The sequence below is a fragment of the Gossypium arboreum genome, chromosome 5 (genome assembly GCF_025698485.1).
Source record: "Gossypium arboreum isolate Shixiya-1 chromosome 5, ASM2569848v2, whole genome shotgun sequence".
NCBI lineage: Eukaryota > Viridiplantae > Streptophyta > Magnoliopsida > Malvales > Malvaceae > Gossypium > Gossypium arboreum.
In genome coordinates, this window is record NC_069074.1 from 34,869,291 (window position 1) to 34,941,379 (window position 72,089).

Genomic DNA, 72,089 nt, shown 5'->3' on the forward strand with positions numbered 1-72,089 from the left:
AGCAAGAAGCTAACTTTTAAAAATACGAAAAATATAAAAATTTAGAATATATTCTAACTAGTATAATAATAAATAATAATATACAATAATAATTAATGTATTGTATATCACTCTATTATTATTATTATTATTATTATTATTATTATTATTATTATTATTATTGCAACAATTGTGGCATTTTTTGAGAATGACTGGGAAAAACAGACAAACGAAGCTGAGAATGGGTGGGTAGGAGGAACCCAGCGGCAAGCGACGAGTAGTGATGGCATTGACCGTCGACGGCGAGTGGCTAGGGATTGTAAATTTTTTTGATTTGGTGTTTTGGGCAAAGAAGAAAAGAAGGTCGGGTAAAAAGTAGGGAACAATCGCAACGTTTGGTTCAGAAATCAGAATACCGTTGTATGACACGATATCGCGAAACGCCGTTAGAATGCTCTTAATTTGCAGCGCTAAAGTCAGAACTCCGCAGTATGTTACCTGCTTTTAATAAATAAAAAATCAATTAGAAAACTTTTATCTTCAAGATTATTTCACGGCGTCATTTAATTACCACCGCGAATATGCTACTAAGCGATTAGACAAAACGCCACAATATGTTCTTTTAATAAATAAAAAAATTAAACTAATATATAATTTTAATAAATAAAATTTAAAAAATATTTATTTTAAAGATTCGCGATGTTTCCATGCTATCGCCACTAATTTCTAAAGAAATTGTGGTGCTTCCAAGCTATCACCACTCATTTCTGATACGTATAGCGGCGTCCGCTTAAATTCGCCACTATTTGTGGAGCTACAGAGGCATTCCGGAGTTCAACCGCCGCAAAACCTATGGCGCTAATATTTTCCCACGGTGTGAGAAAAGACAGTGGCGTTTCTTACAATGTACGTCTTGAATGGTCAAGCGGGGCGACGTTTTCTCCTGCAAACTCCGCTAGCCTTTGCCGCCATTTGCACATTCTGTTATAGTGTATATTATAGATTATAATAAAAGATATAGTATCAATAATTATGTGTAATTTAGTATATTAATGTACATATTTATAATTATAATTAGTTATACATAAAATATTATTAAAAATAATATCTTAATAAAATATTATTTTATTAAATTAGATTTTAAATTGGGCTTTAACTTTTACAAATTGTATTTGAGTCTCTGATTTAATTTTTTTTAATTTTAGACTTGAAATTTGGACTAAAATTTATTTATTTTGAGTTTAGATAATAATGAGTATATTATTTGGGTTTGGGTTTAGTATTATATATTTGAGTTTTGGAATAAATATTTTAGAATATGAGTATTAGGTTTGTAAATTTAATAAAAAGATAAATAGTAATTTAATTGTCAATATAATATAATAATGAGCAATAAAATATATTTTCGTTAATTTATATAATATCATAGAATTATAAATTTTACATACAATAAGCACTTTAATTATTTTATATAAAAGAACTTTATTAAATATATATAATTTATATTTTTATAAGACAAATTTAAATTGTATTGTCATCACATAAAAATAAAATGAATTATTACATTAAAATTAAAATATTTATAACTTATATAATTTAAAATTATTTGAAGCAATTAGTGTAACGCCCTAATTTTCGGGAATTCTGTGACTGTTGGCATAGGTTTAATTATGTTAGTGGGCCTCTAGAAAGCCCAAGCTTAAGATAGAACCCGGCAATTTTAGTTAATTTTTGTTCCATAAGAAAAAAGGGGGTGAAATGATGAAATAGGACCTATGTGAAAATGTTTGAAAATGCTATAGGCTAAATTGAAGTGGCCAAATAAATAGGAGTGCAAAATAGGAGGATTTGCATGACAAACCTCCCATTTTACATGAAGTGGCCAGCCATCATGTTGTTGTAGACAAAATGTACACTTGATATCCATAATTTATGGTACAAATTGATACAAATTGATAATAGGTTAGGTAAATGTTCCATGGTAATGGGTTAGGTAAATGTTTCATGATAATAGGTTAGGTAAATGTTCCATGATAATGGGTTAGGTAAATGTTTCATGATAATGGGTTAGGTAAATGTTTCATGATAAGAATATCATGTCTTTTGTATTAAAGAATTAAATGGATGAAATATGGAGTTTTATTAAAAGAAAAAGGGGTGAAAAGAACAAAGTTTTGTCCATCTTTGTTCATCATAGCTGAAAGTTAGAGAAGAGAAAGGAGAGGAGAAAGCTCTTGAGTATTCGGTCATTAGGAGGAGGAAAATTGAAGGTAAGTTCTTGGTACCTTGCTTCTATTTTGAGGTTCATGAGTTCTTCTTGATTCTACCTTAACTCTTGAAGTATATTTTGATTTTAGTTGTGTTGTGAGCATTTAGTCATGAATTAAAATGAAGGAAATGGTTGTTGTTTCATGTTCTTTTGATGAAAAATGGAAGATAGGTGAAGTTGAGCCAAACAAATGAACATGCATGTGCCTTAGATGCTAAAGGAAAAATCGGCTAACATGTTGTACTTTAAAATGATGAAATGGAGATTATACTTAAGTAAAATCATAGATATGTGATGATTGATTGGTGATATACATGTTTAAATAACAAGCATGCAAGTTATGTGTGAAAGAGTGATTTGGTAATAAATCTGCTTGGGACAGCAGCAGTAATGTAACTTTGGAAAATCACCATAAATTGTGGGAGATGAGTTAGAAGCTGCATAAATTATGTAATTAAAGCTTAATGAGTCTAGTTTCAAATGGAATAAACTAGAACATATTTTGAATTCTGTAGAATGAGAAATTTGATTCGTAATGAAGAGTGGTCAGATTAGTCAAACAGTGAAACATGCGAAACTTTGAGAAAAATCTGGTATTGATTGGCCAAACCAAAAATTCTGAAAATTTTATGTATAGAAGATATATGAGTCTATTTTCAAGGAAAATTAACGGAACTTGATTTGGAGTTTCGTAGCTCCAGTTATAAATAATTTAGTGACTATTGCTCAGGAAGACAGCTTGCAGTGAAATTATGATTATGTGGTAAACATTGACAAAAATTTGTTAATGAGTTGCTTATTGATTTCTTATAAGCTTACTATGATCTGTAGGTGTGGTTGGCCGAATATTGTAAGGGGTTAATACGTAGTTTGTATTTGAATAGTTAGATTAACGTGTTAGTAATCCAATTGTAGGCGGTTCGTGTGTGGATCTCGTCAGCATATCGTCGCAAAATGTGTGTAACTAACACCCTCTTTCTTAGTCTAGATCAAAAGTCGAAAAGCGAAATGCCGAAAATCGGTATTTTGTAGATTTGAGAGTGTGCGAATGCTCGTGAAGTAAATCGATTAATGTTTTTGGTAAGCTGTAATGTTTGGACTGCAAAGTGCATGATTTCTGTGCCCTCGATATTTTTGGGCTTAATGGGCCAAAATTGGAATGATGGGCCAACGGGCCCAATTCGGTAAGAACCCTTGGTACGTGATTCTGTTAGTACGTGAAAAGTATGAAAATGCATGAAAAACCCTAAAATAGATAAATTACTGAAATACCTTTAAAAGTGGAAAATTTACAGTTTTACCCCTAGGAGATTAATTACCGAAATACCCCTAGGGTTAAATTGACTTAAATGCATGTTTGACTGTTGTTATTTACTGCATGCCATGTTGTTATTATCTGATGCATGGGATTGGGATATTGACGGAGGAAGTACTGAAAGTGGCTTGTCCACGTACTGGAGGCTTTGCCTCAATTTTATCGTTAATCGAGAAGAATGTCGCAGAATGTGGAGTGTTAAATTTGGGTGGGTTGAGCTATCCCCACATGGAGTGTATGGCTGGTACGGGTGGAGTGTAGTGGTTGGTGGGTTGAGTAGTCTCCCCAAATGGGCTTGCATATGTTTACTGATGTTGCATGTATTTTGAAATGGGCCTATGGGCCATACTATTATCTGAATAAGGGGCTAAGGCCCAGTTTATTGTAATCTGAAAAGGGCTCTTGCCCAGTACCACTGTTACCCAAATGGGCTTGCATATGTTTACTGATGTTGCATGTATTTTGAAATGGGCCTATGGGCCATACTATTATCTGAATAAGGGGCTAAGGCCCAGTTTATTGTAATCTGAAAAGGGCTCGCCCAAGACCACTCATACTGAATGGGCTTAGGCCCAATGGGCTTGAGTGACTTGGGCTTTGAATGGGTTTTCCTTACACATCGAGTTTCCCAAACTCACCCCTTTTATTTTCATCCACGCAGGAAATCCCCAACCATAGTGGGCTTGGAGCTGTGAGGGAATTCGGAGTGGCCACCCGTTCTGAAAGTTTGATTTTCTTCTGGTGAACTGGACATCCTTTTAATTACGTTTGAGGTTTTGGGCTTTTAAATGTAATAATGCCGCTTATTTATTTTTGATGGTTTTTAATATGTATTACTAAGATAGGTAATACTTATTTTAACTGTTGAAATTGGATAGCTTTAGGGCGCGTTTTCAAAAACAACAGTTGATTTCAAAATAACACGACAACAAGCAAAGCTTCCGCAATGAAAGTATTTTTCAAAATTAATCACTTTTCTTAAAAATGACTTAATCAAATCGGTTTCCTAGAAATATCCATGACGTTAAGGTGTGGCAATGGCGTATGCATGTCTAGGATTGGATCCAAGGAGCTTGGTACTTAGCATCCGATGGACTCACCACCTCTTTTCCGATTTCCTACCGGTGCATGACTTCCATTCACTTTAACCCTTAATGAATTAATCTTTTGAACATCAAGTACGATTTTACGGACTTAGAATGGAAATTTTTTTACGTTTTGATGTGGCATGCCGGATCCGGCCATAACTTCTGGGCCGGGTTTGGGGTGCTACATTTAGAGCCTGTTGGCTTGGTCCGAGCTCAAATCTGAAAAAAAATCTAAATTTGAAAGGGCCTAAGCCCGTAATAGATTTGAGCCTGAGAAAATTCGATCTCAAATCCAAAAAAATGCAGTCCAAAAGGGCCCATTCCAAGCCCACCCAAACCTGTCCATTTGCTAGCTCGACGAGTGAGCAAAACTACCACTCCATTAAAATTTGGTCTTTATTTATAATGTATAATAATAAATTTAGTCCTCAACTTTTACATATTTATTCAATTTGACCCCTATTTTCTTATTGGAAGTAAATTAGAAAATTTTGAAACTAATAATGTTAAAGGGCCAAAAAGGCTTAAGTGACAAATTAAAAAACAACAACAATTAAACCTTTTAAAATGGAAATTTATTAAAAATCATAAAATTACAAACAAAAGTTAATATTAAAAAAACAATACCAACCCATTAAATTTAATGGTTATAAGATTTTTAAAAATTGATCCCTACTTTATTAAGTTAATATTACTTACCTTTTAACCCTAAACCCTAATTATGTTATATTTCCTAAAAGAATCCATTCAATTAAAAGATAGTTGAATTCTATAAATTTGATATGTTTATATATTTTAACATGTTATAAATTATAATATATATTTTAAGTATCTTATAATTTATCATCATATAAAATTTCTTTGTAAATAATTGGTATTAAATAAAATTTCAACACATTAACGTAACTTTGATTTAATTTTTCCAACCTTTGATGCATAAGAGAAAAGAAGCTTTAACTATGGTAAGTGGATGATTAAATATCTGGGCTCCAATACCATCATAGCATCTGAAATGGCTGCGCCTCTGAGCTTCTGAGCCTTGCTTTTGACAATTTTTCCTATGATAAAAACTATATAATTATTAGGAAACAAGATATTTAATTATTAATAAATTTATATTTTGTTAATTCTATATTAAAAATTATAAATTAATTATTAAATTATTTGAAAACTTTCATTTAAAATCACTAGATTATTAAATTATAACATTTGAATTTTAAAAAAAAAAGTTTAAAATATCTTACCCAGAACTTGATTTGGCCCAGCATAAGTTGTCGTAGGATTTATGAAAATCCAGATACAAAACGTGATCGCAGACAGTATAGCTTAGTTAGGCATATGCGAATTTGTTTGTGCATAGGATATACTCAACATATGAAGTGACAAAAAAAAAAAGTTAATTAGGGGACATATTCTTTCATTTTTATCATAACCCAATGTGTTCCTTTTAACTAATGAGTAAATGATGGAATTAATGATAAATTTTAACACAGGATTTAGTGAAAAGAATATAAATATTTAAAAACTAAGTTGAGCTTTTTTAAAAAAAAAAATCGAAATCAGAACTAAATTAGTAAAATACTTGGTAGATTTATTAGAGGATTGTATTGAAAAAGAATCTGGATACTTAATTTAATAGGCTTAACTATTACTAGTTTTATGGCACAACTGGTTGTGTCTTGTGTGTGAACAAAAAAAAATTTGGTAAAAAATATTTTTTAGATAATACAAAGTAAGGTTTTGGTTGAAATAATTAATGCTAGGAAAAAAAAGATGTTATTAAAAATTGGTGTCTGAGTTGGTAGACATTTTTTCAAGTAGTTAATGAGAAAATAGAAAAAAAAATACAAAACACAAGAAGATGATTACGCAGTTGGATTTTCTTATGTTCGCAGAGCCTAGCTCAGTGAGGTGTATACACTCTCTTCAATAATTACAAGGTAAATCTACTCAATCACACATACAGTGATTGTTTCTTTCACCATTACACTTGAAAGATACATTACTCTCACCACTATTAATACCCCTTGTAATCACAACAACATATTTTACTTTAAAAATAACACTCTTATAAAAGTATTCTCTCAAGAACACATTAAGTGTCAAACATTCGGTATATTTACTTAGGCAAGTCTCTCAAATATATAGACATTGATTTCGAGATTTGCTTATTGTCAAAACCATTTTTTTTGAAAAAACGGGGATCGACTTCATATTTTGTAAAGAAAACGAAAATTGGGAGTCGCCACCAATCTTTTTTTATTTAGGTGTGATCGGATCACCAAGAAGTTTGGTCATTTTAATAAAACATTTTAGTTTACTAAAACAACGATTTTGGCCTACAAAAATTGAGAAAACGAGTTCCGGGGTCGGTTACGTACGAGGAAGGGTTAGCACCCTCGTCACGCCCAAAATTGGTACCTAATCGATTAATTAAAGTCCTAATGTCGAAAGTTAAAAAATAATAATTTTAAAACAAATTTTTAAATACGATCCATTTTTTATGCATGTTTAGATAACTTGAAGTGAATATTGAGATTCTCTTATTTCGAAGAAATAAAACATCACATCCAGCACGTAGGACACAACATTTCAAACCTTTGATATCAAAATCATCTCATAATTCCCAGAATTTATGCATTCAAAAGTTAAAAAGGATATTCGGTCGTTCGGTCAAAAGATAAATCGAAACCCAGCATGTAGGGCACAATTTCTCGAAATTTCTAAACACGAAATATTGCCTTGTTTAAAAAAATCTTGAATAAAAATGTAATAGTATGAAACGATTAAGATTCTCTTGTTTCGAAGAAATAAAATATCACATCCAACATGTAGGACACGGTATTTCAAACATTCGATACCAAAATCATCTCATAATTTCCGAAACTCATGTTTTGAAATTTTAAAAAGGATATTTGGTTGTTTGGTCAAACGATAAATCGAAACCCAACACGTAAGGCACAATATATCTCTCGAAATTTCCAAACACGAAATATTACCTTGTTTTGAACAAAACAAATGTACCATTTATATGGTCTTTGAAATGACTTTAATGAAATGAAAATAAATGACAATATCGAGCATGGCATAATAATTTATGAATGAATGTCATAATAATGAATCACAAATACATGAAAATATGAATAAAGAACTTCGATACATAATGGCAATAATCATACAACACAAGTAATTTGGACACCCACATTAATAATCGAAAAGAAATAAAATGAACGATAAGACAATTTAAATAAACAATGGGACAATTCTAAATAGGTACTAGGTATGGAAAACAAGTTTAGAATAGATACTATAAAAACGATTTAAAGTAAATGGTATAAAACCATTAGAAACCAATGATATTCAAGATAACAAAATAATATATAGGACAATCTAAAATAAACAATTTATAAAATATTTGAAGATGGCATGAAGGAGTTTAACAAAAATAATATATGAAAAGTAGGTTTAAAGTGAATAATATAAATAAAAGATGCATATATATATATATATATATATATATATATAAAATTTAATATAGGTAATATATGAATTCTTAGAACAAATAATGACAAATAAATTTATAATATCTAATAAAATAATTTAAAATAATTAGCATGTAAAAAATGTAATTAAATGACATATAGGAAACTTAAACGTAAAATACATGTATAATCTTCAAATAAAAATATGTATGATAGTTTAAAATAAATAAATATACATATATATAATAATAATAATAATAATAATAATAATAATAATAATAATAAAAGAATGTGAAAAATTGATTTCAATATATATAATAATGAAGTGATTTAAAATAAAATAACTTAAAATAAATGAAACTAAAACAGTTCCAAAAACTGAATAAATAAACAAGTAGATAAATTAATAGGTTAGGACTAGGCTGAGATCAAGTTAAAATTCAAGGGAAAAATTATAAATAATGAAAATAGACCATCGGGGACCTAGGTGAAACACGCTGAAACACATGAAGGGTCGATTAGGAAATTATCCCTAACCCCTAGGCGCTACGTTTCAAAATGGACTAAACTGAAATAGACACAAAATGTGCGGCGAAATTTTAAAGAAATAGAAAAACCAATGAAGACTAGATTATAGCGCCCTGAAAATGGAAGGACCAAGCGCGCAATAAACCCAAATGAGTGAAACACGCGGATCCCCCTGGAGCGGGTCGGGTCGCGCATGGGTCACCTTAAACGACGTTGTTCTGGCGTTGGTGACCTAGGTGCAAAACGACACCGTGTCATTCTCCTATAAAAATAAATTTTTTTAAAACTTCATTTTTGCACTTAATTTTTAAAAAAAACAACAGAGAGCCCTTTTGCTCTCTCCCTATCCCTTTCTCTTTTTTCTGCTAGGGTTTGAACCCTAGCTTTGCACCGCCGTCGTGAAGCCATCGTAGGTGGTGATCGGGGCAGTAAGAAAAGGGGCTTTTTTGACCCCAGTTTTGGAGCACCTTTGAAGGCCATCTCTTTAACCCCAAAAAATCAAGAGAAGAAGGTACTTCCTCCCTTTTGAGTCTGACTTCGAAGACGGAGATAGACTCTGACGACGTAACCCCGGGGTTCGGGTAAATTTCCTCTTCTCCTCTTTTTTATATTTTTATCAAAAAGGAAATTAAAAAAAATAGAAAAATAAATAAAAAAGGGGAAAACTGAAAGAAAAAAAAGCACAAGTAAATGAGATTTAAAATCAACCTTTTTTGTTTTTTGCTTTTTGATTGCTTAATCGTCTGTGTCCGTTACAATATTTCGTGTTTGTGGCTATATAGCCGAATACAAAAAAATCTATTGTTTGTTACTGTTTGGCTCTGCTTTTGTTGTTTTCCTTTCTTTGCCATGTTTGCAGGTCCATGGAAGGTCAATGGATGAGGGAGTTTCCACTTCTGTGCAAGGGGGTCGATCTTCGGGCGGAGTGCGCGCTGAGGCACGTGGGTGGTGTCTGCGGCACGAGGGAGGCTCAGAAACCCTAGGGTTTCTGAGTTGGCTTAATGTTTTGGGCTTATTGGGCCAATAGAGGTTGCGTTGGGGATTTTGGGTTGTGTTTGGGCCATGGTTGGGTAATTTAGGCTTGCTAATTGTTTGCAATTTGGACATTAGACTTATTAATTTTTGGGTTTTGTTATTATTATAGGGTTTTCTAAAGGGCCGGGCAAATTTGGGCCCGTACAGCTGCCCCTCTTTGCTCATTGTCGTGTAATGAGAATAGAGCAAAGACCATAAAAAGGCCCATTTTGCCTGGACCTGCTGAGTCTCGACTTCTTTTGGCGCTTCTTTTCTTCAAGTAGCTTCAATATGCTTCACCGCAACTCCAAGAGTACAAGATTGGTGACTTGTATCTTTAATCTATTCCACTGCAACTTCAGGGAAATAAGATCCGATGTCTTCAGTCTGCTCCATTGCATCTTCAGGGAGATAAGACTTGTAACTTTAACCTGCTCCACTGTAACTTCGAGGAAATAAGATTAGTGACTTTGATCTGCTCCACTGCAACTTCAGGGAGATAAGATTTGCTATCTTCAGTCTGCTCTACTGTAACTTCATAGAGATAAGATCTGTAATTTATAGCTCCAACCTATTCCACTGTAACTTCAGGGAAATAAGATTTGCTATCTTCAATCTGCTGCACTGCAACTTCAGGGAGATAAGACTTGTAACTTTAACCTGCTCTACCGTAACTTCAGGGAGATAAGGTTAGTGGCTTTGATTTGCTCCACTGCAACTTCAGGGAGATAAGATTTACTATCTTCAGTCTACTCCGCTGCAACTTCAGGGAGATAAGACTTGTAACTTCAACCTACTCCACTGCATCTTTAGGGAGATAAGGTTAGTGGCTTCAATCAGCTTCACTGCAACTTTAGGAATATAAGATTCGCCATCTTCAGTCTGCTCCACTGCAACTTTAGGGAGATAAGACTTGTAACTTCAACCTACTCCACTGCATCTTCAGAGGGATAGGGTTAATGGCTTCGATATGCTCCACTGCAACTTTAGGGAGATAAGATTTGCCCTCTTCAGTCTGCCCCACTGCAACTTCAGGGAGATAAGACTTATAACTTCAAACTACTCCACTGCATCTTCAGGGAGATAAGATTAATGGCTTTAATCTGTTTCACTACAACTTTAGGAAGATAAAATTTGCCATAATTCGTAGCTACAATTGATCTTGCTACACCGTTCTTTGAGGGACATGACCTGTAGAATCGATTTCTTGAGCCTATGCATATGCCAAATGATCGGAATGAATCAGATGCTCCTGACTAGATGTGTATGAATGATGTTTGTATGAATGCAAAATGTAATTCTTAATGCTTAATTTGATATTACTAGTTGTTCATCGAGGTTTTATCATTGACGTATTATTCAGTCTTTCTCTTCGGTTGGTATCTCTTAAAGAATAATCATAATTTGGGCTATTTTTTTCCAATGTTTCTTTAAATTTGGGTGATTTCAAACTAATTAGTCCCGTTTCAGGTCCTTGTATCATTTAACATTATTTCAAAGTAATATGCAAAACTCTTTTTGAATGTCATTAGTCCATTAATCGTTTTTTCAATGAAAAGTGCTTGAAAAAAATTATCGTAATGGACAAGACGAAATTTATTGAGAAAAAGCTCGAAATGAATAAGGTAATCAAGATAGAAAATTTTTCTAAGATATAAAATGAATAATAAAAAAATAAAAATAGGTCCGCCAGATATCGTAGCATGAGCTTCTCTGCCCCAAACTTCTTGAGGACCATTTGAACTTGATATGTGTTGAGAAGACTAAGAGTACTTTGTTGATGCCCTAAGATGTATCATCCCTCCTTCTTGTTAATTCAGAGAAGACAAAATGACTGTATGCCCCATTTTTGATCAAAATTTGAATTGCCCATTCTTGGGTTTTCAACTCAAAACCTCTTTGGTCTCAAAGCGCCCTTTTGTGGGTTTTAAACTTAGCCCCTCCCTTTTTTTTTTTTTAGGCAAAGTACATCTTGAGTGAATCTGAATTCACAGGGTTAGGCAAGCTTTTGCCATCCATCTCAGTCAAGATCAGAGCTCCTTCAGAGAAAGCTTTCTTCACCATATAAGGTCCCTCCCAATTTGGTATCCATTTTCCTCTAAAGTCCTTTTTGTATGGGGAGAATCTTTTTCAAAACAAGGTCTCATTCACAAAATTATCTAGGGTGAACCTTTTTGTTATAAGCTCGCATCATTCGCTTTTGGTACATTTGACCATGGCGAATAGCTTTCAGCCTCTTTTCTTTAATTAAGTTCAACTGGTCGTACCGTGACTGGATCCATTCTGCTTCATCTAACTTTAGTTCTGACAACACTCGTAGAGAAGGGATTTCAATCTCGATAGGTTGGACCGCCTCCATTCCATAAACCAAAGAGAAATGTGTTACTCGATAGAGGTTCTAACTGATGTCCGGTAGGCGTAAAGGGCGAATGGTAACTTCTCATGCCAATCTTTATAAGTCTCAGTAATTTTTCCCACGATTTTCTTGATGTTCTTATTGGCCGCTTCTACCGCGCCATTCATTTTTGGGCGATATGGTGACGAGTTATGGTGTTTGATCTTGAATTGGCTACAGACCTCTGCTATCGTGTTGTTGTTCAAGTTCAGTGTATTGTCTGATATGATCCTCTCAGACATCCCATATCGACATATAATCTCTTTCCTTAAGAACTTGATGACTGCTGATTTTGTGACGTTGGCATAAAAAGTGGCCTCTACCCACTTGGTGAAGTAATCGATGATCACAAAGATGAACCGATGCTCATTAGACGCCTTCGGCGAGATCGGCCCGATGACGTCCATGCCCCACATAGAGAAAGGCCGTGAAGAAGTGATGACATGAAGAGGTGAAGGAGATACATGAATCTTATCTCCATAGATTTGGCATTTATGGCACTTTTTTTCATAGTTGATGCAATCCCCTTCCATAGTGGACTAATAATATCCGAATCTCATGATTTGTCTGGCCATTGTGAAACCATTAGCGTGTGTTCTACAGACACCTTCATGGACCTTTTCCAAGATTTGCTTAGCCTCGACAGCGTCCACACATCTTAGGAGCATCTGATCCTTTCTTCTTTTATATAGGATCTCTCCATCTAAGACATAGTCACTAGCCAATCTTCTCAACGTCTTTTTATCATTCTCAGTCATCTGGTCTGGGTATTTACGATTCCTCACATATCGTAATATATCTTGATACCAAGGGTGATCGTCATTTTCTTCTTCTTCTTCAATGTTGTAACAATAAGCCGAAGTTTCATAGATACTCATCTGGATAGGCTTAACATTCTCTTGCTTGTTTAATTTGATCATGGAAGCCAAAGTTGCCAAGGCATCAGCCATCTGGTTTTCATCTCGTGGGAGATAGCAAAAAGTGATATCGTCAAACTCCTTAATTAACTCCAGAACCAACTTTCGGTACTCGATCAATTTAAGGTCTCTCATCTCCCATTCACCTTTGAGCTGATAGATCACTAATACAGAACCTCCATATACTTCTAGTACCTTGATTTTGCATTCACTAGCCGCACGGATACCCATGATGCATGCTTCATACTCCGCCATGTTATTTGTGCAATCAAAATCTAATTTACTAGTAAAGGGATAATGATCTCCATTTGAGGATACTAGAACTGTCCCAATTCCATTACCCACAGTATTTAAGGCTCCGTCAAAATTTAGTCTCCAAGGATGATCTTTTTGAGAGTCTTCTTTCGTGGTCGCAATATACATTAAGTCTTCATTTTGGAAATCAAAGCTCAAAGGAATCTTCTAGATCCTTGGTAAAAAAAATTTGCTATCGCACTCCCTTTTATAGCCTTCTGGTTCACGTAGACTATGTCAAATTCAGAAAGTGAAATTTGCCAACGAGCCATTCTTCCGTTCAAAGCATTTGACTTCATGATGTACTTCAGAGGGTTTAGTTTCGAGATGAGCCAAGTTGTGTGGTACAGCATATACTGTCTTAGTCTTCGGGTTGTCCAAATCAAAGTACAACACAATTTCTCGATCGGTGAATATCTTGTCTCACATTCAGTGAATTTCTTACTAAGATAATATATCGCTTTCTCTTTTCTTCCCGAGTAATAATGTTGGCCTAACACGCATCCCATGGAGTTTTCAAACACTGCCAAATACAATATCAGTGGCTTATCAGGGCAAGGTGGCATTAGCACTGGGGCATTAGACAGGTAATGCTTGACCCTATCGAAAGTTCTCTGGCACTCCTTATCCTATATACCTGGGTTGTGTTTCCTAAGGAGGCAGAATATCGAGTCACATTTCTCCGTTAGTTGTGAAATGAACTGGGCGATGTAATTTAGCCTTCCTAGGAAACTTCGAACTTCTTTTTTAGTGCGTGACGGAGGTAATTCTTGTATGGCCTTGACTTTATCTGGGTCAATCTCAATCCCCTTTTCACTGACTACGAATCCTAAAAGCTTTCCTGACCTGGCCTCGAAGGTACATTTTGCGGGATTGAGCTTTAGTTAAAATTTTCTTAACCTTAGGAATAGTTTCTTTAAGACTTGTATGTGCTCTTTTTCTGTCCTAGACTTCTCAATCATATCGTCGACGTAAACTTCGATCTCCTTGTGCATCATATCATGGAAAATAGTTACCATGGCTCTCTGATATGTCGCTCCTGTGTTCTTCAGTTTGAATGGCATTACCTTATAACAAAACGTTCCCCACATGATCACGAATGTGGTTTTTTCATGTCTCAGGGATGCATCTTTATCTGGTTGTATCCCGAGAAACTATCCATGAAGGAGAAAAGTGAGTAACCTGCCGTGTTATCCACTAATGTCTCAATATAAGGTAACGGGAAATTGTCTTTTGGGCTGGCTTTGTTCAGATCTCGATAGTCCACGCACATCCATACTTTTCTATCTTTCTTAGGAACTAGGGCTATATTGGCTATCCATTCTGAGTATTTAACGACTTGTAAGAAACCAGCGTCGAATTGTTTCTTAACCTCCTCCTTTATCTTCAACAAAACATCAGGTCTCATTCTTCGGAGTTTCTGTTGAATTGGCTTGCACTTTTTCTTTATTGGGAGTCGGTGTACCACGATATCGGTATTCAACCAGGACATGTCTTGATATGACCATACGAAGACATCTTTGAATTCTTGTAGTAACTCAATAAGGTCTCGCATTGTTTTCGCGGCGATACAAACTCCAATCTTCACCTTTTTTCCCTCTCCTAAGCTCACGATTTCTACTGACTCCTTGTGAGGTAGGATTTGTTTCTCATCTTGTTTTACCATTCTTAACAAATCTGGAGATAAGTTACAGTTTTGGTCATCTTCAAAATCCTGAGAATCTTTCGTACACATATCTTGCTCAAAAGGAGACTCTGAGTCAGTAACAGCGTTACTCATATCATTGATATCTAGAGACCTGTTATAGAGATGAAGAAAATTCCAAAGAATAAAAGAATCTAAGAATAATTATTGGTGGTATGATTATGAATGAAATGAAAAGAATAAAAGAATATTTGCTCAAGATGATATGCAAAGATGCATTTTTATTGAAATAACAATATTGGATAAGAGCCTATTTCACAAAAGGATTATTATTGCCCCTAGGCTTAGAGTAATAAGCTTGTTTAGGATATTACTCTGAATTAATTTTAAAAGTTATGGGGATCTCCTCCACGGTCTAATTGTTTAAAACGCTCCCAGGCACGTATGGGCAAATGCCTAATTGATCCTCTTCTCTTATTTCTTCTTCAGATATGGTGTTAGTGCTCAAAGCAGACCTTTTTCTTGTTGATTTTCCTTCAGAGTAAATGGTCCCTCCCGATACGAATGTTCTGGATATATGAGGAAAGGTCATTGGCTCCTATTTGACCTCTTCCCCACTTAAACGTGTTCTTCTCCTCTTTTGTTTCTTCTCTATCTCCTTCTTCTTCTGCCTTGCATCTGGCTTGTACCCTAAGCCAAAATGGTGTCATTTTTCCGTAAGCATAGGTGCCTCGATCCTTCATTGTAGGTTTTTTTCAAGCCCTTTTCTGGGTAAAGCTCCTTTCCTAACTGTCAGTTGTAAGCCCATCCTTGTAGTTTTGGAGATTTTGGGCACCGGGACCTTGTTCCCTTCAACGATGAAGGTCGCGTTCACAAATTCTAATGATCGGAAAGAACATTCTATTGCTTCATCATCTGTCCCTACATAAGGTGCGTCGCTGGTAACGGATGCAATAATATCTTCTTCTGCGTTTATGGTCACCAATCGACCTTCTGTTACCAATTTGAGCTTTTGATGGAGCAATAACGGTACTGCCCCTGCTGAGTGAATTCAGGGCCTTCCCAATAAGCAATTTTAAGAGGACTTAATGTCTATTACCAAGAAATATACCTCGTACGTGCTTAGACCGACCAAAAGGGGTATTTCAATCCTTCCCATTACTTTTCTCTCGGTGCCGTCAAATGTCCTTACTATATTTTGGCACATCTTCATATGAGAACTATCCACTGGCAACCTATTCAGTGTGGATAGGGGTAGGACATTTAGTGTAGACCCATTGTCAATCAATACTCCCGGTAGTGTATTCCTTTACAGCGGGTGTTGATGTGTAGCGCCTTTGTTGACCCCATTCCCCCCGGCGGTATTTCATCGTCATTGAAAAATATGAAATTATCGGCACTTATATTATTGACGAGACGATCCAATTGCTGACTGAGATATCATTCTCGACGTAGGTTTTGTTTAGTACCTTCATTAATGCGCTCCGATGTGTCTCCGAGCTCAAAAGTAAGGCTAGCACTGAGATACGAGCCGGCTGCTTATGTAGCTATTCTACAATACTATATTCGTTATGCTTTAAGAACTTTAAAAATTCTTTAGCCTTCTTTTCAGTCACTGACTCATTGACTGGTGATTCAGGTCTGGTTGTCCTTTCCTTCTTTCGTTCGTCTATTGGGGTCTTTCTTTTAACAGTTTCAGTTCCTGTACCCGTAGGATCATAACGTCTCCCGCTGCGTGTATAGAAACCTACATCTTGGTTCTCCCTTGAAGCGCTAACCGGGTTCTCCCCACCCAGGATCGTCACGTTGCAGTCGTAATTCCAGGGAACCCTTTTACTATCCTTGTAAGGGAAGGATACCGGCTTCTGAATTATGACTCTCGGTGCCATTTATACTCCTGCTTCATTATTTTTTGGTCACGAAATTATCATCACAGGATGATTAACTCTTTTGAATCCTTCTGTTGTTCCTTCCTCTGAGGTGTAAACCTCTCCTTCTTCTGATCCTTTGATTTCTTCGTAAAATTCCATCTACTTATTGTCCATCAGATTTTGCACTATGGACATGAACTTATTGCACTCTTGGATGTCATGGCCTTCATCGGCATGAAACTCGCAGTATCTTCTCACTTCTCTGGGCCTTTCCCTTGAATCTTGTGTGACTAAACCTCCTTCCACCATCCTCTGCCAAACCCATTTCAACGGGGGTTTTTACCTCTGATACATCCATCTTGGTTCTCCTCCTTCCATTTTTAATTATCGCATTTACCCCTTTGTCTGAATGACTAGGAAGTGGATTCCCCGCCACATTAGGTCCTGTGGGCTCATCGAACTTCACAACGCCTATGTCTATGAACCTTTCGACTACCTTTTTGAAGGCAGTGCAGTTCTCAATCGTATGTCCCGAGATTCCTGCATGGTATTCGCATTGAGCGTTTGCGTCATACCACTTAGGGAAAGAAGGTTGCAGGGGTTTCAAGTAGTAAGGTGACACCACATGGGCATCGAATAAACTCTGATACAACTCCCTGTATGACATTGGAATAGGCATAAACTGGACTCTTTCTGTGTTAAGCCTCGGGTTTGAATCTTGTCTTGCAGAGCCTTGATGGCTGGTAGTCACTATCTTCGGTTGGCTCACAGTGACCGGCTTAGAATAACTCTTATTGTATATGCTCCCGTTGTTCACCTCATTTTCTTTCCTTCTCGAAGCTGATTTCTTAGCATTTTCCCCTATTTCAATCTTCTCGCATCTTATCGCGTTCTCTATCATCTCTCTTGACATTACTATGTCTGAGAAGCTCTTAGTAGCGCTTCTCAGCATGTGGTTGATAAATGGAGCTTTCAGAGTGTTGATAAAGAGCATAGTCGTTTCTTTCTCCAGAAGAGGTGGTTGAACTTGCGTCGCCACCTCTCTCCATCTTTGGGCGTACTGCCTGAAGCTCTCATTTTGTTTCTTCTCCATGTTTTGTAACGTGATTCGATCGGGTGCTATATCTGTCACGTGGCTGTATTGCTTCATGAAAGCTTGTGCCAAGTCTTTCCATGATAGATTTGAGCGCGACTTAATTGGTTGTACCATTTGGCCGCAGACTCGACCAAACTGTCTTGGAAGCAGTGGATCAATAGTTGATCATTATGAACGTACCCTGCTATTCTTCGACAAAACATGGTGATGTGAGCCTCTGGAAAGCTAGTTCCATTGTATTTTTCAAATTCTGGCATTTTGAACTTAGGGGGAAGGACTAGGTCTGGAACCAAGCTCAAATCTTTAGCGTCGATCTCACAATAATAGTCTGCACTTTCCATCACTCTGAATTTTTCCTCTAACCACTTGCATCGGTCTTCCAATTCTTTCGAGAGTCGCGTTCTCACTTTCTCTTCTTCTGTCATGTTATCCAGATCAGGGATTATAGGATTAATAGGGTTATCCCCGGGATTAGAGCCTGAGCCCATTTGATAGTTGATTGGTATCGAGGTATCAGCCTAAAATTGCTGAGGCCTGATTGTAATGGACGGCTTTTGTGTGTGCAGCTCGGGTTGCGTTTGAGCATTTGTCGGGGTGAAACCAAGGGGGTAGAGGGGATCTTCAGTAATGAATGGCCTCTGCGTGTGTGTCTCATGTTGCGTTTGAGCATTTGCCGGGGTAAAACCAAGGGGGTAAAGGGAATCTCCGTTGTTGTTTCCCATATCGGCCATAGGGCGCTTTCTTTTGTCCGGCCTACTAGTCAGTAGTCGAGTTAGCTCTTCCATCATATTTCTTTGTGATTCTAGCATTTGGTCCCTCATTTCCTGCTAGATTTTAGCTAACTATTCTTGCACTTATGCTTGTATCTGCTCCTGCATCTCTTTCTACATTTGCTCCAGTCTTTCTAGTTTTTTATCCATTGCTTTAGTTTTTCTTCTTGTACCGTAGGGATGCGTATTTGGGAGATTTTCATCGATTTCCAGATTACTAAAACATTTTTAATTAATTAGAATATTTTTATGGCCTTTAATGCATATGATGTAATATAATGCAAATGCATGAATGCAAAGGAATGGATGAATGCAAAAAGAGGCGTTGATTCTGATTCAATTTCATTAGAACAACTTTGCTAGAAGCAAAATTTCTTTACATAGAACGAATAATTATATATACGACTTTGCCTTAATACCCAAAGTCTTAACTTTCCTAAGAAGCCAAGGTAAGTTTCAGCCTCGTTCTGATTCTGATTCGTACTTTAAGCTCAATACATCAGCCTGAACTGCCAAGGTTTGCAAATGATCGGCTACCTCTCGAACTTGAGCCACAGCTTCGCCCATGACATAATTTCTATTTCTGATTTGATCTTGAGAGTGGTGAAGTAGTTCTTTGCAATGTTCATTGTTTGCCTCAAGGAATTCCACTCGACTTTTGCTATCTTGTAGTGCCGTCTCGAGTTCCTTTATTTTTCCTTTCAACTCTTCGATTTTGCTTAGGCTGGTCTTCAACTCAATTACGGAGTTACGGCTACGATGCAAATGTAGTGATTTTTCCAATTCGGCTATTCGAGCTTTTAACCTCTCTTTTTCGCTTTGGTTTTCCGACAAACTCTTTTTCAAAACATCATTCTGCACTCGAACATCTTGAAACTTCTTCTCCCAGTGATCGGCTCTAGCCTTTTCTTTTTCAATTTCTTGACGCCAATGATCCGATGTTTTACCCAAACCGGCAGTTCTTATTGATATACGCAGCTTCTTATAATCAGTCTTCAGACTATCTAAGTCTTCTTTGGCTTTATTCTTCCCTTTCCTTAGCTTCTCAGCCTGTAGCTTGTGGATGTCGACATCTAATCCTAGCCGCATCTTTTCCTCCTCTAATTGCTCTATCTTCTTTCCCAATTCTGAGCTCATTTTCTCAAAGTCTTGCTTGATGATTTCTAACTCGGATGGGACTACTTGTAAATGCTCTTTTATCGGTCAGGCATTTTCCTGACTTGGCATTGGGATGTTGTCGTTGATTCTTTTACCACACCACCGGTCATACTCGGGGGTCATCATTGGACCCGCCACGAATCCTTTCATTCTTCAGGTTTGTTTCTAAGCATTTGACATCTCACGAACCTTTTTCCTATAATTTTCGTCTTTATAAGAGAACTCACATTGAGCTAACCCCTGTGTCGCTGGTATGAACTGCCTCGATCGATACTGTCTTAATACAAGTAGTGGAGCATACCCAATGGCTACCCATATCCCAAGTAAGGGGACCTAGTCAAAGTCCCCACATCGATATAAGATCTCACTAGGGATCATCTATGGGGCCTTCCACTCAATATCTTCAGCTTGTAGATTTTGGAGAATCGCCATCCACTTCTCTTCAGAAAGGTCATCCCGCCTTGGCGTGCCCACTAATTCTTCAGTGGGGGGTAGTTCTCAGAGAAAACTCGATAAAAGACCTTTTCTACTCTCCAAAAGTGGTAATGAAACCAAGCCAACAATAACTGAGCACACCCTATGAATCTTCCTTCACCCGCCCTCCGACATGTGTTCAAGGATCTGAAAGTTTCTACTAGAATTGCTGGGACGGGTGTAACCCGTTTATCAAGTCGATCGAAAAGGTCTGAGACCGCTTCATCTACATATCCTAAAGCCTTGGGAAAGAAAACCAAATCGTAGATACTCAGAGCGAAAATGTCAACCCTCTTTTTCATATCAGGATGTGCTAGAATTAGATCCCTCAAGTTCTTCCAAGGAATACATTTACTGTCTCCTTTATGCTTAATTCGACTTGCAACCCACTATTCGCTCATCCTCGTGATACTCACTAAATTTTTTACAAAAGCTGTGACATTAGTAGCTCTTAAGTAGGCTTTGTCGACCTGAATCTTCGGGCAACAAAGTAAAGCCATGTACTCCTCTACAGTAGGTACCAAATCTACTCTTCCGAAGGTGAAGCAACTGTAGGCGGGATTCCAAAACTGCACGAGGGCTCGAAACAGATGTTTGTCCACCTTTGCATCGAGCAAATAGGGTAGGTCACCGTAATTACAATAAAAGAGTTGCTTGACCTCGTCATTCCATTGAACCCATATATCTTTTAATTCTTCTAGGTCATTTTGAGTCACACTGATAGAGTGAAATCCCACAATTCTGATTCATGTCTTTCGGTCAAACTATCACATTTCTCTTGTTGTGTCATCTCAGACCATACTCGGACTGCCGCATTATCGTCCACTCTATCAAGAAGCCCCTTTTCCATGCTAAGCTCTTCTACTTAGTAACCGAACGGGAATCAATACCTTTTTATGATGAAATGCCATGCAGTAACAGCAAAACATAGCAAGTCAGTATAATAGAACTCAAAACAAACAAGAAATATCAAGCACCTATTCGGGTAATCGCTAGGGTCTAGTGCGGTTTTACCTAGGGTAGGCTCTTAGGGCTCATTATATGTGGTTTGGCTCTAGAGTAAGGGTGCCCGAACCAGCAGATTCCTCGATCCTTACCCATTATAGGCTCATATAAACCGAGTTCGGTTCAGGGGAATACATTTCCCTATGGCTGCACGGAGATGAAAATCTCACGAAGACATAGGTATGGATGTATCCCGAAAGTGATCCACTATCCTACACGGAGGTGAAAACCTCATGAAGGAATAGTTTCTCACTCCCACTTAAGAGGTGTGACCACAACGGTCATGCAATGCAATGTGCGAGGATATATGAATAATAAGCAATATAGAAAATAAGAATAAAATAATGAAAATCGTAGGAAAACGGATGAAATGCAATGAAGGGATCACAAGTTTAAAACGAATTTCCAATTTTTGACAAAGGACAAAAATCAATCAATTTATGGCTCGACTCTCGTGATCCCCAGTGGAGTCGCCAAGCTATCGAAACCATTTTTTTTGAAAAAATGGGGATCGACTTTATATTTTGTAAAGAAAACAAAAATTGAGAGTCGCCACCAATCTTTTCTTATTTAGGTGTGATCGGATCACCAAGAAGTTTGGTCATTTTAATAAAACATTTTGGTTTACTAAAACAACGATTTTGGTCTACGAAAGTTGAAAAAACGAGTTCGGGGGTTGGTTACGTGCAAGGAAGGGTTAGCACCCTCGTCACGCCCAAAATTGGTACCTAATCGATTCATTAAAGTCCTAATGTTGAAAGTTGAAAAACAAATAATTTTAAAATGAATTTTTAAACACGATCCCCTTTTTATGCATGTTTAGATAACTTGAAGTGAATATTGAGATTCTCTTATTTTGAAGAAATAAAACATCACATCCAGCACGTAGGACACAACATTTCAAACCTTTGATATCAAAATCATCTCATAATTCCCAGAATTTATGCATTCAAAAGTTAAAAAGGATATTCGGTTGTTCGGTCAAACGATAAATCGAAACCCAGCACGTTGGGCATAATTTCTCTAAATTTCCGAACACGAAATATTGCCTTGTTTAAAAAAATCTTGAATAAAAATGTAATAGTATGAAACGATTAAGATTCTCTTGTTTCGAAGAAATAAAATATCACATCCAATACGTAGGACACGATATTTCAAACCTTCGATACCAAAACCATCTCATAATTTCCGAAACTCATGTTTTGAAATTTTAAAAAGGATATTTGGTTGTTCAGTCAAATGACAAATCGAAACCCAACATGTAGGGCACAATCTCTCGAAATTTGCAAACACGAAATATTTCCTTGTTTTGAATAAAACGAATGTACCATTTATATGGTCTTTGAAATGACTTTAATGAAATGGAAATAAATGACAATATCGAGCATGGCATAATAATTTATGAATGAATGTCATAATAATGAATCACGAATACATGAAAATATGAATAAAGAACTTCGATACATATTGGCAATAATCATACAACACAAGTAATTTGGGCACCCACATTAATACTCGAAAAGAAATAAAATGAACGATAAGACAATTTAAATAAACAATGGGACAATTCTAAATAGATAATAGGTATGGAAAACAAGTTTAGAATAGATACTATAAAAACGATTTAAAGTAAATGGTATAAAACAATTAGAAACCATTAATATTCAAGATAACAAAATAATATATAGGGCAATCTAAAATAAACAATTTATAAAATATTTGAAGATGGCATGAAGGAGTTTATCAAAAATAATATATGAAAAGTAGATTTAAAGTGAATAATATATATAAAAGATGCATATATATATATATATATAAACAATTTAGTATAGATAATATATGAATTCTTAGAACAAATAAATTTATAATATCTAATAAAAGAATTTAAAATAATTAACATGTAAAAAAATGTAATTAAATGACATATAGGAAACTTAAACGTAAAATACATGTATAATCTCCAAATAAAAATATGCATGATAGTTTAAAATAAATAAATATACATATATAAATAATAATAATAATAATAATAATAATAATAATAATAATAATAATAATAATAATAATAATAATAATAAAAGAATGTGCAAAATTGATTTCAATATACATAATAATGAAGTGATTTAAAATAAAATAACTTAAAATAAATGAAACTAAAACAGTTCCAAAAACTGAATAAGTAAACAAGTAGATAAATTAATAGGTTAGGACTAGGCTGAGATCAAGTTAAAATTCAAGGGAAAAATTATAAATAACGAAAATAGGCCATCGGGGACCTAGGTGAAACACTCCGAAACACAAGAAGGGTCGATTAGGAAATTATCCCTAACCCCTAGGCGCTGCGTTTCAAAATGGACTAAACTAAAACAAACACAAAATATGCGGCGAAATTTAAAAGAAATAGAAAAACCAATGAATACCAGATTATAGCGCCCTGAAAATGGAAGGACCAAGCGCACAAGAAACACAAATGAGCGAAACACGTGGATCCCCCTAGAGCGGGTTGGGTAGCGCATGGATCACCTTAAACGACGCCGTTTTGGCGTTGGTGACCTAGGTGCAAAACGACACCGTTTCATTCTCCTATAAAAACAATTTTTTTTAAAACTTCATTTCTGCACTTATTTTTAAAAAAAAAAAACAAAGAGCCCTTTTGCTCTCTCCTATCTCTTTCTATTTTTTCTGTTAGGGTTTGAACCCTAGTTTTGCACCGTCGTCGTGAAGCCATCGTAGGTGGTGATCGGGGCCATAAGAAAAGGGGTTTTTTTGACCCCGGTTTTGGAGCACCTTTGAAGGCCATCTGTTTAACCCCAAAAAAATCAAGAGAAGAAGGTCCCTCTTCCCCTTTGAGTCCGACTTCGAAGATGGAGATGGACTCCGACGATGCGACCCTGGGGTTCGGGTAAATTTCCTCTTCTCCTCTTCTTTATATTTTTATAAAAAAAAATTAAAAAAACAGAAAAATAAATAAAAAAGGGGAAAACCGAAAGAAAAAAAGCACAAGTAAATGAGATTTAAAATCATCCTTTTTTGTTTTTTGCTTTTTGATTGCTTAATCGTCTGTGTCCGTTACAATATTTCGTGTTTGTGGCTATATAGCCGAATACAAAAAAATTTATTGTTTGTTACTATTTGGCTCTGCTTTTTCTGTTTTCCTTTCTTTTCTATGTTTGCAGGTCCATGGAGGGTCAACAGATGAGGGAGTTTACACTTCCGTGCAAAGGCGTCGATCCTCGGGCGGAGTGTGCGCTGAGGCACGTGGGTGGTGTTTGCGGCGCGAGGGAGGCTCAAAAACCCTAGGGTTTCTGAGTAGGCTTAATGTTTTGGGCTTATTGGGCCAATAGAGGCTGGGTTAGGGATTTTGGGTTGTGTTTGGGCCATGGTTTGGTAATTTAGGCCTGCTAATTGTTTGCAATTTGGACATTAGACTTATTAATTTTTGGGTTTTGTTATTAGTATTGGGTTTTCTAAAGGGCATGGCAAATTTGGGCCCGTACATTTACAAGAGAAGATCTAATACAATTCAAATAAAACAATAATACCATAAGAGTAATGCAATATAATAATAACATATGAAGTAAAGATGAACTCTATGGCACCTCATCAAAAGAACCTCGATCCAATTCAAAGTCTATAATCCAAGGGATTGTTTTGAGGAATTTCAATCGAAATTTATTACCAATATATGAATTCTCAAGCAGTATGATATTTCATAATAGGCTAGATATTCACCATATAATCAGCAAAGCCCAAATATATGGTTCAATAAATTGCTAACACCTAAATATGAAAATTATCTCCACACAAATTTGATAGGCACGAAAATAGGCACTCTCTCTAGTACTAAATTGATAGTTTCATATTTGTCAATAATTACGTTAAAATTTTAAAATTTGTGTGTCCCAAATTCAAATCATATTATGATATTTAAGGATGTGTCGATATATATAAAGTTATATGAACATATAATGCATTAAACATAATTAAACATGTAATTATTGGTTCACGAAGTCATCTGACAACTAGATTTCTTATAAAATTTTAAAATTTACATTTATTTGAATTAGCTCATATATTTCAAGAGTTCTGTTGATATGTTATTTCTAAAAATAAAACACAACTCACTTTTTTTTTTCACAAAATACCTTTTTTCTTTGTAGTATCACCAGTTTGAAATTATCCCACAAGTGTTATGGCCTTCTAACCCTTTTTGTTTCTCTCACCTCCAAGCTTCATTGTAACACCTCAAAAATGTGAGTTTTTCTATTAGGTTGTGTCAATGAAAATGTGAGTGTTTCTATGGTAATGTGCTTTGGTTGCTCATTGAAGGTCAGAGGTTCAAGTCGCATTTCTAAAGTTTTGCATATTCTTTAATTGAACTTTTGACTTGAATGGGTAATGTAAGTTAAATTCTGTGCGTTTGACGTTTTAAGAATGAGCCTGTTAGTTCGACGATTAAGAATATGTATACCTTTTGGTTTGATGTTCAAGTCTCTGTGCCTACGTTTAGGAATATTATTATTTTTGCACTTCTCCGTTAATACCAATCTCAGAGTTTTAAACGAATTCCTCATATGTTTAACTTCTTTTTATTTTCTTCGCTCATTGTTCTTTTTATTTTTCTTCTTCTTCTTTTTGGCATCGTTCTGGAATTTTCCTTCGTATAATGCTTTGTTAGGTTAATTGTTGAATCTTATCGTACCGCTGGTTGTTTCGGTACTTAAAGGTAAGATTAAACCATAGTAATTCTAGTTGTTATGTATGAATTACGAATTTCTTTGAAATCTTGAGGTGAGGGTGTTGATCGATTTTGTCTTGCTTTGTTTGCTCGTAGTTACGGAAGGTTAGGGAAAGGTCAAGAGACGCCTAATGCTTTTCTCGTTGTCTAGAACTCGAGTGTGCACTATTGAACTTTCGGTAAGCAAGTTTTGTTCATTTTGGGTTTGTGCGTTGAAGGTTGTTACATTGGTTGTTGTTGTGATTTAGCGTATTCCTTTGAATCTCTATTAATTGAGTAATTGGTTTTGGTTTCTAGGTTTTAGGAGTCTCTAGATTTCTTCTAGGTTGTTATTGTTTCAGGTAGGGTATCGAAACCCTTCTTCTTCTATTTTTTTTTTTATCGTTGGGTATGGGATAGTTGACGACACACCGGTTGCCACACGAGCGTGTGTGTAGGTCGTGTGGAAAATCGTGTGCTGGACTGTGTAACTGACTGACTTCAGATTTCAGACATATGGACGAGCTACACAGGCGTATGGTAGGCTGTGTGTGAGATATTATGGTCAGTAGTCACACGGACTAGCACATGGGTGTGTGTCCAGATCGTGTGACTCAATATTATGTATTAGAGACAAACAGGCAGGGGACACGGACTTGTGTTGGACATGTAAGGCATACGGGCAGCACACAGGCGTGTGCCCAGATCGTGTAACTCACTGACTTGTGAATAGAGGCACACGACCGTGTGTCAGGCCGCGTGGAGTCACACGTGCACCCACATGAGTATGTGAGCTGGAATCGCCAAAGTTTTGTTATCGCTATAATTGTCATACGAGGCAGGTGTAAGTCGTCTGTAGGATGTGTATGGAATAAATTAGACTGTATGATCTATTTTATTATGATTATAAATTGGTTTTATATACCCGTACGAGGCTCGTAGACGCGAGTTTATGAATCTGGTTCAGGGGGAGAGGTCCATAGCGAGTACAAGGCTGAGTTTCTAAGATTGAGCAGGTATGCTCGAGCACTAGTTGTGACTGAGTATGATAAATGCGTGTGGTTTGAGGACGGATTGTGATATGATCTACGTGTTCTGATGGCTCTTCAGATGGAGTGAGTGTTTGCGGTTTTAGTTGATAATGCCAAAATAATGAAGAAGTCAAGCGCATTGAGCGTGAAAGGAAAGATTGTGAGAGAGCTCAAAGTAAGGGGAGGAAAGATTGAGAGAGAGCTTAAAGTAAGGGGAGGAAAGATTCAGGTCCTTTTGGTTCTATTCAGTGCCCCAAGAAATGGGCTAGATCCGATGGACCTCCCAAGAACGAGGCATCATTTGCTTCCAATATGATAGAGCGTTGTGCTAATTGCGGGAGACGCCAGTCGGGCGAGTGTTGGAGGAAATTTGAGGTTTGTCTCCGTTGTAGATTAATGGATCACTCAGTTCAAAACTGCCCTCACCGACCTGATTAGGTCCCAGCTCCGGCACTAGTTGCGATTGCGAGTACTATTTAGCCTCCGAGGGTGACTCCACAACCACCTAGAGGTTGGGGTACCGGTAGGGGTGGTAGTAGTTTTAGTAAGGGTCAGTCAGCACCGAACAGAGGTGTGACATTGTAGTCTTGGTCTTTTCGTCTAGGTCGGGTTTAGGGTGTTACATTTATCAATGGCAGACAACACCTTCAACCCAACCATAGTTAATCCAATAATACCTTTTAATTTATTAATCCTACATCTCAACTAGGGGAATAAATGAGACTTTAGTACTCGCAAGTTACGCGAGTTCGATTAAAAAAACTTCTAATTCGATTCGAGCAACTCGAGCTATCGATCGAGCCAAATTCGAGCTTAATAATACTTGACTTGAAGACCTCGTGAGCTTTATCGAGCTTTCCATATTTTTATATTATAAATTACTTATTTCCCTTAATATATATTATTAACCCTAAGGTTAATTATTAAGTCAAAAACTTGAGCTTGAATACAAAAATTGGTAAACGAACTTAATCGAGCTCAATTGTATCTTGAGCAGAGCTTGAACTTAAAAATAAATATTCAATCAAACTCGAACCGAATATCAAACTCAAATTTAAACTTGATATTATTTGAACTCGACTTAACTTGATTACACCTTAATCTCAAGCAAAAAATTTACAAGACCAATAAACTTCTCCAATTCAACTGCTCAAGTCCAAAAGTCTAATTTATAGTGATGATCTCATGTAATTTCTCAATGAGCCACCACCACAAACTATTATTGTTTATTTGTTTATTATTGTTTCATATTCAATTGGGAAATTTAAAAATCTTACATATTAATTTTATACGCGAGGAATTCATTTATATCGATGTAAAATTGAAGTGGTTTTACATCTTTCCATAATTTTTCATATAAATAATATTTTAACGATTCAATCATTGAATTTATTAATATATTTGCACTCGTTATACATGTAAATTTTTGAATCGATCCAATATCTATATTATATTGATCTAAAATATTATCTAATTAATATATATTTAATGGTTGGATTTTTTGTGTGCATAAAGCGAATAATTAGAAAATTTAAATTTATATCAAACTTGACGACGTGATTTATATGAATGGTGCATGAAAAATGACAATTGAATTGTTAAAATTTAATCATATAAAAGTTACATAATGATATAAAATTACTTAAGTTTTACAATAATATAAATAAATTCCATTCTTTTTATACATATCGTTTAAAACTGTCTATAAAATGGATTAATTTGATACTAAAGAAAACAAATATTGATATGTAATTGCTTACATTTGATAGGTTCTAATTAATTTTCCACTAACTTTATGAATATCTCAATTTATTTTATATAAAAGAAATTTTAAATTTTCATTTCTTTTTTTCTTCCTAATTAGTACGTTGATACTAAAATTATAAAGTTTATAATAATTTGCAACTGAAAAAAAATGCAAATTTAATTAATATACATCGTATTTGTTTATAAGTTTATATCTAGTACATTAGTAATGTATTATTTTATTTTACAAATCTCTTCAAAAATTGTTATATATATATTTATTTATTTAATATTTTATTATATTCGTATAAGACACTTATCAACCCTCAATTTACTTGTAGAATTTAAAACTCCATTAATAATATACTAAATATTATTCTTTTGTTTATTTATTTTCATACATTGATATATCCAAAATTAAATAAAATGAATATTCATATATGAATGAATGGCTGTGATATCAAATAAGTAGTTTCCAAAATTGCCAAACCTCGATTGTTCTTATTCAAAACCATGTAAAATTTATAATAAAACTCCTTTTTGGGTTTGCATACCTAGCAAAAACTATATGTATAAAGAAAATCTATATATATGAAAAACACAAAGAAAACCTATCATACTTGTTAGAGGTTTTAAATAGTAACACAACCCTACCCTGCCTTGGTCTCCTCCGGTCCAAGGCTGTTTCCAGCCCCTTTTCCCTCCACATGATTGATGCCATTTTCGGCTGCTTTTACCTCTGGTAATCCATCTCTATTTATGGTGGACGACATTTCCGTCTTGACCATTTTTCCATCTTCGTTAAATTTTTTGTAAATGTCACCCTTATAAAATTTCCTTGTCCTGTAAGCCAAAAGAAATGAAATAAAAGTGCCAAACACTGTGACTGCTGTAATGATAATGAATGACAATCTGAAACACTCAACCCCATGGCAATCAAGATCTTCACCGTCATTCCTTGAAATCCCCAAAGCTTTCATTTGCTTCCTAGCTTCATTATCGTACAAATTCCCAGTCAATTTCACACTAAGCAAATATGACCCAACTGGGCTTGCCACTGACCCAAAATTGTACAAAGTTGAATAGTATTTGAGGCCGAAAATTTCAGAAATGATAGCAAAAAGTAATGGCCATTGAGCCCCAAAGCAAAATCCAATGATGACCGATGCAACATAAAGGCCTCCAGGGACATCGAAAACTATCAGAAGGTGACCAACACAAGAGACCAGCATGATTAAGGTGAGCATTAGGGGCCTAGGAAACTTGTACTTCATCAAGAAAAATTCTGAGACAAAACCTGCTACAACCCTGCCCAAATAATTCCATATGCTCACAAGGGATACAAATGTGCTTATGCTTCTTGTTGGGTACCCTAGGGAGGTCCCAATTTGCCCCAAATTGTCAATTGCTGTTAAGGTACCCCCTACGCCACAAGTTGTTGCTAAGAAAAGAATGATCATGTCAAGGCTGAAAAGTGCCTGCAAAATTGTGTAGTCATCCCCTCTATTGGGCGCATTGAATGCGGTTTTCCAGCAGGAGACATCGGCTTGATCATTGCTCGACTCGGATAAAACCGTTGCCGCGGTCGATGACGAAGGTTTTTCGGCCTCGGAACTTGGCTTCTGAGTGACAATTTTCAATGGCGAAGGGTCATTTAAGGCCTTGTTTTTGGCCTCCCAAAGCTTGTATTCTTCCATGATCACAACACCAAGTGGCAAAAACAGCAAGAAAGTTACCATGGCGGCACTGCCGCCATATTCAGGCCTTGTGAAGTCGTTTGTCTTCTCGAAAATGATGATGATCATCAAGAAAGAAGCAAGGCCAAGAGAAATGTAAAGGAATTTATAGAAAACTTTGACCTCGTTACCCTGGTGAGCCACCTTCATGACCCGAATTGTACCGACGAAACAAATCGAAATGACTGCCGGTAGCCAACCAATAAGCAATATCAAGGCCTTGGAGTCGTCGCCATAAAAGGCATGGTACAACTGAGTGAGGATGGCACCACTGAGTCCAACGTAACCTTTAAGTATCCCCAACACGACGCCCCGGCTTTTCGGGAAATTCTTGACGCAGGTGACAAGAGACCCCGTGTTAGCAAACGCTTGAGAGTTGGCACCGATGCAAATGTACAAACACATCTGCCAGACTTGAGGCCTAGCTATCCGCTTGGTGACGGCCAACCACATCATGAAGTAGCCGAAGAAGTTGAGGACCGCCCCGACCGATAGTACGAACCATGGCGGCGTCACCTCGGCCATCAGGCCGGCGAGGACACCGACGTTGGAGCCTAGGTCCTTGAAGAAACTAAGCAGATTGAGGGTCGTTTGATCATATCCTAATGATTTTTTAATCTCATTGGAGTAGAGGCTGAATATGTAGGTGGCACCAGCAGCGGACATGATCAACACTGACCCGAAAAAGATTAGCCATGGCCCTGTAAGGACCTGAACGGCGAAGCTTTTCATGCTTAACTTGCCACCACCACTGAAACCTGGCCCTGCAACAACCATCTTTGGCAAGCTTGCTTATAATGCTGGCTTGCTTCAAATTACTGTAAATTTAACAAGATTGATGTTTTAAAGAGTATGGGAACTTATTGCTCAATTTATAGAGAAGGAAAAGTGAGAAATTGCATGGGAAGGATCAAAAGAAAGGATCGAGGAATCGTTTATGGAGAGACTCAGTTGTTGACTCTCTCAATTACTCTTGGAAAACATTGGATAAGTTATTACTTACTAGAATTTTGGAGTTAAAATGAAAAAAAACAAAGACTATTGTCTACCATCTATAGAAAGAAAATAAACTTTAATGTATTATTTGCTAAATTCAATTAAAATATTTTAAAACAGTAATTAATTAATATTTAATAAAAGTAAGGGTGTGAACTAAAATAGAATGAACATCTTTCTTTTATATTCTTTTACAAAAAGGGTGGAATTTGAAGATATACGAAAATGTTATGTTGATTTAGATTCTAATCCAAAATTTATTTAAGTATAATTTAAGGTTGAATCGTTTCTTTGTTTGAAATCTTATCCAAATTTAATTTCATTTTGCATTCGTGTGGAATATTATCAGCCGCCAATTTGGACAAATATTTTTCTTTGCTTCCTTCTCTTTTTGTTTTTTTTTTCTTTCATTTTTTATGTTTCACTGATTGCTATCACCCTTTCTTCTTGTATAATATAGCAACCTGCAGATCTTTTGTATCGAATTTATCGTGGTTAATATTGAGAATTTTATTATTATTTAAGGATTCATAATTGTTAAATTGTAAATTTAATTAAAATTTAATATGATTATCAAATAAAATGTCCAATAAAACAAATAATCCAAGGTGGCAATGAAAATAAAAATGCAGTGACAATAAAATTAATTACTATAATAATAAAATTAATGTATTTATATTCAATCGCAATTAAGTGTGAGGTTAGAAATTATTAAATTAAATTATATATATAATAAGTAATTGTATTTCATATTAAATCAATTATATATGGAATTTTATATTTATCTTAAATAATATTTTTAAATAAATAGTTGAATTTTGATTAATTTTATTTTTATTATTCAGGTATTTATGATTAATTCATATAAATTTTATACTAATCAAATTTATATATTTACTGAATTATTATAAAACTCAAAGTTATATATTGTAATAAGTTATATAAAATAATAAATTAGTATAAAATTTGGTTATATATTTATTTTAGAATGTGTTTATATTAAATATTAAAGTATAATAATTTTTATATCAAATAATAATTTAAAAAGTTTACATATATTTATTAGATCATTATATAAGAAATAAAATTTATGTCATTTTTATAATAATAAAATTTTCATAATTATTAAATTTATAATAATTATATAATATATATGTGTAAATTGTGTATTGAAAAGTAATACTTTATTAATAATACAAAAACACCGACGTTCACACCCTCAACCTCTGCGAATATATATAATTCTAGAAAACCCATAAATAGGTTAAAAATGGAAACAATGATCTCATTGTAGATACGTTTTTCTTTATTGGTGCTTAGAATTACTTAGGGTTAGATATGCTCGTAAACATTACAGTTTAGTCTTAATTTGATCTCAGGATAGTATTAGAGTTTTTGTAAGCTCGTATAAGATCCAAAAATAAATATGAATCGTTTATATATTTGTTTTATTTGTATTAGAATGTTTAATGCTGTAAATCGTATTGTATTCTGATCGTAGTTGCTCCGACAACAAATGTGGCGCCTTATAACTCGAACCTAACGATTGTGTTGGGTATATGGTGTTACAAGTACAGAAAATCCCCATTTATATCCTCCAGCAACAAATAAGTTTTGTAGTAAAATTAGGTAAATGAAAAGGACCCGATTGCCAAATTTATCTATCATCAATATTGTAACGCCCCAAAATTTATATTTCTGATTCTGTTAAGTAATGACACAATTGTGTATCTACTTCAATGGTTAAATGTTCTAGGCGTGTATGAGAGGTCCTAAGTTCAAGCCTTAGCTTGGAAAATATTTTGGTTTTTATTTGAATTAAGTCTTACCTTTGGTGAGTAGACTTATAAGTATTTGTTTATTAAAATACACAAGAATGGGCATGCTGGTCTAATGGATAAGTAGAGTGTTAGTATGAGGGAAGTCTTGGGTTCGAGTCTGAGCGGAGGCATTAATTTTGCTGCTAATGCCATGGAAGTGTTTGAGTGGGTTTGGGACATTGAGTAGTTGCAACAGTTGTGGTTTAGTGGGAGCGAAATAAGGGATTTGAGAGTTACCCAAACATTCTGCTCTCCCTCTCTGCCGAAAAACCCTGCAGATTTCCCTTTCTCCATATTCTTTTTTCTTTTTTTCTTCTAGCCAAAATTCCCCTTCTTGCTGCTGTTTTCTTTCTTTTTATATTGATTTTTTCCCTTTTACATCATCGTTGCTAATCTCTGCATTTGGCGCGAAAGTGTAAGGGTGTGTTTTGTCTCGTTTTTATAAATGTTGAATTGTTAAGGGATTATTTTCTGTTTAGGAGACAGTCAAGGTGCTGTGGACTGCTAAAATGGTGCTCTAAGTCAGCAAGGAACTGCCGTTCGTTAACTTTCGGGATTTGACTATTCTTAATAACTTGGTTTAAGTGTCTAACTGAGCGACGTACTGTTTAATAATAAGTTCTGGAATGCTCCTGGTTGCATTAGCTTCGAAACGATACCAGGTGTGTACTCTGATTGCACAGAAAATGAGATTCAGTAAAAGCCAAAAAGGAAACTGTTGATGTCACATGGGCGTGTGGGTTGCCCGTGTGGAGGTTGTGGGCGATACACGGTCGTGTGATAGACGAATCAGGCTGTGCGCGCACGACACTGGTGTGACGGACACAACAGTGTAAAAACCGGTGAGGTCGTGTGCGAGACAAGGGTTCGGCCAATTGGGCCGTGTGGGCTACACGGGTGAACCACATAGGTGAACCACATGGGCGTGTGGCCCATACGGGCAGGCCACATAGGTGTGTGAGCCCATTTTTCTAAAATGTTCTGTAAGGTTGCACAGGTCGCCCAAGTCGATTGTGACCTGTAGTAGGGTCGGTAAGCCTTACTTAGACCCTTGATTCTGTGATCTGATATTGCGATGTATGTACTACCATGTTACACTTAGCATGTATATTTGTCTGTTTTAATTATGGAAATATATCTGTTAATCTGAGTTATAGCATGTCATTCTTGTATGATGCATTGTATTGAGGTGGTTTGATGAAGTGAAGAAAGTATCTGAAAGGCCTCATAAGCCTGTTATCTGGCAGCTAAGCTGCATATTTTTGACATGTACTGTATTGCGGCACTCTATGGTGTGTAGGGTTGGATGGGTCGATTTTATCCCCATATTTGGTGTGCAGGGATGGGTAGGTCGATTTTATCCCTACATGGTGTGTTGGGTTAGACGGAGTTGGTGTGCAGGGTTGGTGGGCATGTTCTGTTATTCTGATCTGTTATGCATGATATATATGAGATGGGCTAAGGCCCTAAGTTTGTATTTGATTCTGTTTTTGAATGGGCTAAGGGCCCCACCGATTCTGTAAAGGGTTCAGGCCCGAATGATGATTGAATTCTATTATTTGATTGTATGCATGCTGAACTGTGGTGATGTACACACTGAGTTACGAAAGTTACCCTTTATTTGTTTATCTGTTCAGGTAATCTCCAGCAGTAGCCGGATCGATGCAGCGAAGGACTTGACGGTGACCACTGTTTTTGCTTCTTGATAAGTTTACAGTTTTATGACTTATCACTGTTTAATTTTTATTTGGAAGGTTTTGATGTATTAAAGCCATTATAGATTCTGACTTTTAATTTGGGATTTTGAACTGTTTTAATGGATTCATAAACTACAACGCAACAAAATACAATTTTCTAAAATAACTAATATTTTCTGTAAATGAAAACGTTTTTGAAAATAATATGGTTTAAAAATCTTTCGCGAATAAGATATGGGATTAAGTAAAATGGTCAGTACCTGTTTCTCAAACTGAAGGATAGATTATAATTGGAATAGTTTTTAAAGTATCAACATGTTATCAAAAGTACTATAATGTGACTTCACTAGATTCGATCGTAATATCTATGCTAGGTTTGGGGTGTTACATTTAGTGGTATCAGAGTCAGGTTACAAAACTCGGTTGTGGATTTGGGTTGTAAAAAGAATGATTTTTGTAAAATGATTTGAAATATTTTTTATAGATAAGTGGTACACCGAGTCTTTGGGAATTGTCTGAAAGCATGTTTAGAATATTTATTGAAATTTTGTTTGGATCTATTTGGAAATACCGTTGTATGCTATAAAACTATTGTAACTAGTATACTCTACTGAAACACTCTAGGTAGAGCAAACCGAGAAATGTAGTGAGGCTATACTCGTGATAATGAACACTGAACTTTCGATACTGTTCTGCATAAAATATCTATTAATAAATATTGAAACTGTAAATTAATTTGCATAAAATTGTTAATACATATTAATTCGAAATTACAATGAGCTCACGCGGTACTCGTGGACGGGGTACTAGAGGCCGAGGTAGAGGCTGTAAAGGGGCTCGAGCTGATTCCTTAGCATCTGATACGATTCTGAATTTAGATACTAGCGAGACACCGGTATCACTTGCGATAGAGATTGGGTCTAAGTCTTATGATCGTGCGACTGGGGACGACACACTGTCCCAAGCCATATTGCAGATTTAAGATAGGGTTATTAGGCCTAACACTGGTTCTAAGTGTCGTGGGTCGGTTACGGAACTACTCCGATCCAATGGGCTGAGGTATTTAAGAGCATCACAGGAGTTGCTCCTAATGTGGCTGAGTACTGGATGGAGGCCATGGAATGCATTATGGATGATCTAGATATTTTTTGCTGAGTAGAAGCTCAATGGGGCTGTTTTACTGCTTTGTGATGAAGCGTATCAATGGTGGTTGACATTTAAAGAGGGCACTCAGCCCAATCGATTGACATGGGATCTATTTAAGATTTTTCGGAGTAAGCATGTGAGAGCCAACTATACTGAAGTGAGGCGACGTGAGTTCCTGAATCTCACCCAGGGTGACTGTTCAGTGGCTGAGTATGAGGCCGAGTTCCTAAGGCTGAGCCGTTATGCGAGAGACATGATGATGACTGAACATAAACACTGTGTCCATTTTGAGGATGGCCTTAGAGATAACTTGAGGGTGCTGATAGCTCCGCAGAGGGAGCATAAGTTTACTGTGTTGATTAAGAAGGCCAAGATTGCTGAGGAAGTAAAGTGCACTGAGTGCCAAAACCAAAGCAGAGGGAAAGCTAAGAGAGATGCAGAGCCTTTGAATTCTGGGTTGAGGCCTAGAAAAAAGGCCAGGTCTGATGGGCCCGTGAGAGTTGGGCTTACTGTTGTACCTACTGGGATGATGATTTATCAGTACTGTGATAGAATCCATCTGGGCAAGTGTTGGAGGGCTACGGGAGCTTGTCTTAGATGTGTGTCTACTGAGCATCGTGTTAAAGATTGCCCATTGAGATCTAATCAGATGCAAGCTCCTGTTAATGAGACTGTGTAGTCACCGATTGTAGTTCAGCAGCCACCTAGGGGTCGTGGTTAGGTTAGGGGTGGTAACGGCATGGGTTGAGAATAGAGAGCACTGGGCAGAGGTGCTGGACTGACTGAGGCGAGGTAGCCTACTTTGGTATATGCTACTCATCACCGTGAGGAACGAGATGCTCCGGACGTCATTACAGGTACGTTTCTAATTTTTAATGTACCTTACTTTGCATTGATAGATATAGGCTCTACACACTCTTATGTAGTTAGTACGATGTTTGAGACCTTGGGGTTGCCGTTTGAGAGCACTTCTAATGAGATAACAGTGGTGAGTCCATTGGGGCAGTCTATTGGAGTTAGTAAACCATTTAGAGACATTCCGTTAGAGGTTCAAGGAACTGTATTTTTGGCTAATCTTATGGAGCTTCCATTTGGGGAGTTCGATTTAATTTTGGGTATGGACTGTTAGACAAACATTGGGTAAGCCTGGATTGTACTACAAAAAAGATTGTTCTAAAAACCAAGTAGGATATTGAGGTAGTCGTGGTTGGGGAACGACGAGATTATCTGACTAATATGATGTCTGCATTGGTGGCAGAGAAGTTAGTAAGGAAGGGGTATAAGGCATACTTGGCTTATATCAGTGTTGTTGATTCTAGGAACTCTTCGGTTAAGAATATCCGAGCGGTGAGGGACTTTCTAGATGTTTTCTTAGAGGAGCTACCGAGATTACATTCGAATCGTGAGGTAAAGTTTAGGATTAAGTTATTTTCAGGCACAGCTCTGGTGTCTATTACCCCTTACCGAATGGCACCGAGAGAGCTGATGGAACTTAAGGCTCAGATTCAAGAGTTGTTGGATCGTGGGTTCATTCATCTCAGTATGTCTCTATGGGGAGCACCTGTTTTGTTCGCGAAGAAAAAGGACAGTATAATGAGGATGTGTATCGACTACCGCCAATTGAACAAGTTGATAATCAAGAATAAATACCCACTTTCAAGGATAGACGACTTATTTGATTAGTTCAGAGGGGCGTCAGTGTTTTCTAAGATTAATTTACGATCGGATTATCATCAGTTGAGGGTAAAGGAGGTTGATGTGCATAATATGACATTTAGGACTCGGTATGGACATTACGAGTTCCTAGTTATGCCTTTGGGTTGATAATACACCAGCGGCATTCACAGACTTGATGAATCGTGTGTTCTAGCCTTACTTAGATCAGTTCATGGTGGTATTCATCGATGACATCTTGGTGTATTCTAAGATAGAGGATCAGCACGATGAGTATCTAAGATTGGTTCTACATATTCTTCGTGAGAAACAGGTGTATGCGAAGTTCAGCAAGTGTGAGTTCTAGCTTCAGAAAGTGACATTTTTGGGACATGTAGTTTCTGCTAAGGGGATTCGAGTGAATCCTCATAAGATTGAGGCTGTGTTTAGTTGGAAACAGCCAAAGAATGTGTCAAAAATTCGTAGTTTTCTAGGGCTGGCAGGATATTATCGACGTTTTGTAGAAGGGTTCTCTTTGATCGCAGCTCCAATGACTAAGCTGCTGCATAGAGGAGTTCCTTTTGTTTGGACTGATGCACAGTAGGAAAGTTTTGATAAGCTTAAGACGATTTTAACCCAAGCTCCTGTTGAGCTTAGTAAGGACTTCATGGTTTACAATGATGCGTCACATGTAGGTCTGGGTTGTTTCTTGATGCAAAACGATAAAGTTATTGCTTATGCATCTCATCAGCTCAAGACTCACGAGGCTAATTATCCGACGCACAATTTAGAGTTGGCAGTAGTGGTCTTTGCTCTTAATATCTAGAGGCACTATCTGTACGGTGAGAAGTGTACCATCTACACTGATCACAAGAGCCTCAAGTATCTCATCACTCAGAAGGATTTGAACCTTAGACAACGTCGATGGGTTGAACTGCTTAAGGATTATGACTGCAGTATTAAATATCATCTTGGTGAGGCCAATGTGGTGGCCGATGCATTAAGCTGTAGAGCTATGACTGATTTGAGAGCGATGTTTGCTCGACTCAGTTTATTCGACGATGGGAGTCTATTGGTTCAGCTGTAAGTAAGACAGACATTGATTGATCAGATCAGGGATAAACAGGTGGGAGATAAGTCTCTTGAGTTGAGGTTCCGTCAGATTGAGAGTGGGGTTACTACGGATTTTAGGATTAATAATGATGGGGTGTTATGTTTCTGGGAACAAATTTGTGTACTAAATAATGATGACTTAAGATAGTCGATTCTGAAAGAGGAGCATAGTAACCCTTATGCTATACATCCCGGTGGGAACAAGATGTACCAAGATCTCCAAGAGTTGTATTGGTGGCCAGGGTTGAAACATGAGGTTACCAACTTTGTTGCTTGCTATTTGACTTGTCAGCAGGTTAAGGCTGAGCATCAGTTACCTTCGGGTTTGCTGCAGTCGGTTAAGATACTGATGTGGAAATGGGAGCGAATAATAATGAATTTCGTTAGTGGGTTGCCCTTAACACCCACTAAGAAGGATTTGGTTTGGGTCATTGTAGATCGATTGACCAAAACTGCACATTTCATTCCTGTTAGCGGAAGTATTAATTTTACTGCTAATGTCGTAGAAGTGTTTCAGTGGGTTTGGGATACTGAGTAGTTACAACAGTTGTGGTTTAGTGGGAGTAAAATAAGGGATTTGAGAGTTACCCAAACATTCAGCTTTCCTTCTTTGCCGAAAAACCCTGCAAATTTCCCCTTTTCTATATTCTTTTTTCTTTCTTTTCTTCCAGCCAAAATTCCCCTTATTGCTACAGTTTTCCTTCTTTTTGTTATTGATTTTTGGCCCTTTTCTATCGTCGTTGCTTATCTTTGCATTTGGCGTGAATTCGGTAAGTGTAGAGCTGCATTTTGTCTCGTTTTTATGAATGTTGAATTGTTAAGAGATTGTTTTCTATTTAGAAGACAATCAAGGTGCAGTGGACTGCTAAAATGGCGCTCTAAGTCAGCAAAGAACTATCGTTGTTCTTTAAAGGTAAGGTCGTCATTACTTTCGGAATTTGACTATTATTAGTAACTTGGTTTAAGTGTCTAACTAAGCGACGTACTATTCAATAATAAGTTCTGAGTCCTCATGGTTGCGTTAGCTTCGAAACGATACCAGGTGTGTACTCTGATTGCACAGAAAAAGATTCGGTAAAAGCCAATAAGTAAACTGTCGATGCCACACGGGAGTGTCGGTTGCTTGTGTGGAGGCCGTTGGACGATACATGGCAGTGTGATAGACGAACTAGGCCATGCGTATGTGACACGGGCGCAACGAAGACAACCGTGTGAAGACTGGTGAGGCTGTGTGCGAGACACGGGCTTACCTAATTGGGCCGTGTGAGCCACACAGGCGTGTGGGAATTTGGGCCAGGCTGTGTGGAGGCCAATTTGGGCAGGCCACATGGGCGTGTGAGGCCATTTTTCTGAAATGTTACGTAAGGTTACACGGGTCGCCCAAGTTGACTGTGACCTGTAGTAGGGTCGATAAGCCTTACTTAGACCATTAATTCTGTGATCTGATATTGCGATGTATATACTACCATGTTACATTTAGCATGTATATCTGTCAATTCTGATTATGGAAATATGTCTGCTAATCTACGTTTTAGCATATCATTCTTGTATGATGCATTGCATTGGGGTGGGTTTGATGAAGTGAAGGAAGTATCTGACAGGCCTCATAAGCCTGTTATCTGACAGCTAAGTTGCATATTTTTGACATGTGCCGCATTGCTGTACTCTATGGTGTGGAGGGTTGGATGGGTCGATTTTATCCCCATATTTAGTGTGCAGGGATGGGTGGGTTATTTTTATCCCCACATGATGTGTTGGGTTAGACGGAGTTGTTGTGCAGGGTTGGTGGGCATGTTCTATTATTCTGATCTGTTATGCATGATATATTTGAGATGGGCTAAGACCCTAAGTTTATATCTAATTCTGTTTCTGAATGGGCTAAGGGCCCCACCGATTCTATAAAAGGTTCAGGCCCGAATGATGATTGAATTCTATTTTTTGATTGTATGCATGCTGAATGTGGGGATGTACACACTAAGTTGCGAAACTCACCATTTATTTGTTTATCTATTCAGGTAATCCCCTGCAGCAACCGGATCAGTACAGCGGAGGACTTGACTGTGACCACTGTTTCTGCTTCTTGATAAGTTTACGGTTTTATGACTTATTAGGGTTTAATTTTTATTTGGAAGGTTTTGATGTATTAAGGCCATTATGGATTCTGACTTTTAATTTGGGATTTTGAATTGTTTTAATGGATTCATGAACTGCAACGTAACAAAATATAGTTTTCTAAAATAAACTAAGATTTTCTGTAAATGAAAAAATTTTCAAAAATAATATGGTTTAAAAAGCTTCCGCGAATAAGATATGGGATTAAGTAAATCAATCAGTACCTGTTTCTCAAACTGAAGGATAGATAATAACAGGAACGGTTTTTAAAGTATCAACGTGTTATCAAAAGCACTATCATGTGACTTCACCAGATTCAGTCATAACATTTAGGCCGGGTTTGGGATGTTACAAATATGGTTCCAATGAGCCTCAGTATTAATGCTCGGGTGGCATACTGCACGTCTATATCTACCACAACCACTGTTAACACTTTAAAGAACTGGTCCAACCATGTATGTAAGATAAGCGACCCTACAATCTTATCATTCGGAGGAACAACTCCAAGGTAATCGTTACAAACATCAGTCAAAGGCATTCTAGTATCCCCTGCTATGACCAACCCATCAATGGGTGACGAGAGAATGAAAGCAATGTTTTTGAGGGTGATAATACACTTTCTTAACGGTAGATGAAAATTATGCGTATCCAGTCGCCACCGTTCAATCAATGTAGTAGTCAAATCTGGGGAAACTGTGCATGGCCCCATTTCAAGGCATACCCTTATTGAAAACGTTCATATATTCACAGATTTGATAATCTATCGCCCTAAATCAAGTTGAGCCTGGCCCTGGTTATGAAGGATGAAGGATGTGATCAACATCCTGTCAATTTATTTAGTCAATCAATCAAATAAAAAATAACTATATTTTTAGAATATCATAACTATTAAATTAAATTTACAACATGTTGCAGTTCATCAAACACGTGATCTAATTTAAGTCATGTCATACCCGAAGTCTGTTCCGCAAGAACCAAAAATTTTAGAAATATATTTTTCAAACCTAAGCATATATTTCATAATATCGAATTTCATAATATACTACATACAATAATGACTTAAAATACACATTTTCTATAAAACAATAAATTATTTAGCATAATAACGTTACATTTCTATAACTGCAAAAATTAAATAACAATAAACATATCATTTAATAAAAAGAAATTCTAATTTAATAAAAATAACTATTTATTTAACATAAAAATTCGTAACCTTAAACCAAATTTTCTATAACTTAAGAAATAAAATATGGAAATTCATATACCAATAGATTGATTTAAATGTGAGTTTATAACAATATTGATTTCATTTAAACATATAAAACATAATTCAAACATTATTTACTATTAACTGTCACATTATAAAAGACATATGATTGGAATTTAAAATTGAAATAGATTGAATGTGGTTTCCAAAAGAGATAGTTAAACCTATTCATCTTTGAAGAATCTCTTTAAATTGATGTTGCATATATTCTTTGGGAAAAGGGATGCTAATTAATGGAAGCTTCTTTGGATAGCTACTTGCCCCTACCCTCCATCTTTGCTTCTTTTTTCTTTTTCTTTTTTTAATTCCAAAGTTTTTGTTCATCTTCAAAACTTACACTTAATTCAGTATTTATTTATAAAACATTTTCAAAGATAAATGTAGAGGCTGATTTTTTAATTATTTGGACTAAACAAAAATTAATCCCAAACCTATATTGTCAATATAATTTTCTGTTTCCACCCTTCTACTTTTCTTTGACCAATTATTTATATTCTAATCTGCAAGTCTAGACTTAATTGAGTATTGGATATATACATCTATATTACTTTTTTTAGAGCTCTTGTAAAGTAAACACAATATAATTATAAGTAAATGCCCGAACAACTATAAACAAGTCGGAATGTCAATGGAGCCAAACGGTTTTGGTGCTCCAAAATTTCAAATTATTTTCATTATGTACTTTAAATTTTTGGAAAATTTTAATCAAGCCTTCAAATTTTTTAAAAATTTTAATTTCAGTCTCCCAATAGTTTTAAAATTTTGTATAGACTAATGTTTTTTTGAAAAATTTCATTAAAAGCCCAAGACCTTTATCTTTACCAACAATGTCAATATCTCATTTTATAGATATATATGTTACTTCAACTAAATGATTAAGTATCAAATTTTAAATTATTGACCTAACAAATAAATTATTTTAGAGATAATATTTCTTTTAAATAAATCGTCTTATTTATTGTTAGTGAAGTTTAATAAAATAAAACATGGTAATTTTTAATATCTTTTCTAGAGATAAGAAAATCTATATTAAAACCAACTAATAATTTTAAAATAATCATATAAAAGTTACTAATTATTATTTAATTGTTAGACCCAAAATTTATTACACAGTTAGGTAAAAATAATTAAAACACGACACAAACCCTAACATGACATGAATATGAACATAATATATGTATATATATATATGATATAAGTTATTAATGCATCAAAATATATAAATAATATAAAATATTTTAAATACAACCATGTGAGGATAAAATAAATAAAGACGTCTATGACTCAAATTTTCAATTAATATGAAATATGCGGTTTTCAATTACACCTAAAGTGTACAAGTTTCAATAGTTTTTCCTATATAATAAAAAAATTTGAAGTTTTTCTTCTAGAAAATCTTAAAATTATACATAAATTTTAATTTAATATGTAAAGTTATACACAAATTTTAATTTTGTTTAATTTTATAAATGAAATTTTAGTTTGATTTAATTTAATTTTTACAAAATATTAACATAATTATTAATATATGTCATTTTAAATTTACATACATATAATATTTAATCAATATAAAAATAAATCAATGTATTTATTTTTTAAAATGCTATGATTAAATTAAAATCAAAATCAAGATTTTTGTATACATTTGAATCAAATATAATTACACTAAATATTAATTTATGTATCAAATTACATATTGAATAAAAAATCATATATAATTTTAAAATTTATCTCATATTTAAACTTCATGACTTACGATATTAATATACTAGTTTTTTGTTTCAAATAATTTGTAATATTATGATAAATAATATAAGATTATAAAGAGGAAAATTGAAAAATTAAGATTGTGATGATATGTGTATCTATGGTTAGTGATTGTGAATTTTGTAATGTATCATAAATTATATGTTAGTATTCAATGTAGGAAGACGTAGGTTTAAATGCGTTGAAGCACATTATCTTCTTTTATATAGATTGAGAGTTCTAATTGTGTTAAAAAAAGAACAAATATGATCTCAAACTATAATTAAATTATTAAAAAAAACTTAAATGAGTAAGAAGCAAATACCAAATTATTAGACATGAGTTTGGGTATCTTTGAAACACTTTATTTTCCTATTTATATATTAAAAGTTCTAAATATTATGTTAAAAACTATAATCGAATTAGAGTCGATCATGGGTGGCGGTTTGCCTGCCCGCCCAAAGGTCCGCCTCGAAAAATGGGAGGTTTGGGTAAAATATAGGCCGAAAAATAGGCTTGGGCAAAAAACGAGGCCTGTTTAGAAAACGAGCAGCCTCGAGTAAGATTTTTGGCCGGGCCTGCCCGCCCGCCCCAATTATATATTAATATATATTATTTTATTTTATTTTAATTATTTTAAATTTTAATATAACCATTTTTATTATATTATTAATTTGTGTATTGTTTTAAGAATTGTTTTAGTATTATTTTTATTTATTTTAATATTTGTTTTATGTTTTTAAATATATTTGATTTATTATATTTTTAAATTTTTTATTTAATGAAATAAAAAAATTAATATGGGCCGGGCCGGGCCGGGCTCGGGCTTAGTAATTTTATTTCGGACCGGGCTTGGGCAAAATTTTAGGCTCATATTTCGGGCCGGGCCGGACCCGGGCCTAGTAGACGGGCCTAAAAATTTGTATGGATCCAACCCAGCCCATGATCACCTCTAATCAGAATCTATAATTAAATTATTAACAAAACTTGTATTATAACATCAACATCAACAACAGATTAATTTATTATTTAAGTTTATAATATAATTGGTTTTTGGATGTGCTGTACTGCACCCTTTATTGATTTTTCAATTTTCAAATATAAAACAAGTCAATTATCAGAGTTTGATGAAGCAGTTTAGTCAATGTTTCTTCATTTATTATTTTCTACTTACACTTATTTAATTAAATTAAATATAATTGTAATTATTTTAATATTTTTATTCAAATGGATTGAATATTCTACTTATGATCCGACTCAATCTGATTCTTAGATACCTTCAAATATTTGTTTAATTATTATTGGTCTTCATTACAAGTGTTCATAAGTCATATTATAACTACCATCAAAAGTTTTAATATATTTAATTAATAGTAAAATTAAATATTAAATTAAATTTTATTAAATTTAGGGATAGTAAATGAGGTGGGGTGGGGTGGATATTGCTAAATTTATTATCGCCTCATAATTAGCACACTTTGCTCTACCACCCATCCCGCTCCATTATGATTGTATAATCTTGAAATTTAATACTACCTCCATGAATGTTGGATGCATTCATCTCTACCTCATCCCGTTCCACTTCAATTTAATTGTTGTTATTTAACTTTAATTCTTTTCAATCTTTTTAAAGTAAGTAAATATTTAAACATAATTTTTTAAACAATATTTAAGTATAAAATATATGTATTTTTTTCTATATTACATTATTACATTTTCCCCTTATTGTTTATATATACAAGAATAAAATCATAAGTGTATATAGTTAAACGATTCGGGGCAGCGTAAGTAATTACCATAATCGTTTCATATCCACTATCCAAAAAAAAAAAATCCATCTCACCCCATCCTGCATCTACTTTTCAAACAAAAAAAAAATCACTCCGAATTAGAATCCATGAGACAATTCGAGTTTTACAATCCATAATTAAATCAATATTATCTAATTATCTTTTATTAATTATCAAATTAAATTCATCATAATCTATATAACTATATATAAAAGACATCCCACTTGTTAATTTCTTTTCTACATTGTAAAAAAAATTATTAAATTATAGTTTAGGTTTTTTTTTTTGATAAAATATTTTAGATTGGGCTTATGTAAATAGAGACTAAAAGAATACAAAAAATATCCAAGCAAAACTAGTACCTTATGCCCGAAATAATCAGGTCCAAAAAAGAAAACTAATAAAGGAAGACCAGCCCGATAAAGTGTACTGCTAGTCCAACACCTAACAAAATATCTAGATATTTGTAGAAAATTCTGGAAACAGCAATTAAGCGCCGAACCAGTGCCCAATTAGAAAAACGCTCTGAAATCTGTCAACCCATCCTTTCATTTCCTTTTCAGTTTTGACTATTTCAATCCCCCAAAAGCTTATCTTCCCAAAAGCATTTCTATTTTCTATGAAGCTTTCCTTTTCCAACTGCTTTCTTTCCCAGCAAAACTCTCAATCTGGTTCCCGTTCCCATTCACGCCTCGCTTGGTCTTCAGCATAAGTAGGGACTTTCATTTCCAAGTATACTTCCTCTTTCCTCTTTAGAGTTTCAGTTGCGATGGTATGAGCGAGGGTATTCGTTTGTCTCGGTGTGTGATTGAATCTGATTATGTTCGCTTTTTTATTCTCCTGCTGTATATCATGGATATATGTCGCTATCAATGACCGATCCTGATCTTGGGTTCTACATTTTCTGATTATTGTGAGGGAATCTCCTTCTATAATGATTGAATGCCTTGTTTGAACTGCTTTCCAACATGCTATTGCTTCAGCAGTAAAAACTGAGGTAATCCCGTGATGAAGCTCTAAGCGTGATACTAGGACTCTTCCTTCCTGATTCCTGGCTACTATACCTGATGCCGACTTGTTCTGCCTCTCATTGAACGCACCGTCGAAGTTAATCTTGAAAAAATTATGAGGTGGGCGCTGCCATTTTCTACTATAATCTCTTTTCCCTGTTTTCTTTTGCTCAAAACCAGAAATCTTTTTTATGTAGCTTTTGATGAAGTCTGCGATTTCCTTACCAGTGCTAACCTTGTTTTCATGGATTCTTTTATTTCTAGCGCCCTATATGGCCCAAAGCGCGCAACAGAAAAGACGACATTTGCAAGGATTGAACTGCTCAAAAACCCATGTAAGCCACTTTATAAAATCCATGTTTTGAGCCATAATATTATTCTGAATGGATAACGCTGTCCATACTTTCATTGAAATAGGGCATTCTCGGAATAAATGGTCAATAGTCTCAACCCCTTTCCCACATCGAGGACAATTTGTGCAATTTGCAAGGTTTCTGCTTCGCATATTTGTCTTTGTAGGCAGATAGTTCCATGAAAATTTCCAAACTGTAATCTTTATTTTCTCTGGTATATGAAGGAGCCAGAGTTTTTTATAAAAATTCCTATAGATGGTCTGTAAAGCATAAGCTCTAGGAATTCCATCATAAACTTGTAATAGTTTATAGGCACTGCGTACTGAGAATTCGCCTGAAGCCTCGACCCCCCAAATAAGAAAATCATCGTGAGGTATCTGTGCCAATGGAATACGAAGGATTCTTGCAGCGTCTTCTTTTGAGAAGGTATTTTGAATTAGCTCATTTCTCCATAGTCTTTTACTGCTGTCGATCAAAGCAACTACTTTAGAATCACTCATAGTATTAACTGCTGTGGATAATCTAAAATTGGGCGTCTCTGGTATCCAAGCATCATGGTGAATCGATAAGTTAAGACTAGTACCAACCCTCCAACAAAGCCCTTTGTCCAAAACTCCTCTAGCTGCCCAAATACTTCACCACACATAAGAACTAGAATTCCCTAACCGAGAATTTAAAAAATGATCGTTTGGGAAATATTTGGCTTTAAAGACTTGTGTAACAAGAGAACCTGGATTATTAATAATTCTCCAGCCTTGCTTAGCTAAAAGTGAAACGTTAAAATGAGCCATATCTCTGAAACCCATTCCTCCCTCCACTTTAGTATAGCACATGAATTTCCATTGACAACAGTGAATTCCTTTTTTCCTTTTTCCTTTTTGCCACCAGAATCTAGCAAAGATATTCTCCAAATCCCCACATAATGACTTAGGAAGAAGAAAACAGGTCATAGCATAGGTTGGTATAGCTTGTAGTACGGATTTTATAAACACTTCTTTTCCCCCTTGAGATAGGAAACGTGTACTCCAGTTTTCAATTCTTTGATTGATTCTATTCTTCAGATTCTGAAACGACTCCCTCTTTCGTCTACCCACCACATTAGGGAGACTTAAGTATTTCTCCATATTCGTCGAGCACCGTACTCCCATATAATTTGATATATCTTCCCTATCTCCCTCTGCCATATTTGAGCTGAAGAAGATTGTTGATTTGTTGAAGTTAACACACTGACCGGAGCATCGCTCATACTCCTTTAAAATATCTTTTAGGATCCTTGATCCTCTTTTTGTGGCTTCTCCAAACAGAATACAATCATCCGCAAACAGTAAATGTGAAACCGCTGGTCCTCTTCTGCTAGCCTTGACACCTTTTAACAATCCCTCTTTTATAGCCAACTTGATCAAGGAAGATAATCCTTCACTACATATTAGAAAGAGGAAAGGGCTAAGTGGATCGCCTTGACGAAGCCCTCTATTCGGTATGAAAACATGTCATCTACTTCCATTAATGTTCACTACATACGATGTTGTGGATATACACCTCATAATTAGCGCCACCCATTCTTCTGCGAAACCCATTCGAATCATTACTTCCTTCAAAAACACCCACTCTACTCTATCATAAGCTTTACTCATGTCTAGTTTCACTACCATGAATCCTTTCTTCCCCGTTCTTTTCTGGCGTAAAGTGTGTAGAAGTTCATAAGCTATTAACACGTTGTCAAATATTAATCGGCTAGAAACGAACGCACTTTGGGCATAATCAATGCTTCTCCCAATAAATTTTTGGAGGCGATTTGCAATTGTTTTGGTAACAAGCTTATATAGAACTGTGCATAGGCTAATAGGTCAAAAATTCACAAGATTTGTAGGATTAGAAATTTTTGGAATAAGTACCAATTCCGTTAGATTTAAAGAATCGAAATCCTTACCCTCGTTTAAGACCCTTAAGAAAAAATCTTCAACATCTCGACCAACAATGTACCAGAATTTCTGAAAAAATAGAGCCAGAAAACCATCATGTCCTGGTGCTTTAGTGGGCTCTATATCTTTTAGAGCCGAATACACTTCTTCTACCGAATATTCTGCCAATAGAGTTGCATTCATATCCTGTGAGATGCTTTTATTAATGCCTGATAATAGATGGGTTAAATTCCCCACTCCTTTAGGTGAAAGAAGATTCTGGAAGTAAGCTGTAGCTGCCTCATTTATTTCCATTTTATCAGAGATTTCCTTGCCCTCAGCTGTTTCCAACCTATTTATTGTGTTGATCCTTCTTCGAAAGAAGGCGAAGTTGTGAAAAAAAAGTTGTGTTCTTATCCCCAAGTTGAAGCCAATTAGCCCTCGCTCGTTGCTCCCAGAACATTTCATCTTTATCAATCTCCATATTGAGATGAATTCTAGTATCAATTGCTCTTGTCAGAATTTCATCATCTCTGTCCTTCCCTATAAACTCGTCGAGTTCCTTTGTAAGCTTTCGTTTCAACCCATCTCGATTCTTTTTTATTAATGCTGCCCATTTTTCCAAGCTGAATTGTAGTCCTTTCAATTTCTCCACAATCGTTCCATTTGTAGGCTCCCATGATTTCTTGACCTCTTCCTCAATGGACTCCTCCATTGTCCATTATACCTCGAATTTAAAACGTGGAACTCCTTGGAAGCTGCTTTCAGATGTTGTGCTAATAAGAAGGGGGCAATGATCTGATAAAGAAGACGTTAGATGATGTATCTTACCCCTTGGAAAAAACTTCATTCATTTTCCATTCGCCACACCCCTGTCCAACCTCTCCCTAATGTTTGTTTCTGTCGTGTTTCCTCTCTCCCAAGTGAACCATACCCGAGAGAAGGATGGAAGCACGATACATCTTTATTATGCCTATATGGTGAGCTATAGAAACCTGTAAATCTCCAGACTTCATCTACATTTTCTTCTTTGATCAACACATCAATATGACTAGATGAGAACGTTTTTAACCTAACTCTAAGAGTTGCTTTCCATGCTAGACAGATTCCTCCACGAGAACCATCAGCTCTTACATCAATCCCATTTCCAAAGCCACAGCTCTTTCTAATTTTTTCCATCCGCTTTTCATCAATTTTAGTCTCCATAAAGAATACCATTTGGGGATTTTGTTGCTTCAGCAAAAACCGAAGCCTTCTTATTGCCCGTGGATTCCCCAGTCCATGGACATTCCAACATATTGTTTTCATTGCATCCAGTCGGCTTGCCTTTTGGCAGCCGCCGATCTCTTTCGGTTGGAATTTTCTTCCTACAAAAATATTCCATCAACAATCTCCAAAGTTGGTTGACCATATCTCCGCTTTTTTGTTGCATCTTCCCAAATTCCATCTGGGCCATATTCACCAGCTTCAATCTCTAATAATTTCCTTTTTCCAAGTTTACTTTCTCCCACAGAAGCACTCCGCTCTTTTGTTGATTTAGCTCTTTTCCAGCTGGATTTCTTGGAAGGTTTCAACATACCGTCTATTATATCATTATTCCCAGAACTTTTACCATCCACAATTATACATCTCTCTGGCCTCTCCTCCACAATCTCTACCTCTGTCAATCGAGCAATATCTTGTTTTCCTAGAGACACATCAGTACTATCTTCCTCTTGTGGATGCGTTCCTTGGTTCTCCTCTGTCTTTCCTATATACGAACATTGTGGGAGCAATTTTTTTGACAGAGCATTTAATTTTAAACATTCTTTTCCAAGCAAAGCCAATTCTGCCTTTAACGCTAGTAAAAAAGGTGGGTTATCTCTAACTTTTTCTTTTCCTGCAGGTTTTATCACTTTACATCCTTGGAGACCATGTCCCATTCGTCCACAGCCAAAACAAAAAGTAGGTAGTTTTTCATATTTAAAAGAGATCCAAAAATTACTGCAATTATCTGTTGAGACAAAAATACCCGTCCTAAGAGGGTTCTGTACATCTAAATTAACCCTAAGACGACAAAACTCACCATTGATCTCAGATCTGATTATGCCACCAAACGTAACTCCAATAGCATGCAAGAGATCTTTCTTGTCAAGCTCTGGTGAGTAAGGACCTATCTTGATCCAAAATGGAGAAGAAGTAAGTTTAATCTGCTCTCTCTATATCGGTTCTGTTAAGCGGTCAAAGATAATTAAATTCTTTCTAAATAACCATGGCTGACCTTCCATAATAGTCTCTAAGTCCACATCAGATTCAAAACTAATCAAAAATAGGTTTTGCCCGGCGAGTGTGATCTCAAATTTATTCTTTGTTTTCTATATACTTTTCATCTGTGCCCTAAAGCTGTCTGGATTGTAAGATTTCTCTGTCCATACTGTACATATTAAGGTTGGCTTGTCTTTTGGTTGCACCATCGAGCTCTTTACTGACAGTTGAATGAGCTCTTCTGCTAAAAGAGAGACCTCGTCTCCCCCAAAACCCTCTTCACCACCACTACCCATCATCCCAAGCCATAGCAGCCACTGTTTTCGCTAGGAAACTAAAGAGAGCACTCTTGGCTATTAGGGTTTTTCTCAAATTTGATATTTTTTTATAGTTTAGGTTTTTTCAGTATGTTTAAATTTCATACTTAATCTTTATAGTTTAATTTCAAACATAATACCTATATTTTTATAATATTATTAATTAGTCCAAATAATTAACATCGCTAACTTTTTTTATTAAAATATTATATGATTATGTATAATTTAAACGCCTTAAGAGTTTTAGAGGGTACGCGTGGCTTCCTTTTTTTTATTTTAGGTTTGCGTTACATTTTTGACATTATAATGTAATGGTCAAATTTCAATTTTGGTCCTTAGATTATGCTCAAACTTGAGATTTAATATATATAATTTAGGTTTTGACATAATTTGGTCCTTCAACATTTATAATCTCATTAGTTATTTTAAATAGTTTAACTATTTCAATCAAAACATTAATGTTAATTTTTCTTTAAACACTATTCCAACAAAATATATTTTATAATGACAAGTTCGAATGGTATTTTTAAGGAAAAAATCCTTATACAACGTTATTTATATTGTTGCGTTATTACCAAGTAATTTATTTTTTAAAATTCAAAATGTCACACCATATAATTTAATAGAAGAATTTTAATCATAGTAGCAATTGGACTCAAATTTTTAAATTTAAAACTACATGGACTAAATTCTTAAAAATAAAAGTAAGGAAATTAAATTACAAATATACAAAGTTTATAGGAACTTAAGATCATATTTTAACCTTCAAAATTTTTACTCTATAATTTAAAAAAATAAATAGTCAACCCAATGTGAAGCGCCGAGAACTATACTAATTATTTAGAATTAGATGCTAATTTTGAATTAAAATTTGTGAGTAACATGTTTATTAATTATTTTAAATTTATTTTTTAAAATATTTTATCTCATGGGTTGAGCACATTTCCTCATTGAATTACACGAAAAGATATGGAGTAACTCTTTTAAATGCATTTAAAGTATATAAAAGTAACCAATGACGCTTTAGTTTAGTTGGTAAAGATGCGGATACTGGGTCTTAAGTATCTAGCTTTGAGACATATCATGTGTAATTATATGCATAGGTCTTTTTTGAACATAATTTTTTTATACTTAAACTCAAACCAAATTCTTCTCATCAATTCATTTTACTATTTAAAAAATACATTAATTACTTTTAATTAATTTTCATTATTATTTAATTTTCTAAACATGTAACTCAGTAGGTAAAGTCTTTGGCTTCTTTTGAATGGGCGGTGGTTGTGGAATAATAGAATATTTTACCTCACAGTTACAATAACTAATCTCATCGTCATTATTATTTTTAACCTTACTAAAGATAAACACATTGCCTATCCAAAGACACCTTTAGACTCTTTGAATATCCAACCATAATTGGGCTTTTTTTTAATTACAAATAACGTCAAAATTCACCTTTAGACACCTGTGTCCCTAGTCCGTGTGACCTAAACAGTGCCTCACACGGTCTACCACATGGCTTGACATACGGCCGTGTGGCACACATGGCCTACCATACGGTCTGGCAGACGACCATGTGGCGTCGAAGGCCATATTTTTCGACATTTGTAAATTGTAGAAATTGAAGTTTTTGTTACCCACATATTACAGATTTGATGCAGAAGCAACAAGGATGAATTCTTGTCCCTAAAATGACATTATAGCGATAAATCAGACGACTCATTCATAAACACATTGCTAGGATTAGCGTCCAAAACTGAAGTTACGTCGAAGAACTTTTGACACGAAATCTTAAATTGAAACTTACCGGCTACCAGTTGAACTAGGCAAGAGAAGTCAAATCCCGTACAGAATCAATTTGGCGTAACATAGCAAAAGGAAAGGCAACTTGAAGAGAATAATCAAAGTGAAGAAAAAAAATGAAGAAACAAAGAAGAAATGGAAAATGAATGTGGAATAAACACAAGAGGTTTCTGGGAAGTTTAATTAACACCAAAGAGTACACAAAAGCTTAACCATTAAACCACTAGGTTCATTGTTATCATCAATTTATCGAAATTAACTTATAACTCACTTGTCCAAATATAGGGTTTTAATTAAAAATAGCAAAATTTCAAGAGATAGGATTTGAACCCAAAACCTCACATTTATAATAAGAACACTTAACCACTGAACCAAATCAATTTACTTATAAAAAATTTCCAAAATCTAGACTCAAAATCGAGAGATAACCACTCTTGATTTCAAAACTCAATTTTTCTAACCCAATTTTTAAGATGTTACATAAACTCAAATCATTATCTCAAATCAATTTTTTTGGATGGGCGGTGGTTGTGGTGCGGTGAAATATTTTACCTCATAGTTTCAATAACTAATTTCATCATTACCGTTATTTTTAATCTTACCAAAAGTAAAAGTATCGCCCATCTAAAGATATCTTTAAACTCTTTGAATATCCAAAAATAATCGATTTTTTTTTAATTACAACTAACATCAATAATTGAAAGCAATTAAAGAATAAAAAAGAAATTGAAAGCAATTGATTTATTACCAGACTTTTATTTGGAACATCACATCATTTAGTAGAACATTTTTTGTTTATTGAAGTTAAAAATATTAGGTGGTTTAAATTTGCACTTCTCAAATTTGACTTTCTTATTCACCAAAATTCAAATTTATATATTATATTTAGTTTCAGATTCACATTGAGGATGTCAAGAGACGGAGACACGCAGGCAGCAACACGGGCTGACATCGGCGCCAGACCAAAGCACCAACTACACAACACCTATGAATGCAGAATGATCGTTGAAAAAAAAATGCAAAATGACGTATTAGAAAAAGAATGCAATGCATACGAATATTCAAATGTTTCAAAATTTATATATTATAAATTATTAATCTACAAATTTTTTCTTCAAAATTTACAAGTAAAATCAAAGTGCATATATATAATTATAAAGTATGGAATCAAACAATTATAGGATTAAGATTTGAAACAATACAAAATATAATTGAATAATTGAATAAAAATTTATATAGTAATAACATATAGTAAAATTTAAGGATTCACCCATATAATTACACATCATAAATTTCAATTTTAAAGATTCCGAACTTATAATTTTCACTTGTGCTAAGGTTTAGACGAACTAGAATGACCCATTCTACTATTCTTAAAATAATAAAATATTTTATAGTGATATTAATCTATTTTTATAATTAAATTTAAATAAATAATAATAATTTTTCCATCCATTTAAATTTAAATTTACCATATTAATAATCAGATTTAGAACACATTGGAGAAGTTTGGAGTTTGGGATTTTTTAATAAATCAAGATATTTTCAATATTAATTTTATTTTATAGAGATTACTCTTTTAGAGTTTATAGTTGTGTTTCTTAACAATATTATTTTTAAAATTTAAACTCGTACAATGGTGAGAATACTTTTAAAGCTGAACAAAATTGATTGCAGCAAAAAGATTCAAAAATCGGTGCCATGTTTTGTATGATTGATGATATGATTGAAATTGAGAATGAAGACTTATCAACTCCTCCAGAAGCATATGATGTTGCTTACATCTTCGTTGCCGAAACACAAATCATTTCTTGTTGTTGAATTTGTAAACATCAACTTTGAAATTACGAATGAATATTACAAACATTCTAACTTAAAGAGTAGTTTTTAATGAATAATTTATTTAAGACTTGTGTTAGGTAATAGTCGATTTATTTCCATTTTTATTATAATTTAAATTCGACTTAAGGTGAATCCTGAGTTAATTATTTAATGTTTAAAATAATATAAATTTATTTTATTTTAATATATTCTCATAATTTATACATGGAAAGAACCAAACTTATCCAATTTTTGTGGGTAATCCGAGCTTTATACATATTTAAGTCTCCCACACAAAGGAAGCTTTAGCTTTGATAAATAAAGATGCTGAAATTGACTTCACAAAATATTCTTATAGAGATTAAAAAGAAGAATATATATGAAAGTAAAAAGCATTCAAAGAGTATTTTTCGTGTTAATTAAAAACATTGCAAATACTACAATTAAAATATCGGTTTCAATATGAGTTTAAATGTTCTTAAACGTATTATTTTATTATTGAAGAGTTGAAAAAATTATTAAGTAATTTTAAAATTTTATATCAGAAGAAATATATGGATGGGATATTACTTTTATATATGACTAATGAACCAATTATATTAAATTTGGGATTTAAAGTTTTCAAAGATATGAAATGATGCCTTTCGTCTTATACACCTGCTTTTGAAACTAAACTTGATTTTTAACTTAAAAAGGAGCATCTCAAATAACAATTAAACTTTTTCTAGAATTAAACCATTTTTCCTCCTCCTACTTCACGTGCACCGAAGCTTTATATAGAATTGTTATTCTAGGTATCCACACAACATAATTTTTATCCCAATTTGATGAATTCTTTTTCATGGTTGATAGGCTCAGTATTTAGATTCAATCGAATCAAATCAAATTTATAATCATTTTATTCAAAATTAAATACTTAAAAGTTAAAGCTAAAGTTGAGTATTTCCACTTTAGATTATGATGACATTTTGAAATTGGATAACAAATAGAAGACAACTTACTGGCTATTTTACTGATAAAAAAATTAATTATAAAAATGTCTCATATTTAAAAATAATCATCCAAATGACCTGAAATAAATAGTAAAATAAGGTTGGAGGACTTAATAGCAGGCACCACCTTGATATTGAACTCAATTATTGCCTGATGATTGTGTTAGGCTTAAAAAAAAATTAATTTTTGGGGTTGGGCGGACTTAATGACCGGCACCTAGGTATTTTTTTTTTCATACGGTACCACACTGGTATACATTTATACTAGTATTTAAATAAAATGGTTGGAGGAATAAGTGGCCGATACCACTTTATAATATTAAAAAAATATTTTTTTTGGGCGTTGGCACATTGATGGCCGACACCTACTTTGTTAGATAAATTTTTTTTTAGGTTGGGGTTACTAGATGGTTGACATCAACTATTTCGGGGACTGGATTCTTTTTCGAGTGCTGGGACACCGATGTCTGACACTCTTGTACCCGATTTGAAAAAAAAAGAATTCTGGGTGTTGGGGCATTGATGGCCGGCACCTTAGTACCAGATTTGAAATTTTTTTTTGGGGGTGTTAGGACATTGATGGCCGGCACCCTCTTAGGTCTATTTATATGGAAGCTATTTGGTTGTGGTATTATAACTAGATAAGAAAAAAATTTGTTAAGATTATCTTCAAATGGGAGTGTTTGGGTACATACCATCAAATGGGGATGCCGTATTTGGGAGTGTATCATCAAATAGGTGTGATGTAATGGATTGTAGATGGTAGTGTGTGGGAGTGTACAACTGAATTTTAGGGTTGAATTTTATACTGCCATGTTCTAACGGAGTTGAATTATATACTATCACGTGAATCGTAAAGGCTATGCCATCAAAGGTTGGATGACTTCCTCCGTCATAGATGGCAAACTGTGTAGACCGGTTACGATTAAAGAATACAGCGGGCGAACATGGTCGAATTTACTAAATGCAACATAAACCTGATTCAAATAAAAGATGACTAACTATGGAGAAACTACTACTCAAAATGTTTGTATTATTTTTGTATCCACAAATGAAATTTAGTTCGTATTATTTGCCGGTCGAATTTTATATTTTTGTATATCAAGTTTCTAAAATGTTCGTATTAATTTTGTATATGTAAATAAAAATTAGTCGGTGTTATTTGTTGGTCGAATTATATATTGCCGTATATCAATTTTCTAAGATGTTCGTATTTTCTTGTATATGTAATTTTTGTTGGGTCTTATTATTTTTCAGATTATTATTTTGTACTCATCTATGCCCAGAAATAATTAAGTTAAAAATTAAAAAAAATTCGTATTGGAAGAATAATTACAAACGTATTATTTACAAAAAAATCAAAATTGTCTAGATCCTGGTGACGTCCCCAGGGCCGACATATAACAACCGGGCTGCCTTTGTTGGCGAGGGCATGCACCTTGAGGAGGCATTTGATAGTTGCTCGGGCTGGCCTTCGATGTCCCTCTCGATGTACTTAAGAGAGTTGTATAATCGTATACCCCATCATCGGGGTAAAGGGGTATTGTTAGTCCAGAGGTGTTGAGCCAAAAATATCCTCAATATTAGGTGTAGGTGCTTACTGATGGAGCTCTGGGTGGTATGCGAACGATCCAGAGTATGCTGAGTGTTGAGGCTCAAGGTCGTTGCCAAATATGTCCTCGAACGAAGGAGGATTCGGATGGGGGTTTGTGAGGCTTCTTCAGATGATTCATATTCATGCTCGGGATCGGGGGTATTGTTAGTCCAGAGGTGCTGAGCCAAAAATATCCTTAATATTAGGTGTAGGTGCTTGCCGATGGGGCTTTGGGTGGTATGAGAATGATCCAGAGTTTGTTGAGTATTGAGGCTCAAGGTTGTTGCCAAATATGTCCTCGAATAAAGAAGGATTCGGATGGGGGGTTTGTGAGGTTTCCTCGAATGATTCATATTCATGCTCAGGGTCAGGGTTTGAGACAGATTTTATGTTCTTGAATGGTGGAACTCGGTTACAATGTGGTCTTGTTTCGATCTTACACCATCGAGTAGATTCTGGTTGCGAGTGTTATGGGATCACCATGTATCGACCTTAGCATATGTAGGGAAACTCGTTTTTGACATAGCATGTTGCGTACTCGCATGAAGGAATGAACCTTGTCTCCGAGACAAACAAGGGGGGCTGCCTCTCATGTCGGGCATTCCACAGAATGATGTACAAAGCATGTTGGTTCGCCCAATTTATATGGTCCATCCTCTTTTTGTCCATCTCGTGTATTTCTTTGAAGTCGTATGGAGGGTCCGAGATAGGTTGCATGCAACCAAACTGTCTTAAGACCCGATCCGCGGCATGCCACTCGACCATATAAAAATTAATCAATGGAACGTTTGTCATGAACAAAGCTTGCTGATCGTGAACCCATTATGGTATGAGTGGTGTAAATTTTTTGTCTGAATACGACATCCATAGGAGTTGCACAGTATAGAGCAAACGTTATTAGCTAAGTTTAATTTTTCTTTTGAAAATATTGTATTAGGAGAAAAAACTCAGAACCATATTTTACTTTATCCCCAGAGTGAGTCCTATCATCTGGTGGTACACAGGCATGGTGTATGATCGTCCAATTCCCGGTACTGTTGCCTATTTGAAATACACATGAATTTTTTTATTTTTATTTTATTTCATGCAAAAAGTACTATAAAATTAATAAACAAATTGTATAGCCGAATGATAAATCACCTATTTACGAGTGGGTAGGACAGTGGTTGGTGGCTCACATCTCCTAGAAATGACATCTGGTATAAGGCCCACAACTGCAGTAGAAGACAGCAACTGCCCATGGTCTTTATGGATGGCTTTGTTGCTCAACAAAGCTCGCGATATAAACACGCCAGTACTACAGAGCCCCAACTATAGTTACCAGATTGGGCCAAGTCTTCTAGTAAGGGGATGTACATGATGTGGACTTTATTTTGATTTACGTCCGCATCAATATCCCCTATGTGGAGTTTAATTATTAAGTTAAACTCTATGTATTTATTTTTATTTTTAATTGAAATTATCTATAATTTAATTAGTTATAATCTATTCATTTGAAATGTATTAAATTATTTTTATTTAATCTTTAAATTAATTTTTAAATTAAAATTAAGAAATTCAATTAATTTTTAATTTAAACTTTAAGTATTTAATTTTATTTTTAATTGAAGTTATCTATAATCTATTCAATTGAAATGGATTAAATTATTTTTATTTAATCTTTAAATTGATTTTTAAATAAAAATTAAGCAATTCAATTAATTTTAATTTAAACTTTAATTATTAAGTTAAACTTTATGTATTTAATTTTTATTTTTAATTGAAATTATCTATACTTTAATTGGTTAAAATATATTCAATTGAAATGTATTAAAATATTTTTATTTAATCTTTAAATTGAGTTTTAATTAGAATTAAGAAATCCAATTAATTTTTAATTTAAACTTTAATTATCAAGTTAAACTTAATGTATTTAATTTTTTTATTTTTAATTGAAATTATCTATACTTTAATTGGTATATTAGTTGGTTTTAATCTTTCAATTGAAATGTTTTAAATTATTATTTATTTAATCTTTAAATTGATTTTATAATTAAAATTAAAAATCATGGGAAATCATCTATATTTTAATTTAATACATTAATTAAATAATAGGAAATTAAGAAATCACTCGTCATCTTCTAATTTGGCATTACGAGAAGATTGACTGAGAACATAAGCACGATGTGGGCAAGTCGATTGGTTATGGCCGGATGTTTGGCATACGGTGCACTGTTTAGGTTCGCCCGTCTCCCTAGCATCCATGTCATTTCGAATCTTCGTCGACTATGGTTGACCTTTAGGATGTCTACGGAAACTGCGGTTCAGCAGCATCTCGTAAGCAAACAACGGAACTTCCCAATTGGAGATATCCAGTATTACTGGAAATTCATTACCCCATATACGCAATGTGTGTTGCAGTGTGTAAACCTCGTCTATGAATTGTTCGATGTCTAGATTTGCACACGCACACGTTGCATAAACATGAGCACACAAATATTAAAGAGTCTAGAACAACCCACACTCGCAACACCTATTTTGCATATCAACTGTGTACGACCTGGGCAGAAGACTCGAGCAATGGCCGACTTGCTTTTGAAGCCAAAAAGTCTCCAAGTTTTGCAAACATAGTTTTATGTTCATCCTCCGCGCCTTATTCCCATTGACTTTCATTGCCTTCAGACACCTTCAATGTACACGTGCCTGACCTCTATCTGCTTTACTTGTCTCAGCCCCATCCTTGGCATTAACGTGGCCAGTCTATAGAATTTTGCCAAGAAAACAACAAAAATTGACAAATGAAGTGTACACCTCAAGACTGAGTTAACAGCCTTTACGAGGTTGGTCATCATCTGACCATATTGAAACCCACTATTGTAACTTTGAATCCACTACTAGTTCTCCATACTACCCAACCACTGAAGAAGACGGTAATTTTTAAGTAATGATGACATCTAAGCTTCAAGCCTCACGATCCTTTACTTGAATCTTCACGGTTCTAACTCATACCATGTGTATGCAATTTCGGACAACTATTTTAAAATAATTACACTGTTATATATTTAGAAAAAATAAATTAAAAATACAAATTGATAAATCTTGAAAAAAAATACAAATAGATTCAAAAATTAAAATATAATCATATCAATTTTGGAATAATGTTTTTTTACCAATTCTCACGATTTCTCTGCGCCATTCTTTATTCTTATACTCTCTATGGAAGTTTGATGCGATATGTCGAATGCAATAAACGAACCTCCAAGGAACCTTCGAATGCCTTACCGCAGCTGTCGTAACCGTTTTTTTAAAAAAACGGGAATCGACTTGATATTGAAAACGAAAATTAAAACGGGAGTCGCCACCAATCTTTTTAGGTGTGATTAGATCACCTTGTAAAAGTGGTTGTTTTTAATAAATTGTTTGATTTATTTAAACAACGATTTTGGTCCACGCAAATCAAGAAAACAAGTTCGGGAGTCGGTTACACACGAGGAAGGATTAGCACCCTCGTAACACCCAAAAATTGGTACCTAGTTGATTAATTAGTGTCTTAGTGTCGAAAATTGAAAACTTGAAAGACTTTGAAATATGATCCCTCTTTAAAAAATGCTCAGATGTTAAAGACCTTCTCGACTCAAAATATAAAATGTCACATCCAGTAAGTTAGGACACGACATCTTGAATTTTCAAGAGCGAGCTCGCCTCTTAAAGTTTGCGTATTTTAACTTATTAAAAGGGTATTCGTTTATTTAGAGTAAACGAGAGAAATCGAAACCCAGTGAGTTAGGGCACGTTTTCTCGAATTCTCAAACACCGAATATTGCCTTTATTTTCGAAGAATCTTATTTCGAGGTAACAAAATGTCATACTCGGTAAATTAGAGCATCACATCTCGTATCTCCAAGAATAAGCATTTTTCAAAACTCGTATTGCGATTTAAGAGGATATTCCGTTATTTAGGTTAAATGAGAAAAGTCGAAACCCAGTAAGTTAGGGCACAATTTTCTCGAATTGTCAAATACGAAATATTTACTTTTATGAAAGAATTATTTTGGGTCGGGTAAAGGATTATATAACATGAATTAGTGAAAACGAAAAGAAATAAATCCTGATGTTAACAAGCATAATAATGAATGAGTAGTATAAATGACAGAAAAATGAAAGAAATAAACGAGCTATGTAACTTCAAAGGAGAATAATAGATAAAAATAATAAAATGATAAAATGAAAGTAAATAAGAATAGAGAATTAAGTAAAAAGGAAACTTAATAAAGAACCGATAAATAAATAAGTAATATATAAAATAGTAAAAGAAAAATAATAATAATGTTGCCAAAAGGTAAAAATGTGTTAATAAGGATAATAATAAAAAATAAAAGTAGGATAATATGCTAATAATATAATAGTAATGATAATAGTAATAATAGTAAAAATAAAAATAACATAATAATAAAAAATAAGATAATAATAATAGCAATAAAAAATAATAATAGTGATATTAGTAGTGATAGTAATAAAGTAATAGTAATAAAAATAGTACTAATGTCAATAGTAATAAAATAAGGAAAATAAAAATTGTAATGATAAAAATGATGTAAATAATAATATTAAAATAAAATAACAAGCAACAATAGTGAAAATAATAAGTATAATAATAAATATGATGATATATAAAGATAATACTATATATAAAAAGTATATGTATATATGTATAAGGAAATAAACAAAATATTAATAATAAATATAATAGGGTAAAGTAATTATAACATGTACATGATATGATATTAAGAGATATAATATAATATTAAGAATGTATACATAGTATATATGCCTAGAACAATAATAATAATAGTAAAATAATCGTTAATAATGCTATATAGATAGATATAGTAGTAGTATATACATAATGTAGTTATTATTATAAATATATACATAAGATAATATAAAAAATAAAAAGTATACGTAATATATTACTAAGATATAACATATAGAAAAACACAATATTAAAAGGACATATATATACAATACACATATATTATAAATAATGATAATGTTAGAAAACAACTATTAGTGATATTACATAGGTATATACGTATATGTTTAAAAATGTATAATGACATAATATATGTATATATACGTGTAACATGGAGTATAATTAAAAGAATATATATATGGCATACAAATACATTAATAATAATAATAATAATAATAATAATAATAACAATAATAATAATAAACTAATTAATTTGATGATAAAACAGTCAAGAACCACAAAGAAAAGACTAAATTGAAATTTAAATACAAAAATTGGGGTAAATTTTAAAAAAGTAACAATGAGCTGATTTGAAAGGACCAGAAAGGATGAGGGACCATTTGTACAATTTGCCCCAAAAGCAAAAACATAAAGACCATGGGGTTAGTGGCACCGTTTCATTAATTATTAAAAACTAAAAGCAATTGAATGGCCATGTGCCATTTTATACCAGCAGCAAAACAGACCACCCCTCCCTTTTATCCCTTTCGTTTGGGTTTTGACCTCAACCTTGGAGCGTCACAGTACCCCATCGGACTTGGTGGCCGACCATGCGTAGAAGGGACACGATGAGAGGCTAGAGGTAAGTATTATTCTTCCTTTTTATTCTCTTTTGAAACTGATTTTCTTTTTTTCTTTTTCGTGTTTGATACATATTTTTTCTTCCCCCCTTTTCCCTTTGGAGTTTAAAATCGACGAGGGAGGGAGGAGTTCCGGCGACGTGATTTGGTAAGTCCCTTTTTATTTTTCGTATTTATGTAAAAAAACAAAAATAAAAAAATAAACTTAAGATTAAGTAAATAATACGAAAATCACCTTAAAACTTTAAATCTTTTGCTTTTCTATTCCAAATTTTCGGAAGAAAAACCAGAAAGCCCTCCTATTTACGAACGGTTCTCCCCTAAAATACAATCGATTCTTCCCTTTGAAATATCAAAAATCCTCCCCTTGTTACAATGAACATAGGGCTCTTATATAGCCCAAAATCCAAAGGAAAAAATACAAAGAATTTCATTTTCTATTGTTTTTCTTTGCTGCCCTTTTTTGTCTTCTTTTGCAGGTATGGAGTGATGGAGAAGTGCTATTTGCACTATCAATGCAACTAAGGTAGTGGGATTAGGTGATTTAGGGTTTCTTTTTTCTTTTTTAGTTTTATTTTAGGTATTGGGCTTAGGTTTTGGTAGGTGTATTGGGTTTATATTAGGCCCGCAAATTAGGCTTGTATAGCTGCCCCTCTTTGCTCATTCTCGTGTAACGAGAATAGAGCAAAGACTTTCAAGAAAGACCAATTTGCCCGGTTGCACGGTGTCTGGATTTGTTTAGCGCTCCTTTTCTCCAGGTAGCTTTATTCCAATCTTGTCGCTTTGCTTCGCTTTGCTTCGCTTCACTGCTCTACTGCAACTGTAAGAAGGTAAGGTTTGTTTTGATCTGCTCCACTGCAACTCTATGGAGATAAGACATGATAATACTCTAAAATGACGTGTTTTTATATATTAATCATGTGTTTATTTCGAGCTTGAGCCTACTAATTTGAGCTATTTATGTCTTTTTATCTTTTAGGGACTAAATTGGAGGCGAAAAGTAAATTCAAGGGAAAAAGCGTCAATTTGGAGATTAAATGGGCCAATATGCAACGTGGGACAAATATGGTGCCAAAAGTGCGAACATGGAAGGCACAAGGACTTAAAAGCAAATAGAAGAGATTTTATTTTGGAAGACTCTATTTTATTTTATTCTATTAGGATAATTAATATTAAGATAATTATTAGGATTATTCAAATTTAGGATTTTATTTTAATTATCTTTGTTTATCTTTAATTAAATGTATTTATCTTTTAGAATTTAAGTTCAATTAGACTATCTCCCTAGCACTATAAATAGGGGTGAAGTGACTCTATTTGAGGATCTTTTTCGTAAACACTCTCCCCAAAAGTCTTTTGTTCTTTCATATTTCTTTTCAATAAAATTTCTTTTTCCATATTTTTATTTATTTGCTTTCCTCCATTATCATGAACCACTAAAACCTTTCTAGCCAAAAGTTGTCAATATTTCCCCAAAAAGGGTCTTGAGGCCTAGAATCCGTACTTAGCTTTCTGCCAAGTATTCATCGTTCTCTCACTACTGGTGACGCTCCGTCCATGGCCTTTAAGAAGTAAGCTTTTCAGCATATGCAAAGGCGGCCGCTTTGTATGTTTTGGAAGGACTGCATAGTCGGTTCGTTAACTTCTATCGTCGAGGTTGGCGAGCCAAAGAGACAAAATGGTGGGATTCGCCATTGAGAAGCGTTGATCTAGCATAGATTCTTGGCTAGAGTCGGGTTCCTAAAATCGTAAATCTAATCTTTGGAGCTGGTGGTCGAGGCGTCCTCTTCCACTATAACTGGCTTACTTGAGTCGAGAAGGATCATCCAAAAGCCAAGGATTGAGCCCAAGGAGGAATGAGACAACCGAGGTGGAACTTTCCATAAGAATTTCTTTTCACTTAAAACTCTCTTTATTATTTTTTTATTTTCGTAATCATAATTTCAATAAACTTTAAATTGCTTTTTATTTTATTTTCGCTTCCAAAATCAATTCTTAAATTCTGTTTTTTTTTATTTTTTCGAGAACGCAGTTTTCTTGGGCACGATTACTTGAGATTTCGAGAGACAAGCATTCAGTATAATCCGGTCCCGAGGATTCGACCCTACTTCCCTTTACTATTTCTTTTTCATTATTTTACGAGGAATAGGATATTTTGGTGCTCTCAACGACCGCATCAAATTTTGGCGCCACGCGGGACCAACAACATACTAATCTTGTTTTTCTTTGTTTTCTATGACCAGATCTGCTCCAAGTACTCTTGCGTTCGACTCGTAAATCGAAAAGATCTGAAAGCTAATCGAAGGAAACAAAACTAAGGAAAAGCGATCGATGGTGGTTGGAACTCAAAGCAATCCACCGCCAGAAATTAGAATCGACGACGAAGTAGAATCTAGGGTTAACGAAAACCCTACTCAAACGTTAGAAAGTAAAGAAGAAGACGTCGATTCCCCTGAAGAAGTGCTGAACACTAGGGTTGACAAAAACCCTAATTTAACACCTCAACTTATGGCTCAGACAATTCGGCAACTAGCCGAAGCGCCGACAGAACAACCGCCACTATGCATTGCGTATCCTACTATGGATACTGATTTTGAATTAAAGTCAGGCTTGATTCACTCATCGCCAACTTTCCGTGGGTTACAAAATGAAAACCCCCACAAGTATTTAAAAGAATTCCATATGGTTTGTTTGAGTATGAAACCTCGGGGGTGGCGAGGATCAAATTAAATTGCGCTTTCCTTTTTCCCTAGCGATTCAGGTGGAATGGTTATTTTATTTACCTCTGGATCCATTACAACTTCAATGATCTATCTCGTTTATTCCTTAATGTGTTTTTTCCGCATCACGGCGGTGAGTTAAGAAGAGAAATCGTGGGCATAAGGCAAAAGACGCAGAGACTCTATCGACTATTGGGAGCGATTTAAGAAGTTGTGTGCAAGTTGCCCACAACACGGTATATGAACGATCTTTGCTCCAAGACTTTTATGAAGGCTTGAAACCCATGGAGATGAATATGGTAGATGCATGAGTGGAGGCGTTAGTCAACATGACTCCACAACAAGCAAGAGACTTAATCTCTACAATGGCTGCAAATTCCCAGCAATTTCGAGCTAATCCTGAACCCCCTAGAAGGGTTCACCAGCTAAGTAATTCTACAATTGAAGATAGACTTGATAGACTTACTAATATTGTGAATTCCCTTGTTACAGAAAAATCGAAACCAGCCCGAGTATGTGGAATATGTGCTACACCTGAACATACGACTGATGCGTGCCCTAGTCTGTGTGACGATTCTATGGCCCATTTAGATCTTTGTGGGAAATTTTCCTAGGCCACCACAAAGAAGATACGATCCTTACGCCAATACCTACAACCCGTGATGGAGGACCACCTAATTTTAGTTATGGGGCTAATCCACGATATAACCACCATACCAAAATTGAGCCCCACAACAATGTAAGATTCGTGTAATTCTTTAGAAACTTTGGTCAATAAATTAGCAACTAATGTCCTTGATTTTCAACAGCAAACTCTCAATTTCCAAAGAGAAATGAAGGGTTTTCAGCAGAAAACTGAAGCATCCATAAGGGAGTTGACCACATCAATTGAGAAATTAAACTCTCAAGGGAAACTGCCATCACAAACAGAACCAAACCCGAGGCAGAATGCGAATGCAGTAATATTGCGAAGTGAAAAGGTGCTGGAACCAATTCCTGGCAAGAATCTTGGTCAAAAAATCGCCCAGGAAACTCCAGAAAACGACGAACAGATCCAAGCGAAACCCCCACTGCCGAAAATTCAACCTCCATTCCCAGGACGATTAAATCAGTGTCAAAAAAGTAAGGAAGACAAGGAGATCCTCGAAACATTCAGGAATGTTGAGATCAACTTACCACTGTTAGATGCCATTAGACAGATTCCGCGGTATGCCAAGTTCCTCAAAGAACTTTGCACCAACAAATGAAAACTAACAGGTAATGAAAAGGTAAGTGTTGGTGAGAATGTTTCTGCAGTTCTACAGCGAAAAATGCCGGTTAAATACAAAGATAGGGGTATGTTCGCTATTCCATGCAAAATTGGCCATTTGGGAATTAAGAAAGCTATGTGTGATCTAGGGGCCTCCATAAATGTAATGCCTTATTCTATTTATGAATCACTTAATACGGGTTTTTTGACAAAGACAGGTGTTACCATTCAGTTGGCAGACAGGTCTATTGTGCATCCCGAAGGGGTCCTCGAGGACGTATTAGTCAAAGTCAATGGGCTTATCTTCCCTGCAGATTTTTATGTGATAAAAATGGAGGAGGATAACACTCCTGGGTCTTCAGACATCTTGTTGGGGCGACCTTTCCTTAGTACTGCGAATACTAAGATTGATGTACGAAGCGGAACCCTCACGATGGAGTTTGACGGGGAGATTGTGAAGTTTAACGTTTATGGCACTATTAGTCACCCAAGTGAAGTCTTGGACGTAAACCGTGTCGACATAATTGACTCATCAGTAGAAAAAACTTTTGAGTCATCTTATGGAGATAAACCAAAAATGATGTTTGATGATTTTGAATCTGTTAATAAATTATTGGCTCTCATGAATACTAAACTTCTACCTCTGTTGTGCAGGCACCAGATCTGAAATTAAATCCACTTCCTGAACATCTCAAATGCACATTTTTGGAGAATGATGAGACCATTGCCAACTTAAAAGGGATCAGCCCCTTGGAGGAAAATACGGAACCAAAGAAAGAGGCGCAAGGACAATTAAACCCAAATATGGTGGACGTGTTAAAAAATGAGAATTTCCAAGCTCATAAGAACAAAAGAATTCAGCTGGAACAGCCCCAATACTAGTTGAGGCGTCAAGCTAGCGACGTTAAACAAGCGCTTGTTGGGAGGCAACCCAATCTTTATTTTTATTTTTATTTTTATTTATTATTTTCCTTTATTTTCTTTTATTATTTATTATTTATTATTTTATTTTATTTTATTTTAGTTAAATATTAATAAATTTCTCTTCTTCCATCTAGGTGAAATAGAGCGAAAATCTGAAGAAAAAAAAAGATGAAAGTGTGCACCAAAACAACCCTATCCATGGTACCAAGCAGTTCTATTCCATTAAAATGCCATATCCTGCTGCCAAGCAGTTCTATTCCAGCCTGAATGTCATATCTCTGCAGCCAAACAATCCTATTTCAGCCTTAGAATCCCCAAAACCTGCAGCCAAACACCCCTTTTCAGCAAATAAAACCCCCAAACCTTACATTTTTTTTCCCCCAAATTTCTCCATAACCGCCGACTCCTTTCTCCTCCACCACCCACCGTCGATTTCTTAGCCACCATGGTGAGAACCCGAAGCTGAACCGCCGTTGCCACGTCACCCATCCCATTACCACCTCTTGCCGTTTCGCCATCTTTTTCTCCACCGTGTGCGCCTACTGACGGTAACTACATGGGGAGTTTTTCTAAACTTTTTTTTTCTTTCTCCACCTATTTGTTTTCCTTTTACTTTCACATCGAGGACTATGTGTTTTAAGTGGGGGGAGGCATTCTTCGTTGTTATTATCTGCTATTTTTGCTGTCACATTGTTGTTGCTGTTGTTTTGTGCTCATTTCTGCCCATTTATTTTAAGAATATCCTGCCACTTTTCATGCCCAAGATTTTACCAGGAATTGCCTACTGTTTGACCTACAAGCATGATTCTTACCTTCTAAGGAAGTTATGATTTTTCCCATAATTGATGCCATCTCCACTGTTTTATTTTTATTAGGCTAAAAATAATTGTGATTAATAGGGTTAATTCTATCTTGCTTTTCGTAAAATTGATCAAGTTTAATATAAAGTGAACACTTAAAATGATTGCATGCTTAATTAATGTTCATGGCTATTAGGTGATTATTGAAACTTATTTTTGACACTTAAATTTTTTTTCTTTCCTGAGTTCTCAAGAATTTTAAATATCGTTTAATTTTTAATAAATGTTTTCCATGGTTATGAGTACTGACTTAGATCGTGGTGATTGAGTAACGGGTAGGGTGCTTGGGTTGTCATTCTACTTGGCGTCAAAAGGTTGTGTGACGTGTTGGGTAAAACTCCGCTAACCGGAAATAAATAATTTTAGGAGTATGTTCAATGAGTAATGCCAAGGGTGCTTGGGTTGTCATCTCTCTTCGCGTCAAAAGGTTTAATATATTCCTAAGTAAATAAATAATAATAAAATTTTAAAAAATAAAATCAAAAAATCAAACAAAAAAAGAAAAGAAAAAAATAAGTACTAATAAAGTTGCACTTCGGGGACTAAAGGAGGAAATAATTAAGGTGTCTTAGTAGGTTTGGTAATTTACCTAAATGGCATAACTCAAGTCGATCTTAATTTTTGTGTGAAATAATTGGAATACTTTTTCTGTTTTACTTAAAGCAAGCTTAGAGGTCTCTTTATTTTTCATATGCGTTTTTAACTAATTTTTATGAAACTTTGGAGTGGTATTTCTTTTATGGTAGAATCTAGCTTTCACAGTCGATAGGAACCATACTTGAGGGCAAGCATGGGCTAAGTAGGGGGGAATTTGATAATACTCTAAAATGACGTGTTTTTATATATTAATCATGTGTTTATTTTGAGCTTGAGCCTACTAATTTGAGCTATTTATGTCTTTTTATCTTTTAGGGACTAAATTGGAGGCGAAAAAGTAAATTCAAGGAAAAGGCGTCAATTTGGAGATTAAATGGGCCAATATGCAACGTGGGACAAATATGGTGTCAAAAGTGCGAACATGGAAGGCACAAGGACTTAAAAGCAAATAGAAGAGATTTTATTTTGGAAGACTCTATTTTCTTTTATTCTATTAGGATAATTAATATTAAGATAATTATTAGGATTATTCAAATTTAGGATTTTATTTTAATTATCTTTGTTTATCTTTAATTAAATGTATTTATCTTTTTAGAATTTAAGTTCAATTAGACTATCTCCCTAGCACTATAAATAGGGGGTGAAGTGACTCTATTTGAGGATCTTTTTCTGTAAACACTCTCCCCCAAAAGTCTTTTGTTCTTTCATATTTCTTTTCAATAAAATTTCTTTTTCCATATTTTTATTTATTTGCTTTCCCTCCATTATCATGAACCACTAAAAACCTTTCTAGCCAAAAGTTGTCAATATTTCCCCAAAAAGGGGTCTTGAGGCCTAGAATCCGTACTTAGCCTTCTCGCCAAGTATTCATCGTTTCTCACTACTTCTGCCGACTTCCATCCATGGCCCTTAAGAAGTAAGCTTTTCAGCATATGCAAAGGCGGCCGCTTTGTATGTTTTGGAAGGACTGCATAGTCGGTTCGTTAACTTACTGCGTCAGAGGTTGGCGAGCCAAAGAGACAAAATGGCGTGGGATTCGCCATTGAGAAGCGTTGATCTAGCATTACTGGCTAGAGTCAGGTTCCCTAAAAATCGTAAATCTAATCTTTGGAGCTGGTGGTCGTAGGCGTCCTCTTCCACTATAACTGGCTTACTTGAGTCGAGAAGGATCATCCAAAAGCCAAGGATTGAGCCCAAGGAGGAATGAGACAACCGGAGGCTGGAACTTTCCCATAAGAATTTCTTTTCACTTAAAACTCTCTTTATTATTTTTTTTATTTTCGTAATCATAATTTCAGTAAACTTTAGATTCTGTTTTTATTTTATTTTTGCTTCCAAAATCAATTCTTAAATTCTGTTTTTTTTTTTTATTTTTTTCCAGGAACGCAGGTTTTCTTGGGCACGATTTTGCCCAGGATTTCGAGAGACAAGCATTCGTATAATCCGGTCCCTGAGGATTCGACCCTACTTCCCCTTTACTATTTCTTTTTCATTATTTTACAGGGAATAGGATATTTTTAGTGCTCTCAACGACCACATCAAGACACGTGACTTCAATCAATTCCACTGAAACTTCAAGGAGATCTACTGTAGCTTCGATTAATCCACTGAAACTTCAAGGAGATCTGCTGTAGCTTCGATCAATTCCACTGAAGCTTCAAGGAGATTTGCTGTGGCTTTTAGCTGCTCCAACGCCATTTCAGGGAGAAGATATTTGATTTTCAACCTGTTACCTTACTGCTAGGGGGTTAAGGCTTGTCATCATTGATCTGTTTCCCTACTGCTTAGGGGTTTAGATCTGTAAACTCAACCTGTTACCCTACTGCTTAGGGGTTTAAAGTTTGAAAATTTGGCTTGTTACCCTATTTCTTAGGGCAATAATGTTACCCTACTACTTAGGGGGTTAAAGCTTGGTGGTTTGAATCTGCTTCACTGTATTCGAGGAGGCAAAATTCGATGTATTTGATCTGCTCCATTGCAACTTCAGGGAGGCAAGATCTGTGATTTTCAGCCTATTACCCTACTGCTTAGGGGGTTAAGGCCCATCTTCTTTGATCTATTTCCCTACTGCTTAGGGTGATAAGATCTGCAAATTCGGTTTGTTACCCAACTGCTTAGGGGGTTAAAGCCCTTTGAATTCAATCTGTTACCCTACTGCTTAGGGGTTTAAGGTCTGTACATTTAGCCTGCTCCACTGCGACTTCAAGGAGATGAGACTTGTAACTTCAGTCTGCTCCACTGC

The 72,089-nt window shown here is 35.0% G+C and overlaps 4 protein-coding genes and 1 long non-coding RNA gene across 5 annotated transcripts; 3 read left to right on the forward strand and 2 right to left on the reverse strand.

Annotated features, from left to right (window-relative positions):
* Nucleotides 1-3,260: 3,260 nt before the first annotated feature.
* Nucleotides 3,261-4,515, forward strand: LOC128293269 (uncharacterized). The gene is made up of 2 exons (XR_008283424.1): nucleotides 3,261-3,432; nucleotides 4,225-4,515. It is a non-coding gene; the product is annotated as an uncharacterized LOC128293269 (long non-coding RNA).
* Nucleotides 4,516-29,266: 24,751 nt separating this feature from the next.
* On the reverse strand, nucleotides 29,267-31,561 carry LOC108452185 (protein NUCLEAR FUSION DEFECTIVE 4-like). The gene has a single exon (XM_017749954.2). It carries the CDS (start codon nucleotides 31,305-31,307, stop codon nucleotides 29,445-29,447), a length of 1,863 nt encoding a protein of 620 aa, XP_017605443.1. The 5' UTR covers nucleotides 31,308-31,561; the 3' UTR covers nucleotides 29,267-29,444.
* A 4,257-nt stretch (nucleotides 31,562-35,818) lies between these two features.
* Nucleotides 35,819-36,868, forward strand: LOC108451295 (uncharacterized). Its single transcript, XM_017749000.1, has 3 exons — nucleotides 35,819-35,938; nucleotides 36,203-36,428; nucleotides 36,516-36,868. The coding sequence occupies exons 1-3, from the start codon at nucleotides 35,819-35,821 to the stop codon at nucleotides 36,866-36,868; spliced, it is 699 nt and encodes a 232-aa protein (XP_017604489.1).
* Nucleotides 36,869-37,123: 255 nt separating this feature from the next.
* On the forward strand, nucleotides 37,124-40,578 carry LOC108451294 (uncharacterized). The gene is made up of 6 exons (XM_017748999.1): nucleotides 37,124-37,304; nucleotides 37,448-37,777; nucleotides 38,070-38,198; nucleotides 38,241-38,442; nucleotides 38,800-38,925; nucleotides 40,491-40,578. Exons 1-6 carry the CDS (start codon nucleotides 37,124-37,126, stop codon nucleotides 40,576-40,578), a joined length of 1,056 nt encoding a protein of 351 aa, XP_017604488.1.
* A 5,958-nt stretch (nucleotides 40,579-46,536) lies between these two features.
* Nucleotides 46,537-47,305, reverse strand: LOC128292649 (uncharacterized). Its single transcript, XM_053027536.1, has 2 exons — nucleotides 47,276-47,305; nucleotides 46,537-47,151 (listed from the first exon to the last, which is right to left on the reverse strand). The coding sequence occupies exons 1-2, from the start codon at nucleotides 47,303-47,305 to the stop codon at nucleotides 46,537-46,539; spliced, it is 645 nt and encodes a 214-aa protein (XP_052883496.1).
* Nucleotides 47,306-72,089: the final 24,784 nt, after the last annotated feature.

Bases quoted from the DNA above. Each gene is read 5' to 3' on its own strand.
- LOC108452185 (XM_017749954.2), bottom strand. From the start codon at position 31,307: ATGGTTGTTGCAGGGCCAGGTTTCAGTGGTGGTGGCAAGTTAAGCATG.
- LOC128292649 (XM_053027536.1), bottom strand. From the start codon at position 47,305: ATGCCCTATTTCAATGAAAGTATGGACAGC. The intron at 47,152-47,275 runs GTTATCCATTCA...TGGGCCATATAG, and splicing joins TCAATGAAAGTATGGACAGC to GGCGCTAGAAATAAAAGAAT.
- LOC108451294 (XM_017748999.1), top strand. From the start codon at position 37,124: ATGTTTGAGACCTTGGGGTTGCCGTTTGAGAGCACTTCTAATGAGATA. The intron at 37,305-37,447 runs GTATGGACTGTT...CATTGGTGGCAG, and splicing joins GGAGTTCGATTTAATTTTGG to AGAAGTTAGTAAGGAAGGGG. The intron at 38,926-40,490 runs GTAAGTAAGACA...TCTACGTTTTAG, and splicing joins GGGAGTCTATTGGTTCAGCT to CATATCATTCTTGTATGATG.
- LOC108451295 (XM_017749000.1), top strand. From the start codon at position 35,819: ATGAGCTCACGCGGTACTCGTGGACGGGGTACTAGAGGCCGAGGTAGA. The intron at 35,939-36,202 runs GTATCACTTGCG...TTTGCTGAGTAG, and splicing joins TAGATACTAGCGAGACACCG to AAGCTCAATGGGGCTGTTTT. The intron at 36,429-36,515 runs GTTATGCGAGAG...GGGTGCTGATAG, and splicing joins CGAGTTCCTAAGGCTGAGCC to CTCCGCAGAGGGAGCATAAG.